This window comes from Emys orbicularis, chromosome 13 (genome assembly GCF_028017835.1).
Source record: "Emys orbicularis isolate rEmyOrb1 chromosome 13, rEmyOrb1.hap1, whole genome shotgun sequence".
Lineage (NCBI taxonomy): Eukaryota > Metazoa > Chordata > Testudines > Emydidae > Emys > Emys orbicularis.
The window spans coordinates 12910359-12982447 of record NC_088695.1 but is presented as its reverse complement, the minus strand read 5'-3'; the positions used below and the strand labels follow the sequence as shown (position 1 = coordinate 12982447).

Below are 72089 nucleotides of genomic sequence, written 5' to 3'. Positions count from 1 at the left end.
TGAAACTTATTCCTGATAGAGGAGATTTCTAGGAAGCCACGCAGAAGCTCTTTGGGAGTGGTGAGCATGTTGGGTAGCTGGCCATTCATTTAGTTTTAAGCTGGATAATCCCCTTTATGTGTGGTTTGTCCCCTGTCTGGTACTGAGACAAAACCAGACATGGTTTTGTCCGGTATCACGGATGAGAGACGCATGCAAAGTCACACTGGCAGGCAGGACCATAAGGTAGGGGTGGGGCTACAGCTTTCCCAGAAGTACCAGAATGCCCGGTGTGGCGTTGGTTTCTAGAAATAATAAACCCCATAATGCTTTATAGAAATATGCTTATGAGTGTAAATATGACATGACTGGAATATGTTTTATGTTAGATGTGCCATTTAACATATCTCTGCAAAGGTTATGATCTACTGGATATATTCATCCTATTTACATGCATATATCTTTTTGTATTCAAGGTTATGATACCTGAAAGAAACTGGAACAAAGGACAGTAACCACAGGGGTGTGAGTAATTGCTGGACCCAGACTAGAAGGAGGCTAGTCTGTAAAAGAAGCTTACTGGAACATCTCGGAGGCTGAGATTTCATCTGGAATCAGTTTCTTAATGTATTAGGCATAGACTTGCATGTTTTATTTTATTATTCTTGGTAATTCATTTTGTTGTGTCTGTTATTACTTGGAACCACTTAAATCCGACTCTTTGTATTTAAAGATGTGGTTCAGACCTGGGTATGTGTTTGCACCAGGCTAGCATGTCGGGCTCAAACCAGGCAAGGCACTGAAGTCCCAAGCTGGCAGGAAAGACAGGCTCACAAGTAGTCCAGGCACAACAGGTGGCAGTTCCCAAGGGGGTTTCTGTGATCGAACCCGTCAGATCCGGTATTCTGGGAATGCCTCAGTGGCCAACCTAGTTGAGGGAAGAGCTGGGAAACATTTTTCTAAGACATTGTCAGTCTGTTTAACTCATCTAAAAACATAGCATTTGTCACGAACAGGTTGAGGAAACCATTTCCCAATGACAAGTTACTTTGACCAGCTCCACCAACCTGAGATGAGAGCAACACACACACCCCTGCCCATGCCACGCATCTTTGGTCTCCAGGGTGCAGAGGGACTAGGAATGGGCATGTCTGAGATGATCCAGGAATAAACCTGCCCCTCCTCTCACTAAGGAGTCACTCCCCTCTTAGGTCTCCCGCTGCTGTTCTGCAGTAGCTTGGCAGGCAACATCAGCCTATGATTAGTGCAGGAATAAGGTCCCCTGAAGTTCTCAGGCCATTTGCGCATATGCGAGGGTCACCATCTAATCTAGGCTGGCAAAGAATAGGAGAGACTGAAGGGCACCTGTGCCCGAGGCCCCTGCAATGGCAGGGAAATGATTGAGATACACCCAGAAAATCCTGGCAAGTGATCTGCACCACACGCTTCTGAGGAAACTGATCCCCCACAATGTCCCTGCCAATCTGACCAGGGGGGAAATTCCTGCCTGACCCCCACATGATGATCAGTTAGACCCTGAGCATGTGGGCAAGAACCAGCCAGCAAAGAACCCGAGAAAGAGAGAATGGCTCGGTGTAACCTCAGAGCCCTGGCACATCCCGCCCAATGTAACATCTCCAGCCCGGGCTGCCTGATGCTTCAGAGATTTAAAAAAATCCTCCGAGAATACACTGGGTCGAGGGGAGAAATTCCTTCCTGACCCCTGCCAGGGGCCAGATGAAACCCTGAAGCACGAGCTTTTAGGAACATAAGACATACGATCCAAGTGAGCCCCAGGGCTGCTGAGCGCTTCCCGCCACCAGCACAAGCAGCCCCGTCATACAGTCCCACTCAGACATGTGTCCAGCTCTCTCTTCAAACTAATTCAGTCATTTTCCCCCCACAACTCCTATTGGGAGGATGCTCCAGAACCTCGCCCCACTGGTGGTTAGAAACCTCCCTGTAATGTTTAGCAAGTCTCTCCATCTCCCACATGCCTGAATGTACATGTGAGCCAGACTGACACAGTCTGGCTCCTTGTACCCTTCTAGTGGTTAGGCCACAAATGGTGGCATATAAGACAATGGACCCACTCCCCAGCTAGTGGCAATGGATATACAGCTCTATTGGAGGCAGTAGGTCAGATCCACAGATTCAGCAAATTGCTTTAGCACCACCAAAATAAATGGAATGTGTTGAGGATCCACCCCAGTTTTACACCAGTCTGACTCCTTTGGTTCCAATGAAGCCACTCATGATTTATACACACAAGCAAGACAACTCCCATCATTGTTTTCAGTGGCCATGGTATAGGTGCAAGTGGCCAAGCAGTGTAACGGGTATTATTTTGGCACAGAATGAAATTCTGATTTCTCTCTCACACACAATTTACACCCATTTACACCACAACTGGACCAGATTTTCTACTGGTGTAAATCACCCCAGCGGCAGTGACATCAGCAGAGTTAATCTGGATTTGCATTGGTGCAACTAGGTCAAAATCAGACGTGTTTGTGTGCAAGCTGTGTGGTTATGAAAATACTGGCATTAATGAATACCTAAAGATACTACGTAAGCAAACTTTAATTAGAGAAAGACAGAAAATTAATTCTTCGTGAATTACCTACACCGCGTCAGTCTCCTCAGGGCAGCTTTGATCTATTTGTTCCTCATGCTGTAGATAATTGGATTCACGATTGGTGGCAATACGGAATAAAGAACAGCCACCACAAGATCCAGAGCACATGTGGAGCTGGAGGTGTGTTTCATATAGGCAAAGATGCAAGTGCAAACAAACAAGGAGACCACAGTGAGGTGAGGAAGGCAGGTGGAGAAGGCTTTATGCCGTCCCTGCTCAGAGGGGATTCTGAGCACTGATTTGAAGATCTGAACATATGACACGATCATAAAAACAAAGCAGCCTAAGACTAAACACACACTAAATGCAAGAACCCTAACTTCACTCAGATATGAGTCAGAGCAGGTGAGCTTCAGTAGCTGGGGGATTTCACAGAAGAACTGATCCACCATGTTGCCTCCACAGAAGGTCAATGCAAATGTGTTCCCGGTGTGCAGCACAGAGTAGAGAATCCCACTGATCCAGGCACCAGCTGCCATTTGGACACAAGCTCTGATGTTCATCATTGTGTCATAGTGCAGTGGTTGGCAGATGGCAACATATCGGTCGTACGCCATGACGATGAGAAGGGAAAAATCCGCTGTCACGAAGGAGATGAGGAAAAAGACTTGGGCAACACATCCAGCATAGGAAATGGACCTGGTGTTCCTGAGGGAGTTGGCCATGGATTTGGGAACGGTGACAGAGATGGAGCCAAGGTCTAGGATGGACAGATTCATCAGGAAGAAGTACATGGGGGTGTGAAGGCGGTGGTCGAAGGCGATGGCCATGAAGATAAGAAGATTCCCCACCAGGGCTGCCAAGTACATCACTAGAAACCCCACAAAGTGAAAAATCTGCACCTCCCGAACATCAGAGAATCCCAGGAGAAGGAACTCGGTCATGGTGGTTTGGTTGGACATTTTCTATCTCAGGACATCGTGTGATGGTTGCAGAGGGAGGGACAAGAGCAAGGGACAGGATTATATCAGAAAAATAACTCTCCTTTTGTGAAAACCACCTTAATTTCCTTCAGTCATACCCTTAGCTTGTGAAGATTGGTGTAATATGGGAATGAGGATGGGGAAAACAGTTCCACTGACTCCAATGGAGTTACTCCTGATTTACACTGGGGTGAGAGAAAGTAGAATCAGCTCAATGGACTCCATTGCAGTGACTACTAATTTACACCAGGGTGATGGAGAGGAGAATTAGGAATAATTGCTTTTGAGGTATTTGTATATCTCTGTCACCCAAAGGTGGGCTAACTCTGGATAACCTTGTATAAATGTTACTATCCTCAGTTTACTGAGGGGAATCGGGTGTCTGGCTGGCCAGATTCTGCTGTCAGGGGCACTGCTGTGAATGTGGGGTAATTTCACAGCATGCCATGGAATTACTCCCCATTTATACTGCTCTAAATGGGAGCAGACTCTCGCATGGAGGTGACCAAACCCAGCCATAATTACGCGGTAAACTCAAATCATGAATACAGCTCAGGAGTTCCGATGTTTCGTCCCCCATTCTAGCCAGATTTCCATGCTCGCTGCAAGAGACAGACATTCCAGCTCCCCTCCTGCTTCTCTAACAACTCAACTAAACTCCCTTCCAGAGCTTGGAAGGGAACCCAGGAGTCCCGACTCCCAGTTTGCCCCCTGCTCTAACCCACTAAATGCAACACACCTCCCAGATCTGGAAATGCAGGCCAGGAGGACTCAACCCACTGGACTCAACTCCCTCCCAGAGCTAGGAACACAAGTGAGGTGTCATGACTCCCAGTCCCTTCCTCTAATGACTACATCAGACTGCATCTCAGCCTCTGTCCCAGTGACTCTCCACTGCCATCAGGAATGACTGCTGTGAGTGACAATGGAGAGTCATTGGGCCAGAGTAGGGGCGTGAGAGTGATTCTCCAGTCTCATTTCAGAACAGCCCATAGCCTAGCTGCTCAGACACTGTCCTGTAAAGTGAGAATTCAAATCCCTTGTCATCATCAATCAGAGGGAGGGATTGAATCTGAGTATGTCACAGGCCAGCCGAGTGGCCTAACCACTCAGCTTCAAGTTATGAGTCACGCAGTCCTTAAGAGAGACAGATATAGAACCCCCCAGTTCTGGTTCCTCTCCTCTACACACTGGACTGAACTTCCTCCCAGAGCCCAGGGCTGTCTCTAGGCACCATCAAACCAAGCAGGTGCTTGGGGCGGCACATTTGCAGGGGGAGGCATTTGGACCGTCCTTTTTTTTTTTTTTTTTTACTCACTTCCTCCCCTCTCACAACCCTGCAGAAGCGGAGCCATGGAGCAGCTGGGGATCCAGCATGGGAGCTGAGAACCAATGAGACCCTGGGAGCTGTAGTTCCATGGCCAGCTCCCTGCCAATAGAGCAGGGAAAGAACTACATTTCCCAGCAATCCCTTGGCAGCTATCAAGAGGAAAGGGAGGGATAGAGAGTGAGGTAGCTGAACCATGCTGCAGCTTGCTGTGAGTCGAAAGGGGTGGCACTGTGAATGGGGAACAAGTGTGCCCAAGGAGTAGAAGGCTTTGCCCCAGATATACCCTTCAGAAGACTACCCCAGACTGGATGAGGGATACTGGTGTGACCTCACATTGCAGCCCCCAAAGAGGGAATTGGGTGGACTAAATGGACAGTGCCCCTCTCTATCTGAAGCCTAGCAAGGGGGTACGTGGATCCCACTAGAATTTAAAATAAAAAGTAAGGGAGGGGAGGCTCTGGACCTGGGCAGCTTTAGATACAGTACCAGCACTTAGGAGGATTTCCACTTCTGAACCATGGAAGCAGAAACTGACTTTTCCTTTCCAGACTTAGCTAATATTCAGAAAGGGAATCTAGCACCTGGCTTCCAGATTGTGTGAAGGTGGTGGTCGAAGGCTATGACCATGAAGATAAGAAGATTCCCCGTCATGGCTGCCAGGTAAATCAGTAGAAACACCACAAAGTGCAAAATCTGCAGCTCCTGAAAATCAGAGAATCCCAGGAGAAAGAACTCAGTCACAGTGGTTCGGTTGGACATTTCCTTTCTCAGGACATCGTGTGATGCCTGCGGAGGGACGGACAAGAGCAAGGGCCAGCATTAGATCAGTAAAATAACTCTCCTTTTTAAAAAACACCTTAATTATCTTGAGTCAGACCCTTAGTTTGTGAAGATTGGTGTAATGTGGGAATGAGGATAGGGAAAACAGACCCACTGATTCCAGTGGAGTTACTTCTGATTTGCTTTTGAGATATTTGTATACCTCTGTCACCCAGATGTGCGCGAACTCTGGATAACGTTGTATAAATGTTAACATTCTCAGTTTACTGAGGGGAATCAGGGGTCTGGCTGGCCTGATTCTGGTGTCAGGGGCACTGCTGTGAATGTGGGGTAATTTCACTGCATGCCATGGAATTACTCCCCATGTATACTGCTCTAAATGGGAGCAGCATTTTGCATGGAGGTGACCAAACCCAGGCATAATTACACATTAAACTCGAGTCTGGAATACAGTTCAGGAGTCCTGACTCCCCGTCCCCCATTCTAGCAAAATTTCCACGCTCATTGCGAGAAACAAATGTTCCGGCTCCCCTCCTGCTTCTCTACCCACTCAGCTAAACTCCCTCCCAGAGCTTGGAAGAGAAACCAGGAGTCCTGACTCCCATTTCGCTCCCTGCTCTAACCCACTAAATCCAACACCCCTCCCGGAACTGGAAATACAGGCCAAGAGTTCTCACTCTACCCACTGGAATCAACTCCCTCCCAGAGCTGGGAACAAAGTGAGGTGTCATGACTCATAATTCCCTCCTCTAGCGAGTACATTAGACTGCATCTCAGCCTCTGTCCCAGTGACTCTCCATTGCCATCAGGAATGATTGCTGCGAGTGACAATGGAGAGTCATTGGGCCAGCGAACGCAAGTGAGAGTGATTCTCCAGCGTGGTACTTGGGGCACTCACCTGGTGTCTGGAAGAGCCAGGTTTAAGTCTCTGCTCCAATGACTATTTAATTAACGATACAAAGTGGAGGAGCTTCAACAGGAGAGACTGAGACAGTCTCATATCAGAACAGCCCGTAGCCTAACGGCTCAGGCACCCTCCTGTAAATTGGGAATTCAAATCCCTTCTCTTCATCAGTCAGAGGGAGGGATTGAACCTGAGTTTGTCACAGGCCAGCTGATTGCCCTAACCACTCAGCTTCAAGTTATGAGGGATGCCAGTCCCACATTCCTTATGAGAGACAGAAATAGAACCCCCCAGTTCTGGCTCCTCTACACACTGGACTGAATTTCCTCCCAGAGCCACATATAAAACTCAAGTATCAGAGGGGTAGCCGTGTTAGTCTGAATCTGTAAAAAGCAACAGAGGGTCCTGTGTCACCTTTAAGACTAACAGAAGTATTGGAGCGTAAGCTTTCGTGGGTGAATGCCCACTTCATCAGACGGGCATTCACCCACGAAAGCTTACGCTCCAATACTTCTGTTAGTCTTAAAGGTGCCACAGGACCCTCTGTTGCTTTATATAAACCTCAGTAGTCCTGGCTCTCAGTCCCTGCTAGTCTTACCCACTTGACCCCACTCCATTTCCAGAGCTGGGATTGAATCCAGGCTCCTAGTCCCCACTATTGCTACCCACTTGACTCAACTACCTTTGCAGCAATCTAATAGACAGATGAAACAATAAACTGAGAACTAGACACAAACTGATGCTAGATAGATAGATAGATAGTTTGATAGATCTAACAACAAACTAACAGAGAGACACAAGTAAGAAAAGAACCGATACAGAGAGTGAGAGAGAAAATCAAAACGAACCCAAACTAACAGGTAGATAGAGAAGTATAAACAAACTAATATAGAGTGAAAAGTATAAACAGACAGATAGACAGAAATAACAAGAAACTAATGTATACAGAGAGAAAAGCAACAACAAGCCGATAGTGTTTGTCAAAATTATTGGACAATATTAACGTAAACCCTTGATCCATTATAAAAAATATGTGTGTCAATTTGATCAATTCCCCTACTCCCAAGAGAATGAAACTGAGGCACAAATATACTGCCAACTATTTCCTAAGGTAAATGCCTCAGTTCCCCATGCCCAAATTGAGGTAAGAGTAAAAATATGAAAACACATCTATTGGCACTTACAATTTCTTCCTTAAAATGCCACTGTGTAGCTCACAAATATATTTCATTGCAAAAGCAAACTTACGGTGCCGGTCTGTGTGGAATCCTCCCAGACTGAGATGTCTTTTCTCCTTCAGCTACAGACTGCAATTGGTTGCCCCTCTCTCTCTAGCCCCATGCACACCGCTCTATCGATCAATCTCTCTATGTAATGCCCCGATCACTGTATTATGAGGCCGTTCCCCCACCACACTGAGGCTGAGCTGCTGCAAATACAGTGAGATCTGTGCTCTCTGCAGATGAGCTGTGTGTCAAAAACGTTGGTGCTGCGGGAAGGTGATTTATCCATGTCTGTTTCCTACGCGTTTGTCGGACTCACTCCCTGGAGCCCTCAAGGGCTCAGAGGCAAGAATTAATTTTCTTGCCCTCTAGTTCCCTGGAGAGTTTTCAGAAACTAAAATAATCACAATTAAAACAAGGCAGCAGCGTCTAGAGGAAAGATTGTGAGGCAAACACTACGGGCACACAGGACTGTACTCCAGACTTCTGGCATCAATTCCTAGCCCTGCCGCTGACCTGCTGTGTTACCTTGGGAAAGTCATTCCCTAGGGCTGTCTTTCCCCTCCCACCCTTTGCCTGTCTTTTCTACTGTAAGCTCTTTGGGGCGGAGACTGTGTCTTACATAATATAAAGGGCCTCTCATATCAGGTGCAACTATCAGATAATTAAGTTATTATTAAAAGCTAAGGGTCAAGGTGTCCTGAGATCTGATCCCAACTATTCCCCTGACTTTGTTCAGTCCCTTCACCGCTCCTTTCCTCATTTTGTCATCTGTCCTATGGGGATAATAGTTACTTGGAGGATAATTCATAATGAGTGGTGATGGTGGGGGGAAGTCATTTTTGGTTTTATGAAAACCTGGAAATGGAAAACATTTTTGTATATTTTTTCAGGTTTGGGGGGGAAGTTTTCAATATCAGAAATCTTTTCCCAAAACTATAAAATGTTTACCATCAACTTGCATTTTTACTAGAGAAGTTTATTGAAAACCAAACACTTTTCAGGCTCCAGTTTCATTTTTTTGCCCCACCCCCATCCAAAAGCAATATTATGGGATGTTACAAAACAATGACATTTCCCATAAAAATATAATTTTCATTTTTGACCAGCTTTAATAATGAGTAATTAAAACTAAATTAAATGCATTTGAGTTGATGTGGGTGCAACATTCATTGCAATTTTATTTGACAGCATCTGCTTGTCATAGGAACTAACTAGGTAAGTATTCTGACCCTGACAGTGGTCAGTACCACCTGATTCAGAGGAAAGTTTAACAGGCCCCTTAGAGGACAGTTCTTGAATAACCTGCCAATGGCAGAGTCTCATCATCAGCTTGTGAATGGTCTATGACGTGAGGAAGGTGAGTTTCTATCCCTCATAGAGTTTTATCTACTCCAAAGTAACTGCATGCTCTCTTTATCCAGATAGGCTGAAATATTCAAAGGAACATATTGGATTTGTGTGTCTAAATCCCATTGGCTTTTGACAGGAGAGGAGTGCCCAGCTCCATTAATCCTCTTTGAATATCTCACTTAGTTTATTATTAATTACTTATTTTGTAGATTCCATCACTGACAATTTTCAAATCAAGATTGGATGTTTTACTAAAGGATCTGCTCTAGGTATTATTTTGGGGATGTTCTGTGGGCTGGGTTATACAGGAGGTCAGACTAGACAGTCACTATGGTCCCTTCTGGCCATGAAATCTATTAATCTAATTTGATCTCCACCAAAAATAGGAACAACATTTTTCCAAAAATTGACAAAATGGTAGATTTTTTAAAAAAGATTCTAAATTTCTATGAATTAAAAAAAATAAAATTTTCTTTAAATAATGGTGTAGGAGGATTCTGATCCTCTCTCCTTTTTTTGACCAGATTTATCAAATTTAATTCCGGGAGATTTTAGCTGAATTAGGCAACACCTCAGGGTAACACAACTCCACCTCTCTCGTGGTGATGTAGGCTATTTTGTGTTCATGGAAGGGCTAACATGACCAGTGATGGGATTTTCAAGGTTGCCTATAGATATTTGGCCACCAAAATTCCAATTAGTTTTAATGGGAATTGGTCATCCCAGTCCCCTAGGTGAAAATCTCCACCCATAGTTTTACGATCAAAACCTGCAATACTTTTCTGGTGTCATTTTTAAGGCTATTATTCAATATTTTTATTAACGACTTGGATAACGGAGGAGAGAATATGCTTATAAAACTTGCATATGACACAAAGCTGGGAAGCATTTCAAACACTTTTGAGGACAGGATCAGAATTCGAAATGACCTTGACAAATTGGAGAATTGGTCTAAAATCAGGAAGAGGAAATTCAATAAAGACAAGTGCAAAGTTCTTCTCTTACCAAGGAAAAATCAAATGTAGAACTACAAAATGGGGAATCACTCGCTAGGTGGTAGCATTGCTGAAAAGGATCTTGGGGCTAGAATGGTTCACAAATTGAATACGAGTCAACAATGTGATGTAGTTGCATTAAAAAGGTTAATATCATTTGAAGTGTATTAAAAAGAATGTTGTATGTAAGACACGGGAGGTAATTGTCCCACTCTACTTGGCACTGGTGAGGCCTGAGCTGGAGTACTGTGTCTGGTTCTGGGTGCCACACTTTAAGAAAGATGTGGACAGATTGGAAAGAGTTCAGAGGAGACCAACAAAAATGATCAAAGGTTTAGAAAACCTGACCCATGAGGAACAGTGAAAAGCAGAGGAATGGGGTTTGACCTGAAAAGAGGACCAGCAACCTCAGTCTGTAGCACAATACAAGAAAATGTATTTAAAATACTGTTTGAATGGTACCTCACACAGCCAGGTTAAATATATATAATGGGATTCTCTGATGTTCGGTGGCTGCGTATTTTACACTTTGTGCTGTTTCTAGGGATTTACCTGGTATCCCTGAGAGGGAATCTCCTTGTTATCATCCTTGCACTGCTTGACCATCACATTCATACCCCCATGTACTTCTTCCTGATAAATCTGTGTGTCTTAGACCTTGGATCTATCTCCCTCACTGTTCCCAAGTCCGTGACCAACTCCCTGTTAAACACCAGGTCAATTTCTTATGCTGCATGTGTTACCCAAGACTTTCTCTTCATCTTCTTCACTGCAGTTGACTTTGCTTTTCTCACCATCATGGCGTATGACTCATACGTCGCCATCTGCCAACCACTGTACTATGAGATGACAATGAACAGGAGAGCTTGTGAATTTTCAGATTTCTCCCTTCACCATGGTTTCATTCTGTGTTTCCTTACCGATATAATCAAATGATGACATTATTGCCTCAATGGGAAGATGATGTGCAATCTTTTTTATACAAAATGCTGTGTTTACAGTGGTAATAATCAAGACTAAATTAACTGAAGTCAGTGGAGTTACTCTAGGTTTACACCAGTGTAAATCAGAGAAGAATCAATTGATCGATCTAGCTATAAATCGCAAAAAAAAAAAAAACCAAAAAACCCGCAAAATCCTTTGTTAACACAGAGTTAAGGTTGCCCAGTGATAGTTCAGACACAGTGTTTGAGCGTAGGGCAAGCGCAGGTAGTGCCTGTCCATTGCAGTGACAAGGCAGAGCCTGAGTGTGGGTGTTACGGGTGTTGTGGGGCATCGCCCAAAGGGGGCAGAGTTAAGGATATGTAGACATTTATCTTACCTTATCTTACCTTAATTCTGTATGTCCTGGTTTTCTGAAGCTTGAGTTTTGCTGAACAGGACCTTCAGGATGGGCACGAGCTCTCACTGGGAGACCTTAACTCTGTTTCGATGAAGTTTTTGGCTGTTTAATTTTCTAGCTGTTTGAAGAGAAAGAAAAATGTTAGTAGGAGTAAGTGGTCCTTGTGTCAGCTGTAGATAGCAATAGATATGGAGGACAAGAGAAGCAAAAGGCTCTTTTCAGAACCACCTTGTCTTTCTGGACAGGAACTCTATTCTGTGCCTGTCTAGGTTCCCCTCACATCCACCCCCAAAACCTCTCCATAAATGCAGCACAAAGTCGGATGCATCCATCTGCCACATTGGACGCTCAGAGAAGTGGCCTGTTAATTTTAATTAGCTGTACTGAGCTGAGTGAATACAGTTCCAGGAGATGGTGCAGCCAGAATCAATAGCTCCAAGAGGTGTGAACTGTTTCACTCGTACCAGTCACCCCAGGGCTATCAGGGTCTTCACGGTGTTGTTGGTGCACGCTTTCCATGTGACTCTTCTCAGCTTCACACCCCAAGAGGCAGCGCTTTCCTAGACCCGGCACACATGAGGAAGGGTTAAGGGAGATGGATTAAGCCCCCCAGAACGGCAAGGACAAATCCCTCAAGATCACGTGAGGGGAGCAGGTAGTGTTGGACCCCCATAGATGGATTGGGAACCTCCAGATATTGGCACATACATGGGAGGGGAATGTGGGGCTGTCAGGTGCCCCTGTCCCCAATATTCCCCCAGGCTGCTGTCACTCACCCTCATGTTCCCCTTCCCAGTGCCCCACCCCTCCCCATCTCCTAACCCCCAACCTGTCTCCTATCCCACCTCCTCATTTATCCTCCTCCCAATAATCACCCCTCCTCTCACGGCCCCCAAAACTCCTCCTTCCTTTTCCACCAACTCTTCCACCCCCATCATCCCCCCCCCACCTCCCAGTGAGCGTATGCATGGGTTATTTATTTTCATTTCAAAAATAGTTTCAGCACCTTCTCAATATTCGGCTATGCTCAAGGGATAGTTCCACAAGATTAGAAACCCTTCAACAGAGGCAGATGCCTCCTGTTTTTAGTCACAGATTTCTGCCCAAGGTTAGATTTTAACTCACAGGACCTAGGTTTGTTGGCCAGAACATTCTCCTTTCATCAGCTATGGGGCTGCAAGTCAGAGACAGCTTTCAACCATCTCCTCCTCTCACCAGGCACATGCACAGTGCAATTCGTTTGGCGTGACTCCAAGCACTTCAAAGGCTGACATGCCTAACTAAGAATTAAACACTGTGGCTAATAACGCTGTCAATTTATTTCCCCCTGAGGGTCAGTGGGTGGACTGCACTCTGCTGAGTTGGCCCCTGAGCTTTGGAGACCCTGCATGAGGATCTGAGCCCCGGTTTGATCTCCAGCTATGCACAATGAATCAGCACCAAAATGCACCAACTGTACGAAAAGTTAGAAATACTCCACTGCAGTCAATTGATTTCCCTCTCACTCACCCTGGTGTAAATCAGGAGTAACCCCACTGGAGTCAATGGGGCTGATTCCCCCATCACTCATCTCAGGGTAATTCCATGGTGTTACACTGGAGAATGTCTGGTTTCAAGGAGAAGAGATTCAGGCCCTTTGACTCTAGCCTCTGCCACATCCTCCACCCGCTGAACGCTCTTACTCTAGTCCCCAGGTGTCTCCCTCCCTCTGCCACACACAGCCCAGACCTGCAAACAACCCCCCTAGCCCCTAATCCCCTCCCTCCCCTCTCACAACCCTCCACCACACGGACGCTCTCAGTCCCTGTTTTTTGAGATTCCCCCTCCCATGGCCCAGAGCCAATTCTCCACCCAGAGTTCCTAACTCGGCTTCCTCAGAGATTCCCGTTGAACCCCTTTGCCCACCAGTCCCCTCTTCTCCTCAGCTCCACTCCTCTGATATGGCACCAGGGATCAGCTCCCGACCTCTGCTTCCTCCTGTCAAAGTTCCAAACACCAGACATTCTCTCCTGATTCTGTCCTTTGGCCAGCCCTGGCCACCATTTCCTTCCCACACCACTCTCCTCCTTCCTGTGCCTGGCCCTCTCTAGAGCTGGGAGAGGCTTTCAGTCCCTCATCCCACTTAGTCCATCACCTCTCAGCCAAGCCTGCCCAAGGAGGGGAGCAGAGAGCGCCCATCTGTGGAGTAGATCCCTGTCTGCTAGGAACTGCAGAGAGACCCAGCAACACAGGACATCCAGCGAAGGGACACCGCAATGGCTGCTGGATAATACGGTGATGGGGGCATGAGAGAGAGAGAGAACCAAACAATCCTGGCAGTGGATAGATAGATAGATATGAACAATGATTCCTAACACTGGAGGCTCGAATGCATCACAGACTGGGAAAAATTCCACAAAGACCAGCACAGTAAGTTTGCCATTTCAATAAAATCTGTTAGAGTATTAATATACAAGGCTAATTTAAGAACATACATTTGAATTAGGTTTGGAACTCTTTAAGACTTTTGCTATCAAGTCAATCAATCGTCTAGAGCCTATCAGAATTTCATTATTAAAAAAAAAAGAGGGGGGGTTCATAGAATTCCCCAAAATCTCCAATTTTTCATGTTTGGGCAACTGAGAAAAAAACATTTTCAGCTAAAAAATTGCAGAAAACTGATATTTTTCTGCCTAGATCCACCCATATGAAGTATCTGTGAAATATATTTGAGGATACCTGAGACTTTCTATGAAAATTTGACTAACTGATAACACAATTCTCCTTTGAAAACAATGTAAGCAGAAAATTTCTGTCCGCCCTTCATTGTAAACTGAGCTTTTAACAAAGACTGGGGAATGCAAATATTGTCCAATAATACAATAATTTAAAACCTGTACACTCTGTTGAATCTCTTCTTATTTCTGTTTCAGAGGGGTAGCTGCCAGATGGTAAAACTGAGTAAGCAACAAAGCTGATAGCCCACAGAATTTGTTTTGTACCAACTAGTGTCTTTAAATTCAGGATGAGAGTTGAACCAAGCAGCCAAAACCAATGTATCCTGACATGGAGGACAGTTGGATTTGGGGAGATCAAGAGGACCAAAACCTAGACATCGTGGTCTAGCACCATATATGTTGTGCAACACTGCTGCCAGATTCAGTAGACCTTGATGTTTTTCATAAAGAGAGGCTTGGTTCAGTTGCAGAGGTGCTCAGCCAGGTTTATTGTCAGCAAAGCATGGTACTAGCGCCCTGTCCAACAGGTCACAGGGGCACAAACACATGTATGCCCATGACAAGGTAAAGGCTCAATCAACATAACAGGATCCTGTGCCCTTGGCCGATTCAAAGATGCCCCACCATGACTTCTGCTTTTATACATTGATAGAAACAAATTTCATATTACATTCTAGGGCCTGGTCTACACTACGAGTTTAGGTCGACTTTAGCAGCGTTAAATCGAATTAAGCCTGGACACGTTCACACAGCTAAGTCCTTTATTTCGACTTAAAGTGACCTTTAAACCGGTTTCTTTACTCCACCTGCGATGAGGGGATTAGCGCTAAAATCGACCTTAGCGGGTCGGAATTGGGGTAGTGTGGACGGAATTCGACCTTATTGGCCTCCGGGAGCTATCCCACAGTGCTTCATTGTGACCGCTCTGGACAGCACTCTCAACTCAGATGCACTGGCCAGGTAGACAGGAAAAGCCCCGCGAAATTTTGAATTTCATTTCCTGTTTCCCCAGCGTGGAGAGCACAGGTGACCACGCAGAGCTCATCAGCACAGGTAACCGTGATGGAGTCCCAGGATCGCAAAAGAGCTCCAGCATGGACAGAACGGGAGGTTCGGGATCTGCTCGCCATATGGGGAGATGAATCAGTGCTAGCTGAACTCCGTAGCAGTAAGCGAAATTGCAAAATATTAGAAAAGGTCTCAAAGACCATGAAGGACAGAGGCCATAACAGGGACACACAGCAGTGCCGCGTGAAAATTAAGGAGCTAAGGCAAGCCTACCACAAAGCCAGAGAGGCAAACGGAAGGTCCGGGGCAGAGCCGAAAACATGCCGCTACTACGCGGAGCTGCATGCCATCCTAGGGGGTGCAGCCACCACTACCCCAACCGTGTGCTATGACTCCTTGAGTGGAGAAAGACACAGGGAAGATGGTTCGGAGAACGAGGGAGATGAGGATGGAGATAATGGAGAGAGCTCCCAGCAGCAAGGAAGCAGAGAAACCTGTTTCCCCAACAGTCAGGATCTGTTTATCACCCTGGACCTGGAACCAGTAACCTCCGAACTTTCCCAAGGCGTGCTCCCAGACCCTGAGGGCACAGAGGAGACCTCTGGTGAGTGTACCTTTGTAAATATTACACATTGTTTAAAATCAAGCGTGTTTAATGATTAATGATTAATTTTCCCTGGCAGTCGCGGCCAGTACAGCTACTGGAAAAGTCTGTTAACGTGTATGGGGATGGAGTGGAAATCCTCCAGGGACATCTCCAGAAAACTCTCCTTCATGTACTCCCAAAGCCTTTGCAAAAGGTTTCTGGGGAGGGCTGCCTTATCCCGTCCACCATGGTAGGACACTTTACCACGCCAAGCCAGTAGCACGTAGTCTGGAATCATTGCATAACAAAGCATGGCAGCGTATGGTCCCGGTGTTTGCTGGCATGCAGACAACATCCATTCCTTATCGCTCTTTGTTATCCTCAGGAGAGTGATATCATTCGCGGTCACCTGGTTGAAATGGGGTGATTTTATTAAGGGGACATTCAGAGGTGCCCGTTCCTGCTCTGCTGAACAGAAATGTTCCCCGCTGTTAGCCATGCGGTGTGTGTGGGGGGGGAGGGGTGAAGTGATCATCCCAGAGACTTGGGTGTGTGTGTGGGGGGGAAGGGGTGAAGTGATCATCCCAGAGACTTGGGTGTGTGTGTGTGGGGGGGAGGGGTACTTGGGTTTGTGCTGCATGTTAACCCAGAAACCGCAGCCCCTCCTTTTACATTGCAAACCCATTTTAAATGGCCAACCCAACGGGTGCTTGGTATGGGAAATGAGGGTGCTACTGTTTGAAACCATTCCCACATGTTAAGATGGTTAAAAAAGCCAAAAGACTGAGGCTTACCATGGCTGCTGCCTGCAAGCAGAAATCTTTTGCCTGGCACTGCGTGAGTGATCTCTAACACCAAACCTGCAGGCCCTCAATATAAGAGGAAAAATGCGACCTTGTAACGAAAGCACATGTGCTGTGTAATGTGAACATCAAAATGTAACGTGAATGAGTGTACCCATTGTTCTCTAAAATGTGTCTTTTTTAACCACCTCTCCCTTCTCCTCCACCAGCTGCAAATGTTTCTCCTTCACAGAGGCTAGCGAAGATTAGAAGGAGAAAACGGAAGACTAGGGATGATATGTTCTCGGAGCTCCAGATGTCCTCCCACGCTGACAGAGCACAGCAGAATGCGTGGAGGCAGTCAATGACTGACTACAGAAAAGCACAATATGAACGAGAGGAGAGGTGGCGTGCTGAATCGCGGGAAGAACAGAGCAAGTTGCGGGCTGAAGATGATAGGTGGTGTCAGCTTGCAGACAGAAGGCAAGAGGCGATGCTCCGGCTGCTGGAGCATCAAACTGATATGCTCCAGCGTATGGTTGAGCTGCAGGAAAGTCAGCAGGAGCAGAGACCGCCGCTACAGCCCCTGTGTAACCAACAGCCCTCCTCCCCAAGTCCCATTGCCTCCTCACCCAGACGCCCAAGAACACGGTGGGGGGGGCATCCAGCCACCCAGTCACTCCACCCCCGATGATAGCACGAGCCTGCGAAGGCTGGCCTTCAATAAGTGCTAAAGTTTTAAAATGTAGTGTGTCCTTTTCCTTCCCTCCTCCCCCACCCATCCCGGGCTACTGTGGCAATTATCCCCCTAGTTGTGTGATAAATTAATAAAGATTACATGAATGAGAAGTAACAATGACTTTATTGATTCTGCAAGCGGTGCTCAAAGGGGGGAGGGGAGGGTGGGGTGGTTGTTTTACAGGGAAGTAGAGTGAACCGGGTGGGGGGGGTGGGGAAGGTTTCATCAAGGAGAAACAAACAGACGTTTCACACCGTAGCCTGGCCAGTCACAAAACTGGTTTTCAAAGCTTCTCTGATGCGCACCGCGCCCTGCTGTGCTCTTGTAACCGCCCTGGTGTCTGGCTGCGCGTAATCAGCAGACAGGCGATTTGCCTCAACCTCCCACCCCGCCATAAATGTCTCCCCCTTACTTTCACAGATATTGTGGAGCGCACAGCAAGTAGCAATAACAATGGGGATATTCTTTTCGCTGAGGTCACAGCGAGTCAGTAAGCTGCGCCAGCGCGCTTTTAAACAGCCAAATGCACATTCCACCACCATTCGGCACTTGCTCAGCCTATAGTTGAACAGGTACTGACTACTGTCCCGGCTGCCAGTGTACAGCTTCATGAGCCATGGCATTAAGGGGTAGGCTGGGTCCCCAAGGATCACGATAGGCATTTCAACATCCCCAACGGTTATTTTCTGGTCCGGGAAGAAAGTCCCTTCCTCCAGTTTTCGAAACAGATCAGAGTGCCTGAAGACGCGAGCATCATGTACCTTTCCCGGCCATCCCACGTTGATGTTGGTGAAACGTCCCTTGTGATCCACCAAGGCTTGCAGCACCATTGAAAAGTACCCCTTGCGGTTTATGTACTCAGTGGCTTGGTGCTCCGGTGACAAGATAGGGATATGGGTTCCCTCTATCGCCCCACCACAGTTTGGGAATCCCATTGCAGCAAAGCCATCCACTATGGCTTGCACGTTTCCCAGAGTCACTACCCTTGATATCACCAGGTCTTTCATTGCCCTGGCAACTTGCATCACAGCAGCCCCCACAGTAGATTTGCTCACTCCAAATTGATTCCCGACTGACCGGTAGCTGTCTGGCATTGCAAGCTTTCTGGACAGGAACTCTATTCTGTGCCTGTCTAGGTTCCCCTCACATCCACCCCCAAAACCTCTCCATAAATGCAGCACAAAGTCGGATGCATCCATCTGCCACATTGGACGCTCAGAGAAGTGGCCTGTTAATTTTAATTAGCTGTACTGAGCTGAGTGAATACAGTTCCAGGAGATGGTGCAGCCAGAATCAATAGCTCCAAGAGGTGTGAACTGTTTCACTCGTACCAGTCACCCCAGGGCTATCAGGGTCTTCACGGTGTTGTTGGTGCACGCTTTCCATGTGACTCTTCTCAGCTTCACACCCCAAGAGGCAGCGCTTTCCTAGACCCGGCACACATGAGGAAGGGTTAAGGGAGATGGATTAAGCCCCCCAGAACGGCAAGGACAAATCCCTCAAGATCACGTGAGGGGAGCAGGTAGTGTTGGACCCCCATAGATGGATTGGGAACCTCCAGATATTGGCACATACATGGGAGGGGAATGTGGGGCTGTCAGGTGCCCCTGTCCCCAATATTCCCCCAGGCTGCTGTCACTCACCCTCATGTTCCCCTTCCCAGTGCCCCACCCCTCCCCATCTCCTAACCCCCAACCTGTCTCCTATCCCACCTCCTCATTTATCCTCCTCCCAATAATCACCCCTCCTCTCACGGCCCCCAAAACTCCTCCTTCCTTTTCCACCAACTCTTCCACCCCCATCATCCCCCCCCCACCTCCCAGTGAGCGTATGCATGGGTTATTTATTTTCATTTCAAAAATAGTTTCAGCACCTTCTCAATATTCGGCTATGCTCAAGGGATAGTTCCACAAGATTAGAAACCCTTCAACAGAGGCAGATGCCTCCTGTTTTTAGTCACAGATTTCTGCCCAAGGTTAGATTTTAACTCACAGGACCTAGGTTTGTTGGCCAGAACATTCTCCTTTCATCAGCTATGGGGCTGCAAGTCAGAGACAGCTTTCAACCATCTCCTCCTCTCACCAGGCACATGCACAGTGCAATTCGTTTGGCGTGACTCCAAGCACTTCAAAGGCTGACATGCCTAACTAAGAATTAAACACTGTGGCTAATAACGCTGTCAATTTATTTCCCCCTGAGGGTCAGTGGGTGGACTGCACTCTGCTGAGTTGGCCCCTGAGCTTTGGAGACCCTGCATGAGGATCTGAGCCCCGGTTTGATCTCCAGCTATGCACAATGAATCAGCACCAAAATGCACCAACTGTACGAAAAGTTAGAAATACTCCACTGCAGTCAATTGATTTCCCTCTCACTCACCCTGGTGTAAATCAGGAGTAACCCCACTGGAGTCAATGGGGCTGATTCCCCCATCACTCATCTCAGGGTAATTCCATGGTGTTACACTGGAGAATGTCTGGTTTCAAGGAGAAGAGATTCAGGCCCTTTGACTCTAGCCTCTGCCACATCCTCCACCCGCTGAACGCTCTTACTCTAGTCCCCAGGTGTCTCCCTCCCTCTGCCACACACAGCCCAGACCTGCAAACAACCCCCCTAGCCCCTAATCCCCTCCCTCCCCTCTCACAACCCTCCACCACACGGACGCTCTCAGTCCCTGTTTTTTGAGATTCCCCCTCCCATGGCCCAGAGCCAATTCTCCACCCAGAGTTCCTAACTCGGCTTCCTCAGAGATTCCCGTTGAACCCCTTTGCCCACCAGTCCCCTCTTCTCCTCAGCTCCACTCCTCTGATATGGCACCAGGGATCAGCTCCCGACCTCTGCTTCCTCCTGTCAAAGTTCCAAACACCAGACATTCTCTCCTGATTCTGTCCTTTGGCCAGCCCTGGCCACCATTTCCTTCCCACACCACTCTCCTCCTTCCTGTGCCTGGCCCTCTCTAGAGCTGGGAGAGGCTTTCAGTCCCTCATCCCACTTAGTCCATCACCTCTCAGCCAAGCCTGCCCAAGGAGGGGAGCAGAGAGCGCCCATCTGTGGAGTAGATCCCTGTCTGCTAGGAACTGCAGAGAGACCCAGCAACACAGGACATCCAGCGAAGGGACACCGCAATGGCTGCTGGATAATACGGTGATGGGGGCATGAGAGAGAGAGAGAACCAAACAATCCTGGCAGTGGATAGATAGATAGATATGAACAATGATTCCTAACACTGGAGGCTCGAATGCATCACAGGCTGGGAAAAATTCCACAAAGACCAGCACAGTAAGTTTGCCATTTCAATAAAATCTGTTAGAGTATTAATATACAAGGCTAATTTAAGAACATACATTTGAATTAGGTTTGGAACTCTTTAAGACTTTTGCTATCAAGTCAATCAATCGTCTAGAGCCTATCAGAATTTCATTATTAAAAAAAAAAGAGGGGGGGTTCATAGAATTCCCCAAAATCTCCAATTTTTCATGTTTGGGCAACTGAGAAAAAAACATTTTCAGCTAAAAAATTGCAGAAAACTGATATTTTTCTGCCTAGATCCACCCATATGAAGTATCTGTGAAATATATTTGAGGATACCTGAGACTTTCTATGAAAATTTGACTAACTGATAACACAATTCTCCTTTGAAAACAATGTAAGCAGAAAATTTCTGTCCGCCCTTCATTGTAAACTGAGCTTTTAACAAAGACTGGGGAATGCAAATATTGTCCAATAATACAATAATTTAAAACCTGTACACTCTGTTGAATCTCTTCTTATTTCTGTTTCAGAGGGGTAGCTGCCAGATGGTAAAACTGAGTAAGCAACAAAGCTGATAGCCCACAGAATTTGTTTTGTACCAACTAGTGTCTTTAAATTCAGGATGAGAGTTGAACCAAGCAGCCAAAACCAATGTATCCTGACATGGAGGACAGTTGGATTTGGGGAGATCAAGAGGACCAAAACCTAGACATCGTGGTCTAGCACCATATATGTTGTGCAACACTGCTGCCAGATTCAGTAGACCTTGATGTTTTTCATAAAGAGAGGCTTGGTTCAGTTGCAGAGGTGCTCAGCCAGGTTTATTGTCAGCAAAGCATGGTACTAGCGCCCTGTCCAACAGGTCACAGGGGCACAAACACATGTATGCCCATGACAAGGTAAAGGCTCAATCAACATAACAGGATCCTGTGCCCTTGGCCGATTCAAAGATGCCCCACCATGACTTCTGCTTTTATACATTGATAGAAACAAATTTCATATTACATTCTAGGGCCTGGTCTACACTACGAGTTTAGGTCGACTTTAGCAGCGTTAAATCGAATTAAGCCTGGACACGTTCACACAGCTAAGTCCTTTATTTCGACTTAAAGTGACCTTTAAACCGGTTTCTTTACTCCACCTGCGATGAGGGGATTAGCGCTAAAATCGACCTTAGCGGGTCGGAATTGGGGTAGTGTGGACGGAATTCGACCTTATTGGCCTCCGGGAGCTATCCCACAGTGCTTCATTGTGACCGCTCTGGACAGCACTCTCAACTCAGATGCACTGGCCAGGTAGACAGGAAAAGCCCCGCGAAATTTTGAATTTCATTTCCTGTTTCCCCAGCGTGGAGAGCACAGGTGACCACGCAGAGCTCATCAGCACAGGTAACCGTGATGGAGTCCCAGGATCGCAAAAGAGCTCCAGCATGGACAGAACGGGAGGTTCGGGATCTGCTCGCCATATGGGGAGATGAATCAGTGCTAGCTGAACTCCGTAGCAGTAAGCGAAATTGCAAAATATTAGAAAAGGTCTCAAAGACCATGAAGGACAGAGGCCATAACAGGGACACACAGCAGTGCCGCGTGAAAATTAAGGAGCTAAGGCAAGCCTACCACAAAGCCAGAGAGGCAAACGGAAGGTCCGGGGCAGAGCCGAAAACATGCCGCTACTACGCGGAGCTGCATGCCATCCTAGGGGGTGCAGCCACCACTACCCCAACCGTGTGCTATGACTCCTTGAGTGGAGAAAGACACAGGGAAGATGGTTCGGAGAACGAGGGAGATGAGGATGGAGATAATGGAGAGAGCTCCCAGCAGCAAGGAAGCAGAGAAACCTGTTTCCCCAACAGTCAGGATCTGTTTATCACCCTGGACCTGGAACCAGTAACCTCCGAACTTTCCCAAGGCGTGCTCCCAGACCCTGAGGGCACAGAGGAGACCTCTGGTGAGTGTACCTTTGTAAATATTACACATTGTTTAAAATCAAGCGTGTTTAATGATTAATGATTAATTTTCCCTGGCAGTCGCGGCCAGTACAGCTACTGGAAAAGTCTGTTAACGTGTATGGGGATGGAGTGGAAATCCTCCAGGGACATCTCCAGAAAACTCTCCTTCATGTACTCCCAAAGCGTTTGCAAACGGTTTCTGGGGAGGGCTGCCTTATCCCGTCCACCATGGTAGGACACTTTACCACGCCAAGCCAGTAGCACGTAGTCTGGAATCATTGCATAACAAAGCATGGCAGCGTATGGTCCCGGTGTTTGCTGGCATGCAGACAACATCCATTCCTTATCGCTCTTTGTTATCCTCAGGAGAGTGATATCATTCGCGGTCACCTGGTTGAAATGGGGTGATTTTATTAAGGGGACATTCAGAGGTGCCCGTTCCTGCTCTGCTGAACAGAAATGTTCCCCGCTGTTAGCCATGCGGTGTGTGTGTGGGGGGAGGGGTGAAGTGATCATCCCAGAGACTTGGGTGTGTGTGTGGGGGGGAAGGGGTGAAGTGATCATCCCAGAGACTTGGGTGTGTGTGTGGGGGGGGGAGGGGTACTTGGGTTTGTGCTGCATGTTAACCCAGAAACCGCAGCCCCTCCTTTTACATTGCAAACCCATTTTAAATGGCCAACCCAACGGGTGCTTGGTATGGGAAATGAGGGTGCTACTGTTTGAAACCATTCCCACATGTTAAGATGGTTAAAAAAGCCAAAAGACTGAGGCTTACCATGGCTGCTGCCTGCAAGCAGAAATCTTTTGCCTGGCACTGCGTGAGTGATCTCTAACACCAAACCTGCAGGCCCTCAATATAAGAGGAAAAATGCGACCTTGTAACGAAAGCACATGTGCTGTGTAATGTGAACATCAAAATGTAACGTGAATGAGTGTACCCATTGTTCTCTAAAATGTGTCTTTTTTAACCACCTCTCCCTTCTCCTCCACCAGCTGCAAATGTTTCTCCTTCACAGAGGCTAGCGAAGATTAGAAGGAGAAAACGGAAGACTAGGGATGATATGTTCTCGGAGCTCCAGATGTCCTCCCACGCTGACAGAGCACAGCAGAATGCGTGGAGGCAGTCAATGACTGACTACAGAAAAGCACAATATGAACGAGAGGAGAGGTGGCGTGCTGAATCACGGGAAGAACAGAGCAAGTTGCGGGCTGAAGATGATAGGTGGTGTCAGCTTGCAGACAGAAGGCAAGAGGCGATGCTCCGGCTGCTGGAGCATCAAACTGATATGCTCCAGCGTATGGTTGAGCTGCAGGAAAGTCAGCAGGAGCAGAGACCGCCGCTACAGCCCCTGTGTAACCAACAGCCCTCCTCCCCAAGTCCCATTGCCTCCTCACCCAGACGCCCAAGAACACGGTGGGGGGGGCATCCAGCCACCCAGTCACTCCACCCCCGATGATAGCACGAGCCTGCGAAGGCTGGCCTTCAATAAGTGCTAAAGTTTTAAAATGTAGTGTGTCCTTTTCCTTCCCTCCTCCCCCACCCATCCCGGGCTACTGTGGCAATTATCCCCCTAGTTGTGTGATAAATTAATAAAGATTACATGAATGAGAAGTAACAATGACTTTATTGATTCTGCAAGCGGTGCTCAAAGGGGGGAGGGGAGGGTGGGGTGGTTGTTTTACAGGGAAGTAGAGTGAACCGGGTGGGGGGGGTGGGGAAGGTTTCATCAAGGAGAAACAAACAGACGTTTCACACCGTAGCCTGGCCAGTCACAAAACTGGTTTTCAAAGCTTCTCTGATGCGCACCGCGCCCTGCTGTGCTCTTGTAACCGCCCTGGTGTCTGGCTGCGCGTAATCAGCAGACAGGCGATTTGCCTCAACCTCCCACCCCGCCATAAATGTCTCCCCCTTACTTTCACAGATATTGTGGAGCGCACAGCAAGTAGCAATAACAATGGGGATATTCTTTTCGCTGAGGTCACAGCGAGTCAGTAAGCTGCGCCAGCGCGCTTTTAAACAGCCAAATGCACATTCCACCACCATTCGGCACTTGCTCAGCCTATAGTTGAACAGGTACTGACTACTGTCCCGGCTGCCAGTGTACAGCTTCATGAGCCATGGCATTAAGGGGTAGGCTGGGTCCCCAAGGATCACGATAGGCATTTCAACATCCCCAACGGTTATTTTCTGGTCCGGGAAGAAAGTCCCTTCCTCCAGTTTTCGAAACAGATCAGAGTGCCTGAAGACGCGAGCATCATGTACCTTTCCCGGCCATCCCACGTTGATGTTGGTGAAACGTCCCTTGTGATCCACCAAGGCTTGCAGCACCATTGAAAAGTACCCCTTGCGGTTTATGTACTCAGTGGCTTGGTGCTCCGGTGACAAGATAGGGATATGGGTTCCCTCTATCGCCCCACCACAGTTTGGGAATCCCATTGCAGCAAAGCCATCCACTATGGCTTGCACGTTTCCCAGAGTCACTACCCTTGATATCACCAGGTCTTTCATTGCCCTGGCAACTTGCATCACAGCAGCCCCCACAGTAGATTTGCTCACTCCAAATTGATTCCCGACTGACCGGTAGCTGTCTGGCATTGCAAGCTTTCTGGACAGGAACTCTATTCTGTGCCTGTCTAGGTTCCCCTCACATCCACCCCCAAAACCTCTCCATAAATGCAGCACAAAGTCGGATGCATCCATCTGCCACATTGGACGCTCAGAGAAGTGGCCTGTTAATTTTAATTAGCTGTACTGAGCTGAGTGAATACAGTTCCAGGAGATGGTGCAGCCAGAATCAATAGCTCCAAGAGGTGTGAACTGTTTCACTCGTACCAGTCACCCCAGGGCTATCAGGGTCTTCACGGTGTTGTTGGTGCACGCTTTCCATGTGACTCTTCTCAGCTTCACACCCCAAGAGGCAGCGCTTTCCTAGACCCGGCACACATGAGGAAGGGTTAAGGGAGATGGATTAAGCCCCCCAGAACGGCAAGGACAAATCCCTCAAGATCACGTGAGGGGAGCAGGTAGTGTTGGACCCCCATAGATGGATTGGGAACCTCCAGATATTGGCACATACATGGGAGGGGAATGTGGGGCTGTCAGGTGCCCCTGTCCCCAATATTCCCCCAGGCTGCTGTCACTCACCCTCATGTTCCCCTTCCCAGTGCCCCACCCCTCCCCATCTCCTAACCCCCAACCTGTCTCCTATCCCACCTCCTCATTTATCCTCCTCCCAATAATCACCCCTCCTCTCACGGCCCCCAAAACTCCTCCTTCCTTTTCCACCAACTCTTCCACCCCCATCATCCCCCCCCCACCTCCCAGTGAGCGTATGCATGGGTTATTTATTTTCATTTCAAAAATAGTTTCAGCACCTTCTCAATATTCGGCTATGCTCAAGGGATAGTTCCACAAGATTAGAAACCCTTCAACAGAGGCAGATGCCTCCTGTTTTTAGTCACAGATTTCTGCCCAAGGTTAGATTTTAACTCACAGGACCTAGGTTTGTTGGCCAGAACATTCTCCTTTCATCAGCTATGGGGCTGCAAGTCAGAGACAGCTTTCAACCATCTCCTCCTCTCACCAGGCACATGCACAGTGCAATTCGTTTGGCGTGACTCCAAGCACTTCAAAGGCTGACATGCCTAACTAAGAATTAAACACTGTGGCTAATAACGCTGTCAATTTATTTCCCCCTGAGGGTCAGTGGGTGGACTGCACTCTGCTGAGTTGGCCCCTGAGCTTTGGAGACCCTGCATGAGGATCTGAGCCCCGGTTTGATCTCCAGCTATGCACAATGAATCAGCACCAAAATGCACCAACTGTACGAAAAGTTAGAAATACTCCACTGCAGTCAATTGATTTCCCTCTCACTCACCCTGGTGTAAATCAGGAGTAACCCCACTGGAGTCAATGGGGCTGATTCCCCCATCACTCATCTCAGGGTAATTCCATGGTGTTACACTGGAGAATGTCTGGTTTCAAGGAGAAGAGATTCAGGCCCTTTGACTCTAGCCTCTGCCACATCCTCCACCCGCTGAACGCTCTTACTCTAGTCCCCAGGTGTCTCCCTCCCTCTGCCACACACAGCCCAGACCTGCAAACAACCCCCCTAGCCCCTAATCCCCTCCCTCCCCTCTCACAACCCTCCACCACACGGACGCTCTCAGTCCCTGTTTTTTGAGATTCCCCCTCCCATGGCCCAGAGCCAATTCTCCACCCAGAGTTCCTAACTCGGCTTCCTCAGAGATTCCCGTTGAACCCCTTTGCCCACCAGTCCCCTCTTCTCCTCAGCTCCACTCCTCTGATATGGCACCAGGGATCAGCTCCCGACCTCTGCTTCCTCCTGTCAAAGTTCCAAACACCAGACATTCTCTCCTGATTCTGTCCTTTGGCCAGCCCTGGCCACCATTTCCTTCCCACACCACTCTCCTCCTTCCTGTGCCTGGCCCTCTCTAGAGCTGGGAGAGGCTTTCAGTCCCTCATCCCACTTAGTCCATCACCTCTCAGCCAAGCCTGCCCAAGGAGGGGAGCAGAGAGCGCCCATCTGTGGAGTAGATCCCTGTCTGCTAGGAACTGCAGAGAGACCCAGCAACACAGGACATCCAGCGAAGGGACACCGCAATGGCTGCTGGATAATACGGTGATGGGGGCATGAGAGAGAGAGAGAACCAAACAATCCTGGCAGTGGATAGATAGATAGATATGAACAATGATTCCTAACACTGGAGGCTCGAATGCATCACAGGCTGGGAAAAATTCCACAAAGACCAGCACAGTAAGTTTGCCATTTCAATAAAATCTGTTAGAGTATTAATATACAAGGCTAATTTAAGAACATACATTTGAATTAGGTTTGGAACTCTTTAAGACTTTTGCTATCAAGTCAATCAATCGTCTAGAGCCTATCAGAATTTCATTATTAAAAAAAAAAGAGGGGGGGTTCATAGAATTCCCCAAAATCTCCAATTTTTCATGTTTGGGCAACTGAGAAAAAAACATTTTCAGCTAAAAAATTGCAGAAAACTGATATTTTTCTGCCTAGATCCACCCATATGAAGTATCTGTGAAATATATTTGAGGATACCTGAGACTTTCTATGAAAATTTGACTAACTGATAACACAATTCTCCTTTGAAAACAATGTAAGCAGAAAATTTCTGTCCGCCCTTCATTGTAAACTGAGCTTTTAACAAAGACTGGGGAATGCAAATATTGTCCAATAATACAATAATTTAAAACCTGTACACTCTGTTGAATCTCTTCTTATTTCTGTTTCAGAGGGGTAGCTGCCAGATGGTAAAACTGAGTAAGCAACAAAGCTGATAGCCCACAGAATTTGTTTTGTACCAACTAGTGTCTTTAAATTCAGGATGAGAGTTGAACCAAGCAGCCAAAACCAATGTATCCTGACATGGAGGACAGTTGGATTTGGGGAGATCAAGAGGACCAAAACCTAGACATCGTGGTCTAGCACCATATATGTTGTGCAACACTGCTGCCAGATTCAGTAGACCTTGATGTTTTTCATAAAGAGAGGCTTGGTTCAGTTGCAGAGGTGCTCAGCCAGGTTTATTGTCAGCAAAGCATGGTACTAGCGCCCTGTCCAACAGGTCACAGGGGCACAAACACATGTATGCCCATGACAAGGTAAAGGCTCAATCAACATAACAGGATCCTGTGCCCTTGGCCGATTCAAAGATGCCCCACCATGACTTCTGCTTTTATACATTGATAGAAACAAATTTCATATTACATTCTAGGGCCTGGTCTACACTACGAGTTTAGGTCGACTTTAGCAGCGTTAAATCGAATTAAGCCTGGACACGTTCACACAGCTAAGTCCTTTATTTCGACTTAAAGTGACCTTTAAACCGGTTTCTTTACTCCACCTGCGATGAGGGGATTAGCGCTAAAATCGACCTTAGCGGGTCGGAATTGGGGTAGTGTGGACGGAATTCGACCTTATTGGCCTCCGGGAGCTATCCCACAGTGCTTCATTGTGACCGCTCTGGACAGCACTCTCAACTCAGATGCACTGGCCAGGTAGACAGGAAAAGCCCCGCGAAATTTTGAATTTCATTTCCTGTTTCCCCAGCGTGGAGAGCACAGGTGACCACGCAGAGCTCATCAGCACAGGTAACCGTGATGGAGTCCCAGGATCGCAAAAGAGCTCCAGCATGGACAGAACGGGAGGTTCGGGATCTGCTCGCCATATGGGGAGATGAATCAGTGCTAGCTGAACTCCGTAGCAGTAAGCGAAATTGCAAAATATTAGAAAAGGTCTCAAAGACCATGAAGGACAGAGGCCATAACAGGGACACACAGCAGTGCCGCGTGAAAATTAAGGAGCTAAGGCAAGCCTACCACAAAGCCAGAGAGGCAAACGGAAGGTCCGGGGCAGAGCTGAAAACATGCCGCTACTACGCGGAGCTGCATGCCATCCTAGGGGGTGCAGCCACCACTACCCCAACCGTGTGCTATGACTCCTTGAGTGGAGAAAGACACAGGGAAGATGGTTCGGAGAACGAGGGAGATGAGGATGGAGATAATGGAGAGAGCTCCCAGCAGCAAGGAAGCAGAGAAACCTGTTTCCCCAACAGTCAGGATCTGTTTATCACCCTGGACCTGGAACCAGTAACCTCCGAACTTTCCCAAGGCGTGCTCCCAGACCCTGAGGGCACAGAGGAGACCTCTGGTGAGTGTACCTTTGTAAATATTACACATTGTTTAAAATCAAGCGTGTTTAATGATTAATGATTAATTTTCCCTGGCAGTCGCGGCCAGTACAGCTACTGGAAAAGTCTGTTAACGTGTATGGGGATGGAGTGGAAATCCTCCAGGGACATCTCCAGAAAACTCTCCTTCATGTACTCCCAAAGCGTTTGCAAACGGTTTCTGGGGAGGGCTGCCTTATCCCGTCCACCATGGTAGGACACTTTACCACGCCAAGCCAGTAGCACGTAGTCTGGAATCATTGCATAACAAAGCATGGCAGCGTATGGTCCCGGTGTTTGCTGGCATGCAGACAACATCCATTCCTTATCGCTCTTTGTTATCCTCAGGAGAGTGATATCATTCGCGGTCACCTGGTTGAAATGGGGTGATTTTATTAAGGGGACATTCAGAGGTGCCCGTTCCTGCTCTGCTGAACAGAAATGTTCCCCGCTGTTAGCCATGCGGTGTGTGTGTGGGGGGAGGGGTGAAGTGATCATCCCAGAGACTTGGGTGTGTGTGTGGGGGGGAAGGGGTGAAGTGATCATCCCAGAGACTTGGGTGTGTGTGTGTGGGGGGGAGGGGTACTTGGGTTTGTGCTGCATGTTAACCCAGAAACCGCAGCCCCTCCTTTTACATTGCAAACCCATTTTAAATGGCCAACCCAACGGGTGCTTGGTATGGGAAATGAGGGTGCTACTGTTTGAAACCATTCCCACATGTTAAGATGGTTAAAAAAGCCAAAAGACTGAGGCTTACCATGGCTGCTGCCTGCAAGCAGAAATCTTTTGCCTGGCACTGCGTGAGTGATCTCTAACACCAAACCTGCAGGCCCTCAATATAAGAGGAAAAATGCGACCTTGTAACGAAAGCACATGTGCTGTGTAATGTGAACATCAAAATGTAACGTGAATGAGTGTACCCATTGTTCTCTAAAATGTGTCTTTTTTAACCACCTCTCCCTTCTCCTCCACCAGCTGCAAATGTTTCTCCTTCACAGAGGCTAGCGAAGATTAGAAGGAGAAAACGGAAGACTAGGGATGATATGTTCTCGGAGCTCCAGATGTCCTCCCACGCTGACAGAGCACAGCAGAATGCGTGGAGGCAGTCAATGACTGACTACAGAAAAGCACAATATGAACGAGAGGAGAGGTGGCGTGCTGAATCGCGGGAAGAACAGAGCAAGTTGCGGGCTGAAGATGATAGGTGGTGTCAGCTTGCAGACAGAAGGCAAGAGGCGATGCTCCGGCTGCTGGAGCATCAAACTGATATGCTCCAGCGTATGGTTGAGCTGCAGGAAAGTCAGCAGGAGCAGAGACCGCCGCTACAGCCCCTGTGTAACCAACAGCCCTCCTCCCCAAGTCCCATTGCCTCCTCACCCAGACGCCCAAGAACACGGTGGGGGGGGCATCCAGCCACCCAGTCACTCCACCCCCGATGATAGCACGAGCCTGCGAAGGCTGGCCTTCAATAAGTGCTAAAGTTTTAAAATGTAGTGTGTCCTTTTCCTTCCCTCCTCCCCCACCCATCCCGGGCTACTGTGGCAATTATCCCCCTAGTTGTGTGATAAATTAATAAAGATTACATGAATGAGAAGTAACAATGACTTTATTGATTCTGCAAGCGGTGCTCAAAGGGGGGAGGGGAGGGTGGGGTGGTTGTTTTACAGGGAAGTAGAGTGAACCGGGTGGGGGGGGTGGGGAAGGTTTCATCAAGGAGAAACAAACAGACGTTTCACACCGTAGCCTGGCCAGTCACAAAACTGGTTTTCAAAGCTTCTCTGATGCGCACCGCGCCCTGCTGTGCTCTTGTAACCGCCCTGGTGTCTGGCTGCGCGTAATCAGCAGACAGGCGATTTGCCTCAACCTCCCACCCCGCCATAAATGTCTCCCCCTTACTTTCACAGATATTGTGGAGCGCACAGCAAGTAGCAATAACAATGGGGATATTCTTTTCGCTGAGGTCACAGCGAGTCAGTAAGCTGCGCCAGCGCGCTTTTAAACAGCCAAATGCACATTCCACCACCATTCGGCACTTGCTCAGCCTATAGTTGAACAGGTACTGACTACTGTCCCGGCTGCCAGTGTACAGCTTCATGAGCCATGGCATTAAGGGGTAGGCTGGGTCCCCAAGGATCACGATAGGCATTTCAACATCCCCAACGGTTATTTTCTGGTCCGGGAAGAAAGTCCCTTCCTCCAGTTTTCGAAACAGATCAGAGTGCCTGAAGACGCGAGCATCATGTACCTTTCCCGGCCATCCCACGTTGATGTTGGTGAAACGTCCCTTGTGATCCACCAAGGCTTGCAGCACCATTGAAAAGTACCCCTTGCGGTTTATGTACTCAGTGGCTTGGTGCTCCGGTGACAAGATAGGGATATGGGTTCCGTCTATCGCCCCACCACAGTTTGGGAATCCCATTGCAGCAAAGCCATCCACTATGGCTTGCACGTTTCCCAGAGTCACTACCCTTGATATCACCAGGTCTTTCATTGCCCTGGCAACTTGCATCACAGCAGCCCCCACAGTAGATTTGCTCACTCCAAATTGATTCCCGACTGACCGGTAGCTGTCTGGCATTGCAAGCTTTCTGGACAGGAACTCTATTCTGTGCCTGTCTAGGTTCCCCTCACATCCACCCCCAAAACCTCTCCATAAATGCAGCACAAAGTCGGATGCATCCATCTGCCACATTGGACGCTCAGAGAAGTGGCCTGTTAATTTTAATTAGCTGTACTGAGCTGAGTGAATACAGTTCCAGGAGATGGTGCAGCCAGAATCAATAGCTCCAAGAGGTGTGAACTGTTTCACTCGTACCAGTCACCCCAGGGCTATCAGGGTCTTCACGGTGTTGTTGGTGCACGCTTTCCATGTGACTCTTCTCAGCTTCACACCCCAAGAGGCAGCGCTTTCCTAGACCCGGCACACATGAGGAAGGGTTAAGGGAGATGGATTAAGCCCCCCAGAACGGCAAGGACAAATCCCTCAAGATCACGTGAGGGGAGCAGGTAGTGTTGGACCCCCATAGATGGATTGGGAACCTCCAGATATTGGCACATACATGGGAGGGGAATGTGGGGCTGTCAGGTGCCCCTGTCCCCAATATTCCCCCAGGCTGCTGTCACTCACCCTCATGTTCCCCTTCCCAGTGCCCCACCCCTCCCCATCTCCTAACCCCCAACCTGTCTCCTATCCCACCTCCTCATTTATCCTCCTCCCAATAATCACCCCTCCTCTCACGGCCCCCAAAACTCCTCCTTCCTTTTCCACCAACTCTTCCACCCCCATCATCCCCCCCCCACCTCCCAGTGAGCGTATGCATGGGTTATTTATTTTCATTTCAAAAATAGTTTCAGCACCTTCTCAATATTCGGCTATGCTCAAGGGATAGTTCCACAAGATTAGAAACCCTTCAACAGAGGCAGATGCCTCCTGTTTTTAGTCACAGATTTCTGCCCAAGGTTAGATTTTAACTCACAGGACCTAGGTTTGTTGGCCAGAACATTCTCCTTTCATCAGCTATGGGGCTGCAAGTCAGAGACAGCTTTCAACCATCTCCTCCTCTCACCAGGCACATGCACAGTGCAATTCGTTTGGCGTGACTCCAAGCACTTCAAAGGCTGACATGCCTAACTAAGAATTAAACACTGTGGCTAATAACGCTGTCAATTTATTTCCCCCTGAGGGTCAGTGGGTGGACTGCACTCTGCTGAGTTGGCCCCTGAGCTTTGGAGACCCTGCATGAGGATCTGAGCCCCGGTTTGATCTCTAGCTATGCACAATGAATCAGCACCAAAATGCACCAACTGTACGAAAAGTTAGAAATACTCCACTGCAGTCAATTGATTTCCCTCTCACTCACCCTGGTGTAAATCAGGAGTAACCCCACTGGAGTCAATGGGGCTGATTCCCCCATCACTCATCTCAGGGTAATTCCATGGTGTTACACTGGAGAATGTCTGGTTTCAAGGAGAAGAGATTCAGGCCCTTTGACTCTAGCCTCTGCCACATCCTCCACCCGCTGAACGCTCTTACTCTAGTCCCCAGGTGTCTCCCTCCCTCTGCCACACACAGCCCAGACCTGCAAACAACCCCCCTAGCCCCTAATCCCCTCCCTCCCCTCTCACAACCCTCCACCACACGGACGCTCTCAGTCCCTGTTTTTTGAGATTCCCCCTCCCATGGCCCAGAGCCAATTCTCCACCCAGAGTTCCTAACTCGGCTTCCTCAGAGATTCCCGTTGAACCCCTTTGCCCACCAGTCCCCTCTTCTCCTCAGCTCCACTCCTCTGATATGGCACCAGGGATCAGCTCCCGACCTCTGCTTCCTCCTGTCAAAGTTCCAAACACCAGACATTCTCTCCTGATTCTGTCCTTTGGCCAGCCCTGGCCACCATTTCCTTCCCACACCACTCTCCTCCTTCCTGTGCCTGGCCCTCTCTAGAGCTGGGAGAGGCTTTCAGTCCCTCATCCCACTTAGTCCATCACCTCTCAGCCAAGCCTGCCCAAGGAGGGGAGCAGAGAGCGCCCATCTGTGGAGTAGATCCCTGTCTGCTAGGAACTGCAGAGAGACCCAGCAACACAGGACATCCAGCGAAGGGACACCGCAATGGCTGCTGGATAATACGGTGATGGGGGCATGAGAGAGAGAGAGAACCAAACAATCCTGGCAGTGGATAGATAGATAGATATGAACAATGATTCCTAACACTGGAGGCTCGAATGCATCACAGACTGGGAAAAATTCCACAAAGACCAGCACAGTAAGTTTGCCATTTCAATAAAATCTGTTAGAGTATTAATATACAAGGCTAATTTAAGAACATACATTTGAATTAGGTTTGGAACTCTTTAAGACTTTTGCTATCAAGTCAATCAATCGTCTAGAGCCTATCAGAATTTCATTATTAAAAAAAAAGGGGGGGGGTTCATAGAATTCCCCAAAATCTCCAATTTTTCATGTTTGGGCAACTGAGAAAAAAACATTTTCAGCTAAAAAATTGCAGAAAACTGATATTTTTCTGCCTAGATCCACCCATATGAAGTATCTGTGAAATATATTTGAGGATACCTGAGACTTTCTATGAAAATTTGACTAACTGATAACACAATTCTTCTTTGAAAACAATGTAAGCAGAAAATTTCTGTCCGCCCTTCATTGTAAACTGAGCTTTTAACAAAGACTGGGGAATGCAAATATTGTCCAATAATACAATAATTTAAAACCTGTACACTCTGTTGAATCTCTTCTTATTTCTGTTTCAGAGGGGTAGCTGCCAGATGGTAAAACTGAGTAAGCAACAAAGCTGATAGCCCACAGAATTTGTTTTGTACCAACTAGTGTCTTTAAATTCAGGATGAGAGTTGAACCAAGCAGCCAAAACCAATGTATCCTGACATGGAGGACAGTTGGATTTGGGGAGATCAAGAGGACCAAAACCTAGACATCGTGGTCTAGCACCATATATGTTGTGCAACACTGCTGCCAGATTCAGTAGACCTTGATGTTTTTCATAAAGAGAGGCTTGGTTCAGTTGCAGAGGTGCTCAGCCAGGTTTATTGTCAGCAAAGCATGGTACTAGCGCCCTGTCCAACAGGTCACAGGGGCACAAACACATGTATGCCCATGACAAGGTAAAGGCTCAATCAACATAACAGGATCCTGTGCCCTTGGCCGATTCAAAGATGCCCCACCATGACTTCTGCTTTTATACATTGATAGAAACAAATTTCATATTACATTCTAGGGCCTGGTCTACACTACGAGTTTAGGTCGACTTTAGCAGCGTTAAATCGAATTAAGCCTGGACACGTTCACACAGCTAAGTCCTTTATTTCGACTTAAAGTGACCTTTAAACCGGTTTCTTTACTCCACCTGCGATGAGGGGATTAGCGCTAAAATCGACCTTAGCGGGTCGGAATTGGGGTAGTGTGGACGGAATTCGACCTTATTGGCCTCCGGGAGCTATCCCACAGTGCTTCATTGTGACCGCTCTGGACAGCACTCTCAACTCAGATGCACTGGCCAGGTAGACAGGAAAAGCCCCGCGAAATTTTGAATTTCATTTCCTGTTTCCCCAGCGTGGAGAGCACAGGTGACCACGCAGAGCTCATCAGCACAGGTAACCGTGATGGAGTCCCAGGATCGCAAAAGAGCTCCAGCATGGACAGAACGGGAGGTTCGGGATCTGCTCGCCATATGGGGAGATGAATCAGTGCTAGCTGAACTCCGTAGCAGTAAGCGAAATTGCAAAATATTAGAAAAGGTCTCAAAGACCATGAAGGACAGAGGCCATAACAGGGACACACAGCAGTGCCGCGTGAAAATTAAGGAGCTAAGGCAAGCCTACCACAAAGCCAGAGAGGCAAACGGAAGGTCCGGGGCAGAGCCGAAAACATGCCGCTACTACGCGGAGCTGCATGCCATCCTAGGGGGTGCAGCCACCACTACCCCAACCGTGTGCTATGACTCCTTGAGTGGAGAAAGACACAGGGAAGATGGTTCGGAGAACGAGGGAGATGAGGATGGAGATAATGGAGAGAGCTCCCAGCAGCAAGGAAGCAGAGAAACCTGTTTCCCCAACAGTCAGGATCTGTTTATCACCCTGGACCTGGAACCAGTAACCTCCGAACTTTCCCAAGGCGTGCTCCCAGACCCTGAGGGCACAGAGGAGACCTCTGGTGAGTGTACCTTTGTAAATATTACACATTGTTTAAAATCAAGCGTGTTTAATGATTAATGATTAATTTTCCCTGGCAGTCGCGGCCAGTACAGCTACTGGAAAAGTCTGTTAACGTGTATGGGGATGGAGTGGAAATCCTCCAGGGACATCTCCAGAAAACTCTCCTTCATGTACTCCCAAAGCCTTTGCAAAAGGTTTCTGGGGAGGGCTGCCTTATCCCGTCCACCATGGTAGGACACTTTACCACGCCAAGCCAGTAGCACGTAGTCTGGAATCATTGCATAACAAAGCATGGCAGCGTATGGTCCCGGTGTTTGCTGGCATGCAGACAACATCCATTCCTTATCGCTCTTTGTTATCCTCAGGAGAGTGATATCATTCGCGGTCACCTGGTTGAAATGGGGTGATTTTATTAAGGGGACATTCAGAGGTGCCCGTTCCTGCTCTGCTGAACAGAAATGTTCCCCGCTGTTAGCCATGCGGTGTGTGTGGGGGGGGAGGGGTGAAGTGATCATCCCAGAGACTTGGGTGTGTGTGTGGGGGGGAAGGGGTGAAGTGATCATCCCAGAGACTTGGGTGTGTGTGTGTGGGGGGGAGGGGTACTTGGGTTTGTGCTGCATGTTAACCCAGAAACCGCAGCCCCTCCTTTTACATTGCAAACCCATTTTAAATGGCCAACCCAACGGGTGCTTGGTATGGGAAATGAGGGTGCTACTGTTTGAAACCATTCCCACATGTTAAGATGGTTAAAAAAGCCAAAAGACTGAGGCTTACCATGGCTGCTGCCTGCAAGCAGAAATCTTTTGCCTGGCACTGCGTGAGTGATCTCTAACACCAAACCTGCAGGCCCTCAATATAAGAGGAAAAATGCGACCTTGTAACGAAAGCACATGTGCTGTGTAATGTGAACATCAAAATGTAACGTGAATGAGTGTACCCATTGTTCTCTAAAATGTGTCTTTTTTAACCACCTCTCCCTTCTCCTCCACCAGCTGCAAATGTTTCTCCTTCACAGAGGCTAGCGAAGATTAGAAGGAGAAAACGGAAGACTAGGGATGATATGTTCTCGGAGCTCCAGATGTCCTCCCACGCTGACAGAGCACAGCAGAATGCGTGGAGGCAGTCAATGACTGACTACAGAAAAGCACAATATGAACGAGAGGAGAGGTGGCGTGCTGAATCGCGGGAAGAACAGAGCAAGTTGCGGGCTGAAGATGATAGGTGGTGTCAGCTTGCAGACAGAAGGCAAGAGGCGATGCTCCGGCTGCTGGAGCATCAAACTGATATGCTCCAGCGTATGGTTGAGCTGCAGGAAAGTCAGCAGGAGCAGAGACCGCCGCTACAGCCCCTGTGTAACCAACAGCCCTCCTCCCCAAGTCCCATTGCCTCCTCACCCAGACGCCCAAGAACACGGTGGGGGGGGGCATCCAGCCACCCAGTCACTCCACCCCCGATGATAGCACGAGCCTGCGAAGGCTGGCCTTCAATAAGTGCTAAAGTTTTAAAATGTAGTGTGTCCTTTTCCTTCCCTCCTCCCCCACCCATCCCGGGCTACTGTGGCAATTATCCCCCTAGTTGTGTGATAAATTAATAAAGATTACATGAATGAGAAGTAACAATGACTTTATTGATTCTGCAAGCGGTGCTCAAAGGGGGGAGGGGAGGGTGGGGTGGTTGTTTTACAGGGAAGTAGAGTGAACCGGGTGGGGGGGGGTGGGGAAGGTTTCATCAAGGAGAAACAAACAGACGTTTCACACCGTAGCCTGGCCAGTCACAAAACTGGTTTTCAAAGCTTCTCTGATGCGCACCGCGCCCTGCTGTGCTCTTGTAACCGCCCTGGTGTCTGGCTGCGCGTAATCAGCAGACAGGCGATTTGCCTCAACCTCCCACCCCGCCATAAATGTCTCCCCCTTACTTTCACAGATATTGTGGAGCGCACAGCAAGTAGCAATAACAATGGGGATATTCTTTTCGCTGAGGTCACAGCGAGTCAGTAAGCTGCGCCAGCGCGCTTTTAAACAGCCAAATGCACATTCCACCACCATTCGGCACTTGCTCAGCCTATAGTTGAACAGGTACTGACTACTGTCCCGGCTGCCTGTGTACAGCTTCATGAGCCATGGCATTAAGGGGTAGGCTGGGTCCCCAAGGATCACGATAGGCATTTCAACATCCCCAACGGTTATTTTCTGGTCCGGGAAGAAAGTCCCTTCCTCCAGTTTTCGAAACAGATCAGAGTGCCTGAAGACGCGAGCATCATGTACCTTTCCCGGCCATCCCACGTTGATGTTGGTGAAACGTCCCTTGTGATCCACCAAGGCTTGCAGCACCATTGAAAAGTACCCCTTGCGGTTTATGTACTCAGTGGCTTGGTGCTCCGGTGACAAGATAGGGATATGGGTTCCGTCTATCGCCCCACCACAGTTTGGGAATCCCATTGCAGCAAAGCCATCCACTATGGCTTGCACGTTTCCCAGAGTCACTACCCTTGATATCACCAGGTCTTTCATTGCCCTGGCAACTTGCATCACAGCAGCCCCCACAGTAGATTTGCTCACTCCAAATTGATTCCCGACTGACCGGTAGCTGTCTGGCATTGCAAGCTTCCACAGGGCTATCGCCACGCGCTTCTCTACTGTGACGGCTGCTCTTATCTTGGTATTCTGGCGCTTCAGGGCAGGGGAAAGCAAGTCACAAAGTTCCATGAAAGTGCCCTTACTCATGCGAAAGTTTCGCAGCCACTGGGAATCGTCCCACACTTGCAAAACGATGCGGTCCCACCAGTCTGTGCTTGTTTCCCGGGCCCAGTATCGGCGTTCCACGGCATGAACCTGCCCCAGTAACTCCATGATTTCCACATTGCTGGGGCCTGTGCCTTGTGAGAGGTCGATGCCCATGTCAATTTCCTCATCAATCTCGTCGCCGCGCTGAAATTCCCTCCTCGGCTGGTCCTGGTTTTGCTTTGGCCTGTCCTGGCTCTGCATATACTGCAGGACAATGCGTGTGGTGTTCATAGTGCTCAGAATTGCCGCGGTGATCTGAGCAGGCTCCATGATCCCAGTGCTATGGCGTCTGGTCTGAAAAATGGTGCGAAAATTGTATCTGAGGGAGGGAGGGAGAGAGGGAGGGAGGTTTGAGTGACGACATGGCGTTCAGGTACAGGGAATTAAAATCAACAAAGGTGGCTGTGCATCAGGGAGACACACAAACAACTGTCACACAGAATGGCCCCCCAAAGATTGAACTGAAAACCCTGGGTTTAGCAGGACGTTGATTTTACGGAGGGAGGGGGAAGCAAATGAATACAAATCTATTTTTTACATCTTTAGCTGGCGGACGACAGTGCAGCATGACTGATAGCCCTCAGCATCTTCTGGGTGCTTGGCAGCAAATACTGGGCGCTTGGCAGAAAATAGTGTACTAAGATTGATAGCCATCACCATCAAGATGGTTCCATAGGACTGAGCATGTCTGCCCAGATGCCCCTGATCGAACCACAATATGAAGATGATGGATATCAATCTTAATACACCATCTACTGCCAAAAGGCAAGGGGCTGCTGCTGTGTAGCAATGCAGCCCCACGTCTGCCAGCCCCACGTCTGCCAGCACCCAGATCACCATCGGCCTCTTCTGGGTGCTTAGCAGACAATACTGGGCAGCCCCACATCTGCCAGCACCCAGATCGCCATCGGCCTCTTCTGGGTGCTTAGCAGACAATACTGGGCAGCCCCACGTCTGCCAGCACCCAGATCACCATCGGCCTCTTCTGGGTGCTTAGCAGACAATACTGGGCAGCCCCACATCTGCCAGCACCCAGATCGCCATCGTCCTCTTCTGGGTGCTTAGCAGACAATACTGGGCAGCCCCACGTCTGCCAGCACCCAGATCGCCATCGGCCTCTTCTAGGTGCTTAGCAGACAATACTGGGCGCTTGGCAGAAAATGGCATACTATGACTGATAGCCATCATCATCATCGTGAAGACAGCAGATTAGGGGAAGGGAGATTGGGGGACATACGGAGTTCCAGCCAGCCACTGCTGCAGTATGACGACGACGGATACCAGTCATAATAAGCCATATACTGCCAAAAGGCAGAAGGAAAAGGGCTGGTGCAATGCAGCCCTAAGGCTGCCAGCCCCACGGCTGCCAGCACCCAGATCGCCAATGAAGGCTACCAGTCATGCTGCACCATCTACCGCCAAAAGGCAGATAGCTGCTGCTGCTGTGTAGCAATGCAGTACCAATCTGCCAGCACCCAGATGACATATGGTGACGGTGAGCTGAGCTGAGCTGAGCTGAGCCGGCTCCATGCTTGCCGTGGTATGCTGTCTGCACAGGTAACCCAGGTAAAAAGGCGCGAATCTATTGTCTGCCGTTGCTCTGATGGAGGGGGAGTGGCCTGACGACATCTACCCAGAACCCCCCGCGACACGGTTTTGCATCATTCAGGCATTGTGATCTCAACCCAGAATTCCAATGGGCGGCGGAGACTGCGGGAACTGTGGGATAGCTACCCCTAGTGCAATGCTCCGGAAGTCGACGCTAGCCTCGGTACTGTGGACGCGGACCGCCGACTAGAGCACCTGGGAGCATTTTATGTGGGGACACACAGAATCGGCTGTATACAACCGATTTCTATAAAACCGGCTTCTATAAATTCGAACTACTCTCGTAGTGTAGACATACCCTAGGTGTTGTTAGTTACCAGCCCTACACCTAGTACCTGCTGGGTCAAGAAAAACATCCTCATCCATTATCCTGTCCTCCCCTGCTTATCTTACGAGGGGTCAGTGTGCTCCTGTATCATCTTTTAGGAATTTCTCAAAGTTATTTGAGAAATCTGGGTGTTCTTGTTCCATCCTCTCCGATCAGGAATGTGCTTACTTGGTTAGTCAATACCTGGTGTATTACTATTCTGCCAAGGTCAGGCCTACTTTTGTTTGCAGCCTTTGGTTCACACTGTTAGTTATGCCTAGGGCCAGGGCCAGGCACCAGCGTAACAAACAGATACCTGGGGTGGACAATGAAGAGGGGGGCGGCACGTCCGGCGGCAATTCGGCAGCAAGGCTGTCACTGCCTCTCGGAGCGAAGTACCTGCCGCTGAATTGCCACCGTAGAATGAAGCGGAGGTAAAGCTGCCACCGCTTGCGATCACGGATTTTTTTTTTTTTTTTTTTTTTTTTTTTTTGCTGCTTGGGGCGGCAAAAACCCTGGAGCTGGCCCTGTCTAGGGCGCCAGCAAGGCCTCTACTTACAGCAGCCAAACCCTGGCCATTGCCCTTGTCTTTCCCTTCGAGGAAGAAAATGTCCAACCAAATCACTGTGACCGAGTTCCTTCTCCTGGGATTCTCTGACATTTGGGAGCTGCAAATTTTGCATTTCATGCTGTTTCTAGCGATTTACCTGGCAGCCCTGACTGGGAATCATCTCATCATCACAGCCATAGCTCTCAACCACCATCTTCATACACCCATGTATTTCTTCCTGAACAATCTGTCCATCCTAGACCTTAGCTCAATCTCCATTGTCGTCCCCAAGTCCATAGCCAATTCCCTCATTAGCACCAGGGCCATTTCGTATTATGGATGTGCCGCCCAATACTTTCTCTTCCTTTTCTTCACTGCAGCTGAGCTTCTCTTACTGACGATCATGGCATATGACCGGTATTTCACCATCTGCCAACCACTGCACTATGAGTCAATGATGAACAGGAGAGCTTGTTTCCAAATGGCAGCCAGTATCTGGATCAGTGGGGGGGTCTCAATTCTGCACTGCACACTGGAAACACGTTTGCAGTAATCTTCTGTGGAGACAATGAGATGGGGCAGTTCTTCTGTGAAATCCCCCAGCTCCTCAAACTTACTTGCTATGACTCATGTCTCAGTGAAACTGGGGTTATTGCCCTTAGCGTGTACTTTGCCTTAAACTGCTTTGTTTTTATAATTGTGTCTTATGTTCTGATCTTCAAAACAGTGCTGAGACTCCCCTCTGAGCAGGGCTGGCATAAAGCCTTTTCCACCTGCCTCCCTCACCTCATTGTGGTCTCCGGGTTTGTTTGCACTGCTAGTTTTGCCTATATTAAACCCACCTCCAGCTCAATCTCAGGTCTGGATCTCATGGTGCCAGTTTTTTTGTGCCCTGGTGCCTCCCATGATGAATCCGATCATTTATAGCATGAGGAACAAGGATATCAAATCTGCCCTGTGGAAAATGATTGGGTTACGGCTATTCTCCAAAAAATAAAATGGCTATCTTTCTCCAATGACCATCGTCTCATTCTGTGTTTCTTATAAATATAATCAACTCTTGACATTATTGTCTCCATGAGACCATAATGTGCAGTCTGTTTTGGCACACTGAGGTATTTACATTGGTAAATATCTAGAAAAACTCCACTCAGGTCAATGGAGTTACTACAAATTTACACCTATATAAATATCCTGTCTTCACACAGTGGCCAATGTCATATGCTTCACAGAGAATGAACAGAACAGGGCAATTATTGAGTGACCCATCCTGTGTTGTCCAATTCCAGCATCTGGCAATCAGAGGCTTAGGGACACTTAGAGCACAGGTTTGCATGCCTGACTCTCTTGGTTAATAGCCATTAATGGACCTATCCTCCATGAACTTATCATGTCTAGCTATCCATCCATACCCATACATACCCCTCCATCTATTGATCGATCGATCAGTGTGAGGCTTATGTACTGCCACCCATCACCATGGTATCAGAGCACTTTCCATATAAAATCAGTTACCATATCAAAGTCACATATGGGGTCACTGGCTCTTCTCCTTTTTTCAGGATGGGGAGTAAAGATTCTGTCCCCTCCACGGCCCCGAGGCCAGAGGAGCTCTCTGCTCCCACTACCGAACCAAGACCGGAAGGGCTTTAAACTAGGTTCGACGGGGACAGGTGAGCAAAGCCCGCAGGTAAGTGGGGAACATGGAGACCTGGGAGATGGGTCGGAAACGAGAGGCAGTGTGGGCTATATTGGCAGAGAGAAAGGAGGGTCAGGACAAAACTGGGAGGAAAGATCAAACCAGTATCTTAGATGCCTATATACAAATGCGAGAAGTATGGGTAATAAGCAGGAAGAACTGGAAGTGCTAATAAATAAATACAACTATGACATTGTTGGCATCACTGAAACTTGGTGGGATAATACACATGATTGGAATGTTGGTGTGGATGGATACAGCTTGCTCAGGAAGGATAGACAGGGGGAAAAGGGAGGAGGTGTTGCCTTATATATTAAAAATGTACACACTTGGACTGAGGTAGAGATGGACATAGGAGATGGAAGTGTTGAGAGTCTCTGGGTTAGGCTAAAAGGGGTAAAAAAACAAGGGTGATGTCATGCTAGGAGTCTACTACAGGCCACCTAACCAGGTGGAAGAGGTGGATGAGGCTTTTTTTAAACAACTAACAAAATCATCCAAAGCCCAAGATTTGGTGGTGATGGGGGACTTCAACTATCCGGATATATGTTGGGAAAATAACACAGCGGGGCACAGACTATCCAAAAAATTCTTGGACTGCATTGCAGACAACTTTTTATTTCAGAAGGTTGAAAAAGTTACTAGGGGGGAAGCTGTTCTGGACTTGATTTTAACAAATAGGGAGGAACTCGTTGAGAATTTGAAAGTAGAAGGCAGCTTGGGTGAAAGTGATCATGAAATCATAGAGTTTGCAATTCTAAGGAAGGGTAGAAGGGAGAACAGCAAAATAGAGACAATGGATTTCAGGAAGGCGGATTTTGGTAAGCTCAGAGAGCTGATAGGTAAGGTCCCATGGGAATCAAGACTGAGGGGAAAAACAACTGAGGAGAGTTGGCAGTTTTTCAAAGGGACACTATTAAGGGCCCAAAAGCAAGCTATTCCGCTGGTTAGGAAAGATAGAAAATGTGGCAAAAGACCACCTTGGCTTAACCACGAGATCTTGCATGATCTAAAAAATAAAAAGGAGTCACACAAAAAATGGAAACTAGGACAGATTACAAAGGATGAATATAGGCAAACAACACAGGAATGCAGGAGCGAGATTAGAAAGGCAAAGGCACAAAATGAGCTCAAACTAGCTACGGGAATAAAGGGGAACAAGAAGACTTTTTATCAATACATTAGAAGCAAGAGGAAAACCAAAGACAGGGTAGGCCCACTGCTTAGTGAAGAAGGAGAAACAATAACAGGAAACTTGGAAATGGCAGAGATGCTTAATGACTTCTTTGTTTCGGTCTTCACCGAGAAGTCTGAAGGAATGCCTAACATAGTGAATGCTAATGGGAAGGGGGTAGGTTTAGCAGAAAAAATAAAAAAAGAACAAGTTAAAAAATCACTTAGAAAAGTTAGATGCCTGCAAGTCACCAGGGCCTGATGAAATGCATCCTAGAATACTCAAGGAGCTAATAGAGGAGGTATCTGAGCCTCTAGCTATTATCTTTGGAAAATCATGGGAGACAGGAGAGATTCCAGAAGACTGGAAAAGGGCAAATATAGTGCCCATCTATAAAAAGGGAAATAAAAACAACCCAGGAAACTACAGACCAGTTAATTTAACTTCTGTGCCAGGGAAGATAATGGAACAAGTAATTAAGGAAATCATCTGCAAACACTTGGAAGGTGGTAAGGTGATAGGGAACAGCCAGCATGGATTTGTAAAGAACAAATCATGTCAAACCAATCTGATAGCTTTCTTTGATAGGATAACGAGTCTTGTGGATAAGGGAGAAGCTGTGGATGTGGTATACCTAGACTTTAGTAAGGCATTTGATACAGTCTCGCATGATATTCTTATCGACAAACTAGGCAAATACAATTTAGATGGGGCTACTATAAGGTGGGTGCATAACTGGCTGGATAACCGTACTCAGAGAGTTGTTATTAATGGTTCCCAATCCTGCTGGAAAGGCATAACGAGTGGGGTTCCGCAGGGGTCTGTTTTGGGACCGGCTCTGTTCAATATCTTCATTAACGACTTAGATATTGGCATAGAAAGTACGCTTATTAAGTTTGCGGATGATACCAAACTGGGAGGGATTGCAACTGCTTTGGAGGACAGGGTCATAATTCAAAATGATCTGGACAAATTGGAGAAATGGTCTGAGTTAAACAGGATGAAGTTTAACAAAGACAAATGCAAAGTGCTCCACTTAGGAAGAAAAAATCAGTTTCACACATACAGAATGGGAAGAGACTGTCTAGGAAGGAGTACGGCAGAAAGGGATCTAGGGGTTATAGAGGACCACAAGCTAAATATGAGTCAACAGTGTGATGCTGTTGCAAAAAAAGCAAACATGATTCTGGGATGTATTAACAGGTGTGTTGTGAGCAAGACACGAGAAGTCATTCTTCCGCTCTACTCTGCTCTGGTTAGGCCTCAGCTGGAGTATTGTGTCCAGTTCTGGGCACCGCATTTCAAGAAAGATGTGGAGAAATTGGAAAGGGTCCAGAGAAGAGCAACAAGAATGTTTAAAGGTCTTGAGAACATGACCTATGAAGGAAGGCTGAAAGAATTGGGTTTGTTTAGTTGGAAAAGAGAAGACTGAGAGGGGACATGATAGCAGTTTTCAGGTATCTAAAAGGGTGTCATAAGGAGGAGGGAGAAAACTTGTTCACCTTAGCCTCTGAGGATAGAACAAGAAGCAATGGGCTTAAACTGCAGCAAGGGAGGTCTAGGTTGGACATTAGGAAAAAGTTCCTAACTGTCAGGGTGGTTAAACACTGGAATAAATTGCCTAGGGAGGTTGTGGAATCTCCATCTCTGGAGATATTTAAGAGTAGGTTAGATAAATGTCTATCAGGGATGGTCTAGACAGTATTTGGTCCTGCCATGCGGGCAGGGAACTGGACTCGATGACCTCTCGAGGTCCCTTCCAGTCCTAGAATCTATGAGCTGTCAGCCTCCGCCATGGCCATGGGCTCAAGGTGTCAGCCGCTGCCCCTGGTGTCAGGGCTCTTTTGCTATAATGAACCCCTGGCTTTAACGAATAAATGGCTTGGGTCCCCAAGGGTTCATTCTGACAAGGATGTACTGTATTTTGTTGGTTGGTTGATTTGTTTCTTTGTTCCAGATGTTTTTGGTGGGTGGGTGTTTGTGAGGGCAAGGTATGTTTGATTAGATGGGAATATCCATTTGATGTCATCAAGTAGTGGGTACTATCAGATCAGGCCCCGGACGGAGCATGTGCGTATCTTCCCCTGGTTCGTGGTTCCCTAGCAGAGACAGGGGCCTCCCTGACTGGACTTAGGCATCTCTCTCTGAACTAGCACACACTCCTGTCGTCGGCATCTCCCATCGGCTAGCTCAGGCGCCTCCCCTCCTAGTGTGCTGGAATTTGTGACTCACATTCTTAGGTGTTTGTCTCTCCCTATCTGTTGTATAGGGAACCCGGGGGCCTGACTCAGGCTGTGTGTGACCCTATTGTTGTCCCAGTGATTTTCTAAGTGCCTAAACTTTAGGTGTTGCCGCACTGCGAGTCACGATGCCTGGGCCTCTTTATGGATTCAGGCCCCAGAGGTATTTTAGCACCTAGTAGGTTTTTCAAAAGCAACTAGGCATCTACATCCCATTGAAATCTGTTCTCAGTGGTACCAGATGACAGAAGAAGGAGTAATGATCTCAAGTTGCAGTGGGGGAAGTTTAGGTTGGATATTAGGAAAAACTTTTTCACTAGGAGCTTGGTGAAGCACTGGAATGGGTTGGTGAAGCACTGGAATGTCATATGTAAGACACGGGAGGTAATTGTCCCGCTCTACTTGGCACTGTTGAGGCCTCAGCTGGAGTATTGTGTCCTGTTCTGGGTGCCACACTTTAAGAAAGATGTGGACAGATTGGAGAAAGTTCAGAGGAGACCAACAAAAATGATCAAAGGTTAGAAAACCTGACCTGTAAGGAACAGTGAAAAAAAACCAGCATGCAGAGGAATGGGGTTTGATCTGGAAAAGAGGACCAGCAACTCCAGTCTGTAGCACAATACAAGAAAATTTCTTTAAAATACTGTTTGAACGGTACCTCGCACAGGCAGGTTAAATATATATATACAGACTAAATGTTAGAGAAATTGTGGTGAAAGGAGATTTGATGCATTGGACATGTCCAATTGTTAGAATATTGGAAGCAATCTGTAACTAAATGACCCAATTGTTGGATATTTATTATCTAATAACCTTCTGGTGATCCTCCTGGGTCTTACTGGTGGAAATGGTCGCACAACAGGAAATGAAAAATTAACCCCTGATCTGCTAGGAACTGCTCAGTTATTAGTAACCTCTCAATTGGAAATGAAACAGTCTAAACATTGATGAATAGTTCAAAACAATATGGGAGGTTGGTTATGGAAAAATTAACACAACAATTATGTATTAGGAAAATAGACAGAGGACAAATAGATACTTAGATATTTGGTTACCTCTTATTCAGTGCTCAAAGTATATTCTCCTGCAAAAATATCCCAGCACCCCTGTCCAATTGCTTTGCATATGAACACATCCAGCATAGGAAATGGCCCTGGTGTTCATGAGGGAGTTGGCCATGGATTTGGGGATGATGACAGAGATGGAGCCAAGGTCTATGACAGAGAGATTCATCAGGAAGAAGTACATGTGGGTGTGAAGGTGGTGGTCGAAGGCTATGGCCATGAAGATAAGAAGATTCCCCATCCGGGCTGCCAGATAAATCACTAGAAACACCACAAAGTGCAAAATTTGCAGCTCTGAAACATCAAAGAATCCCAGCAGAAGGAACTCAGTCACGGTGGTTCGGTTGGACATCTTCTTTCTCATGACTTTGTGTGATGGTTGCAGAGAGAGGGACAAGAGCAGGGAGCAGGATTAGATCAGTAAAATAACTCTCCTTTTGTGAAAACCACCTTAATTTCCTTGGGTCAGACCCTTAGCTTGTGAAGATTGGTGCAATATGGGAATGAGGAGGGGGAAAACAGTCTCATTGACTCCAGTGGTTTTACTCCTGATTTACACTGGGGTGAGAGAAAGTAGAATCAGCTCAATGGACTTCAGTGCAGTTACTCCTAATTTGTACCAGGGTGATGGAGAGAAGAATTAGGAATCATTGCTTTTGAAGTATTTGTATACCTCTGTCACCCAGAGGTGGGCGAACACTGGATAATGTTGTATAAATGTTACTATCCTCAGTTTACCGAGGGGAATCAGGGGTTTGGCTGGCCAGATTCTGCTGTCGGGGCACTGCTGTGAATGTGGGTTAATTTCACTGCATGCCATGGAATTACTCCCCATTTATACTGCTCTAAATGGAAGCAGCATTTCACCTGGAGGTGACCAAACCCAGCCATAATTACACAGTAAACTTGAGTCATGAATACAGCTCAGGACTCGTGATGCTTTGTCCCCCGTTCTAGCCAGTTTTCCATGCTCGCTGTGAGAAAGACGTTCTGGCTCCCTTCCTGCTTCTCTAACTACTCTACTAAACTTCCCCCCCAGAGCTTCGAAGAGAACCCAGGAATCCTGTCTCTCAGTTCACCCCTGCTGTAACCCAGTAAAATCAACACCTGTCCCAGAGCTGGAAATACAGTCCAGGAGTTCTGGCTCTACCCACCTCTTATTCAGTGCTCAAATTATATTCACCTGCAAAAAAATCCCAGCACACCTGTTCAATTGCTTTACATATGAACATTTGATAGACAAACCTGTTCTGTTAAATATGTGAATACAGAAATTTCACTCAATTTAATAAAATCACCAGAAATGATGAAGGATTTCTAATGATCCTCACTCTGTACTATAGTAACACCCTGTTAAATAGAAAGATTTGGTGACTATATGCCCATATGAAGTCTCTTTAAACCAAAGTTCACTGTTGTAATGATTGTTTTGTTTCTGATATTTACATGGTAAGGATTTGTAAACTTGTTAAAACTTCCTAAATAAACAGTTTAAAAAAACTGGGCATGTTGATCAAACTGCCAGAGAAAAGTTCAGCTTCTAGTTTAGACTGATATAAATTACATTAAATCCACTGACACTAAAGTAGATTCAATGGAAATAATAAGGATTTATATCAGTGTGAGAGAAAAATTAAGCCCATTCTTAAAATGGACCACAAAATTTGCACTGGTCAGAGGTTAAAAAAAGTGGCATTGTCAGTTGAAGTGTAAAACAATTGACCTTTTTGGAATGAAATGTTTTGATTTTCCAGTAGAAAACAACTTTTCATTTAATTTTTTCCTTAATTTTACTTTAAAACGTGGTCAAAATTGAAACAAAATGTTTAGATTTTGTCAAAATGGAACCTGATACAAAATTGTGTTTGACTTTTTGATTCACCTGATAACTTTTATTGTGTTCAATTATTGCCATTTAAACACACAGGCAAACACTCACACAAACACCCATGCAGTATATTCCATAGACTGATGCACACACACACACCATGATGCTCACTCACACATCACACAAGCAGGCACACGTACATTATCCAACATGCAAACACTCACTCTAACACACCAGCCTAAATGCACCAAACAGACACTTTCCCCCAGCACAAAAACAATAATAGACACACACTCACTGGCTCTCACACACAAACACAACACCGTTATGTCCCATATATCTCCCATGATGAATCCGATCATTTATAGCATGAGGAACAAGGATATCAGTGCTGAACTGTGGAAAATGATTGGGTCAAGGCTATTTTCCAAAAAATAAAATGGCTATCTTTCTCCCATGACCATTGTCTCATTCTGTGTTTCCTTATAAATATAATCAACTCTTGACATTATTGTCTCCTTGAGAACATAACGTGTAATCCGTTTATGCACACTGAGGTATTTACACCCATGCAAATATCTAAAAAAACTGCACTCAGGTCAATGGAGTTACTATAAATTTACACCTATATAAATATCCTGTCTTTACACAGTGGTCAATGTCAGATGCTTCAGAGGGAATGAACAGAACAGGACAATTATTGAGTGACCCATCCTGTGTTGTCCAATCCCAGCATCTGGCAGTCAGAGGCTTAGGGACACCCAGAGCACAGGGTTGCATCCCTGACCCTCTTGGTTAATAGCCACTGATGGATCTATCCTGCATGAACTTATCATGTCTAGCTATCCATCCATCCACATACATATCCCTCCATCTATTGATCGATTGATCTGTTTGAGGCTTTTGTACTGCCACCCTTCACCATGGTATCAGTGCACTTTCCACATAAAATCAGTTACCATATCAAAGTCACATATGGGGTCTCTGTCTCTTCTCCTTTTTTCAGAGTGGGGAGTAAAAATTCTGCCCCCGCTACTGACCCAGGGCTGGAAGAGCTGTCAGCCTCCGCCATGGCCGTGGGGCTCAAGGGGCCAGCCGCTGCCACCAGAGGCAGGGCTCTTTTTCTATAATGAACCCCTGGTATTAATGAACAAATGGCTTGGATCCCCAGGGGTTTGTTATAGTGAGGATGTACTGTATTTTGTTGGTTGGTTGATTTGTTTCCTTGTTCCAGATGTTTTTGGTGGGTGGGGGTTTGGGAGGGTGAGGTATGTTTGATTAGATCGGAGTATCCATTTGATGTCATCAAGTATCGGGTATTACCAGATCAGGCCCCGGACGGAGCATGTGCCTATCTTCCCCTGGTTCGTGGTTCACTAGCAGAGACAGGAGCCTCCCAGACTGGACTTAGGCATCTCTCTCTGAGCTAGAACACACTCCTCTCCTCGGCATCTCCCATCGGCTAGCTCAGGCGCCTCCCCTCCTAGTGTGCTGGATTTTCTGACTCCCATTCTTAGGTGTCTGTCTCTCCCTATCCATCGTATAGGGAGCCCGAAGGCCTGACTCAGGCTGTGTGTGACCCTATTGTTGTCCCAGTGATTTTCTAGGTGCCTAAAAGTTAGGTGTTGCCACACTGTAGGTCACCATGAATCATAGAATCATAGAATATCAGGGTTGGAAGGGACCTCAGGAGGTCATCTAGTCCAACCCTCTGCTCAAAGCAGGACCAATTCCCAACTAAATCATCGCAGCCAGGGCTTTGTCAAGCCTGACATTAAAAACCTCTAAGGAAGGAGATTCCACCACCTCCCTAGGTAACCCATTCCAGTGCTTCACCACCCTCCTAGTGAAAAAGTTTTTTCCTAATATCCAACCTAAACCTCCCCAACTGCAACTTGAGACCATTACTTCTTGTTCTATCATCTGGTACCACTGAGAACAGTCTAGATCCATCCTCTTTGGAATCCCCTTTCAGGTAGTTGAAAGCAGCTATCAAATCCCCCCTTATTCTTCTCTTCTGTAGACTAAACAATCCCAGTTCCCTCAGCCTCTCCTCATAACTCATGTGCTCCAGCCCCCTAATCATTTTTGTTGCTCTCCGCTGGACTCTTTCCAATTTCTCCACATCCTTCTTGTAGTGTGGGGCCCAAAACTGGACACAGTACTCCAGATGAGGCCTCACCAATGTCGAATAAAGGGGAACGATCACGTCCCTCGATCTGCTGGCAATGCCCCTACTTATACAGCCCAGAATGTAGTTAGCCTTCTTGGCAAGAAGCGCACACTGTTGACTCATATCCAGCTTCTCGTCCACTATAACTTCTAGGTCTTTTTCTGCAGAACTGCTTCCTAGCCATTCGGTCCCTAGTCTGTAACAGTACATGGGATTCTTCTGTCCTAAGTGCAGGACTCTGCACTTGTCCTTGTTGAACCTCATCAGGTTTCTTTTGGCCCAATCCTCTAATTTGTCTAGGTCCCTCTGTATCCTGTCCCTACCCTCCAGTGTATCTACCACTCCTCCCAGTTTAGTGTCATCTGCAAACTTGCTGAGAGTGCAGTCCACGCCATCCTCCAGATCATTAATGAAGATATTGAACAAAACCGGCCCCAGGACCGACCCCTGGGGCACTCCACTTGAAACCGGCTGCCAACTAGACATGGAGCCGTTTATCACTACCCGTTGAGCCCGACGATCTAGCAGCTTTCTATCCACCTTATAGTCCATTCATCCAATCCATACTTCTTTAACTTGCTGGCAAGAATACTGTGGGAGACTGTATCAAAAGCTTTGCTAAAGTCAAGGAATAACACATCCACTACTTTCCCCTCATCCACAGACCCAGTTATCTCGTCATAGAAGGCAATTAGGTTAGTCAGGCATGACTTGCCCTTGGTGAATCCATGCTGACTGTTCCTGATCACTTTCCTCTCCTCTAAGTGCTTCAGAATTGATTCCTTGAGGACCTGCTCCATGATTTTTCCAGGAACTGAGGTGAGGCTGACTGGCCTGTAGTTCCCAGGATCCTCCTTCTTCCCTTTTTTAAAGATGGGCACTACATTAGCCTTTTTCCAGTCATCCGGGACCTCCCCCGATCGCCATGAGTTTTCAAAGATAATGGCCAATGGCTCTGCAATCGCATCCGCCAACTCCTTTAGCACCCTCGGATGCAGCGCATCCGGCCCCATGGACTTGTGCTCGTCCAGTTTTTCTAAATAGTACCAAACCACTTCTTTCTCCACAGAGGGCTGGTCACCTTCTCCCCATACTGTGCTGCGCAGTGCAGCAGTCTGGGAGCTGACCTTGTTCGTGAAGACAGAGGCAAAAAAATCATTGAGTACATTAGGTTTTTTCACATCCTCTGTTACTAGTTTGCCTTCCTCATTCAGTAAGGGGCCCACACTTTCCTTGACTTTCTTCTTGTTGCTAACATACCTGAAGAAGCCCTTCTTGTTACTCTTAACATCTCTTGTTAGCTGCAAGTCCAAGTGTGATTTGGCCTTCCTGATTTCACTCCTGCATGCCTGAGCAATATTTTTATACTCCTCCCTGGTCATTTGTCCCATCTTCCACTTCTTGTAAGCCTCTTTTATGCGTTTAAGGTCAGCAAGGGTCTCTTTATGGATCCAGGCCCAACGGGATATTTAGGCACCTAGTAGGTTTTTCAAAAGCAACTAGGCAGCTTACTCCCATTTAAATCAATACTTTTGGACACCTGGATGCTTTAGAAAAACCTACCGGGCACCTAAACACCTTTGAAAACCTGGCCTTAGGTGATGAAGTGCAGGTGTCTATACTGGGCAATGATACCCTGGTGTGCAGCTGTGGGTCCGTTGACTCATGATCTTCGATATCCACCAGAGATCATAGAATCACAGAAATGCCGGGCTGGGAGGGACTGGAAGCCAAGAGGAATCGGGTGCCTCGCTCTTTGAAAATTCCATCTTAAATTCCTGGAAAGAATAGTCCTCCCCTTTGAAGAACATTCCCATATCTCTGCTGATTCTGTGGCTGGCGACAGCTCATCTGACAGAAAAAAAATGTCTTTTGTAGGTATATTATAGAATCACAGAACCATAGAAATGTGAAGCTGAAAAGGACCTTGAGAAGCTGAGGCAGGACCTAGTAAATCTAGATCCGCCCTGACAGTTGCTTGTCCAACCTGTTCTTCAAAACATCTACAATGATGGGAATTCCACAACCTCCCTTGGCAACCTTTAAAATTCTAGACTAAAGCCTGTTTTCAGTCGCTTGTTTGTTTGGTTCTTAATTGAGAGCCCTGGAGAACTAAATCCTTCCTTTCACCTATAAAGCTAGTGCACTTCTCCAAGGCAGTGTGTCTCACACCTAACCCAGAGGTGCCATGTCTAGGAAGAAGACAGGAGGTTGGTCTAAGACCAGAGCTGTGATTTTCTAAGAGGCCTAAGGAGTTAAAAACAAGTTCCCAAGGACTCCTTTAACTCCATTAGGCCCTACTCCAGAAAGCAGCCATGATGTTCATTGTTTGGACAATATACCCACCATCAGTGCCTCTGGCACAGAATGCAGGAGATCCAGTTGGTTGGAACACATTCCTGGTAGAGGAGATTTCTAGGAAGCCGCACAGAAGCTGTTTGGGAGGAGTGAGCATGGTGGGTAGCTGGCCATTCATTTGGTTTTAAGCTGGATAACCCCCTTTTCGTGTGGTTTGTCCCCTGTCTGGTACTGAGACAAAACCAGATGTGGTTTTGTCCAGTATCAAGTATGAGGGATGCATGCAAGCTCACACTGGCAGGCATGGCCATGTGGTAGGGGAGGGGCCACAGCTTTCCCAGAAGTACCAGAATTTCAGGTATGACGTTGCTTTCTAGAAATAATAAACCCCATAATGCTTTATAGAAATATGCTTATAAGTGTAAATATGACATGACTGGAATATGATTTATGTTAGATTTGCAATATAACATATCTCTGCAAAGGTTATGATCTACTGGATATATTCATCCTATTTACATGCATGCATCATTTTTGTATTCAAAGTTATGAATATTGGCTTTGTATTTGTTTGATTTTAATTAGCCTCAGTGAAGCAGTTGGTCAGCTTCTGGAAAAAGACTATTCTCAGTAAGTGCCCAATGAAGAAACATTTAAACTAACAATGAACTCCGAGAGACGCCAATCCACAGCTGAGCTTTCCTGGAAATGTGGCATTCGCCAGTAAAGTTCTGAGTCATGCATGGCCATGTCACTTGCCCAGGTGACTCCAAAATTCCATCTTGCAACTGGAATCTGCATAGGAGAGGAGAAGTGGTTTCCACCCACAAGAGAAAGTCTATTTAAGCCCTGGAAACACCTCCATTTTGTCTTCAGCTGGCTCAAGAGATAGCCTCTCCACCCCCAAAGGATACCTGAAAGAAACTGGAACAAAGGACAGTAACCACAGGTGTGTGAGTAATTGCTGGAATTCCAGAAGCTTACTGGAACATCTCTGAGGGTGAGATTTATCTGGAATCACTTTCTTACTGTATTAGGCTTAGACTTGCGTGTTTTGTTTTATTTTGCTTGGTAATTCACTTTGTCGTGTCTGTTATTACTTGGAACCACTTAAATCCTACTTTTTGTTTTTAATAAAATCACTTTTGACTTATTAAATACCCAGAGTATGTATTAATACCTGGGGGGAGGGGCAAACAGCTGTGCATATGTCTCTATATGCGTTATAAAGGGTGAAAATTTTATGAGTTTATCCTGTATAAACTTTATACAGGGTAAAACTGATTTATTCGGGGTTTGGACCCCATTCAGAGTACGGTACCCGAGTGTTGAAGACAGGAAAACTTCTTAAGCTGTTTTAAGTTAAGCCTGCAGCTTTCGGTGGACATGGTTCAGACATGGATCTGTCTTTGTAGCAGACAAGCGTGTCGGGCTCAAACCAGACAAGGCACTGATGTCCCAAGCTGGCAGGGAAGACAGGCTCAGAAGTAGTCCAGGCACAACAGGTGGCAGTTCCCAAGGGGGTTTCTGTGATCCAACCCGTCAGATCCGGTATTCTGGGAATGCCTCAGTGGCCAACCTACTTAAGGGAAGAGCTGGGAAACATTTTTCTAAGCCTTTGTCAGATTGTTTAACTCAGCTAAAAACATAGCAGCATTTCTCATGAACAGGTTGAGGAAACCATTTCCCAATGACAAGTTACTTTTACCAGCTCTACCAACCTGAGCTGAGAGCAACACACACACCCCTGCCCATGCCATGCATCTTCGGTCTCCAGGGTGCAGAGGGACTAGGAATGGGCATGACTAAGCTGATCCATGAATAAACCTGCCCCTCCTCTCACTAAGAAGTCCCTCCCCTCTTAGGTCTCACTCCCGCTGCTGTTCTGCAGTAGCTTGGTAGGCAACATGAGCCTCTGATTAGTGCAGGAATAAGGTCCCCTGAAGTTCTCAGGGCACTTGCGCATATGCGAGGGTCACCATCTAATCCAGGCTGGCACCTGGGGGACTCAACCAGAGACAACCAGAGTACGAGCTCCTACAGCTTGAACTGAACAGCCAGGTTGCCTGTAAGCCCCTGGAACAGCCCCCTATCCTCTAGGTGGGGCACAGAGGGGCCTCATAACATGCACAGCCCATGGGTGGTGTTTATACAGTGATACTGCACGGCTTCAGAGGTCAAGGGCTCTGGAGCTGGAGTCGCCTATCCCCAGCCAGGAGGACAGGGCATCACAGACAGTTGTACTAATGAAACGCCATGGACTCTACCGGAATTTATTCTCTGTGTGGCCCCTTATCCTCTCCCCCATTCATGCACATCCATAAAGTCACAGAGTTCAAGGCCTGAAGGGATGACCAGATGATCCAGTCTGACCTGCTGTATGCCAACACCACTCAGCATCTGCACACCAAACCCAACAACTGAAATTAGACCGAAGTGTCACAACCTTCAGGACACCAGACAGTTCTGTGCAATTGGCAAAGAATAGGAGAGAGTGAAGGGCACCATTTCCCGAGGCTCCCACAATGGCAGGGAAATGATTGAGATGCACCCAGAAAATCCGGGCAAGTGACCTGCACCACACGATGCTGATGAAAGTGACCCCCCACAATGTCCCTGCCAATCTGACCAGGGGGGAAATTCCTTCCTGACCCCAGCATGGTGATCAGTTAGACCCTGAGCTTGTGGGCAAGAAACAGCCAGCCAAGAACCCGAGAAAGAGAGAATGGCTCTGTGTCACCTCAGAGCCCTGGCACATCCCGCTCAATGTGCTATCTCCAGCCAGGGCTGCCCGATGCTTCAGAGATTTTAAAAAACCCTCCCAGAAGACACTGGGTCCGGGGCAGGAAGCCCTTCCTGACCCCTGCCAATGGCCAGATGAAACCCTGAAGCATGAGCTTTTAGGAACATAAGACATACGCTGCAAGTGAGCCCCAGGGTTGCTGAGCCCCGTCCCCCCACCATCACAAGCACCCCTGTCATACAATCCCACTCAGACATGTGTCCAGCTCTCTCTTCAAACTAATCCAGGCATTTGCCCCCCACAACTCCTATTGGGAGGCTGCTCCAGAACCTCGCCCCACTGGTGGTTAGAAACCTCCCTGTAATTTCTAGCCAGTCTCTCCATCTCTCACATGCCTGAATGTACATGTGATCCAGACTGACACACTCTGGCTCCTTGTCCCCCTTTAGTGGTTAGGCCATTAATGGTGGTTTAGAAGACAATGGGCCCAGTCCTCAGCTGGTGGCAATGGATATACAGCTCCATTGGAGGCAGTAGTACAGATCCACAGATGCTGAACATTGCTTTAGCACCACCAAAGTCAATGGAACGTGTTGAGGATGTACCCCTGTCTTACACCAGTCTGACTCCTTTGGTTCCAATGAAGCCACTACTGATTTATACACACAAGCAAGCAAGACAACTCCCATCATTGTTTTCAGTGGCCATGGAATGGGTACATTAGGCAAGTAGTGCACTGTGTATTGTTTTGGCATAGAATGAAAGTCTGATTCCTCTAGCACAGAGAATTTACACCCATTTACTCCACAACTGGACCAGATTTTCTACTGGTGTAAATCACCCCAGCGGCAGTAACAACAGTGGAGTTAATCTGGATTTGCATTCGTGCAACTGTGGTCAAAATCAGACCTGGTTGTGTGGAAGCTGTGTGGTCATGGAAATAACTGACATTAATGAATACTTAAAGATACTATGTAAGCAAACTTTAATTAGAGAAAGACAGAAAATTAATTCTTGGTGAATTACCTACACCCAGTCAGTCTCCTCAGGGCAGCTTTGATCTCTTTGTTCCTCATGCTGTAGATAATTGGATTCATGACTGGTGGCAATACGGAATAAAGAACAGCCACCACAAGATCCAGAGCAGATGGGGAGCTGGAGGTGGGTTTCAGGTAGGCAAAGGCCCCAGTGCAAACAAACAAGGAGACCACAGAGAGGTGAGGAAGGCAGGTGGAGAAGGCTTTATGCTGGCCCTGCTCAGAGGGGATTCTGAGCACTGATTTGAAGATCTGAACATACGACACAATCATAAAAACAAAGCAGCCTAAGACTAAACATACAGTAAAGACAATAACCCCAACTTCACTCAGATATGAGTCAGAACAGGTGAGCTTCAGCAGCTGGGGGATTTCACAGAAGAACTGATCCACCATGTTGCCTCCACAGAAGGTCAATGCAAATGTGTTCCCGGTGTGTAGCACAGAGAAGAGAATCCCACTGATCCAGGCACTACCTGCCATTTGGACACAAGCTCTGCTGTTCATCATTGTGTCGTAGTGCAGTGGTTGGCAGATGGCGACATATCGGTCGTACGCCATGACGGTGAGAAGGGAAAAATCTGATCCCAGCAAGAAGAGGAGGAAAAATACTTGGGCAACACATCCAGCATAGGAAATGGACCTGGTGTTCATGAGGGAGTTGGCCATGGATTTGGGAACGGTGACAGAGATGGAGCCAAGGTCTAGGACGGACAGATTCATCAGGAAGAAGTACATGGGAGTGTGAAGGTGGTGGTCGAAGGCTATGACCATGAAGATAAGAAGATTCCCCACCAGGGCTGCCAGGTAAATCAGTAGAAACACTACAAAGTGCAAAATCTGCAGCTCCTGAAAATCATAGAATCCCAGGAGAAGGAACTCGGTCACGCTGGTTTGGTTAGGCATTCTTTCTCAGGACATCATGTTCTGGTTGCAGAGGGAGGGACAAGAGCAAGGGCCAGGATTAGATCAGTTGAATAACTCTCCTTTTGTGATAACCACCTTAATTTCCTTGAGTCTGACCCTTAGCTTGTGAAGATTGGTGTAATATGGGAATGAGGATGGGGAAAGCAGCCCCACTGACTCCAATGGAGTTACTCCCAACTTACACTGGAGTGAGAGAAAGTAGAATAAGCTCAATGGACTCCAGGGCAGTTACTTCTGATTTACACCAGTGTGATGGAGAGGAGAATTAGGAACAATTGCTTTTGAGGTATTTGTATACCTCTGTCACCCAGATGTGGGTAAACTCTGGATAAAGTTGTATAAATGTTACAGTCTTCAGTTTATCAAGGGGATTCGGGGGTCTGGCTGGCCAGAGTCTGCAGTCAGGGTACTGCTGCGAATGTTGGGTAATTTCACTTCATGCCATAGAATTACTCCCCATTTAAACTGCTCTAAACAGTAGAAGCATCTTGCATGTCGGTGACCAAACCCAGCCATAAATACACAGTAAACTCGAGTCAGGAATACAGCTCTGGAGTTCCGATGCTTCGTCCCCCATTCTAGGCTGATTTCCACGCTCGCTGTGAGAGACAGACATTCCGGTTCCCTTCCTGCTTCTCTAACCACTCAACTAAAGTCCCTCCCAGAGCTTGGAAGAGAACCCAGGAGTCCTGACTCCTAGTTTGTCCCCTGCTCTAACTCACTAAATGCAACACGCCTCCCGGAGCTGGAAATACAGGCCAGGAGTTCTGGCTATACCCACTGGACTCAACTCCCTCCCAGAGTTGGAAACACAAGTGAGGTGTCGTGACTCCCTGTCTCCTCCTCTAATGACTACATCAGACTGCATCTCAGCCTCTGTCCCAGTGACTCTCCACTGCCATCAGGAATAACTGCTGTGAGTGACAATGGAGAGTCATTGGGCCAGGGTAGGGGCATGGGAGTGATTCTCCAGCTTGGTACTCAGGGCGCTCACCTGGTGTCTGGAAGAGCCAAGTCCCTGCTCCAATGACTATTTAATTATTGACACAAAGTGGAGCAGCTTCAACAGGAGAGATTGAGACAGTTTCATTTCAGAACAGCCCGTAGCCTAGCTGCTCAGGCACTGTCCTGTAAATTGGGAATTCAAATCCCTTCTCATCATCAATCAGAGAGAGGGATTGAACCTGAGTCTGTCACAGGCCAGCTGAGCACCCTAACCACTCAGCTTCAAGTTATATGGGGTGCCGGTCCCACAGTCCTTATGAGAGACAGAAATCGAACCCCACCCCGTTCTGGTTCCTCCCCTCTACACACTGGACTGAACTTCCTACCAGAGCCACACATAAAACTCAGGAGTTCCGGCTCTCAGTCCCCACTACTCTTACCCACTAGACCCCACTCCCTTTCCAGGGCTGGGAATAGAACCTAGGAGTCCTGGCTCCTAATCCTCACTGTTCTAACACACTTGACTCAACTGTCCTTGCAGTAATCTAATAGACAGAAGTAACAATAAACTGAGACCCAGACACAAACAGTTGATGTGTGATAGATAGATAGATAGATAGATAGATAGATAGATAGATAGATAGATAGATAGATAGATAGATGTAACAACAAACTAACAGCACGACACAAGTAAGAAAAACATAGATACAGAGAGTGAGAGAGAAACACAGAACTAACACAAACAGGTAGATAGAGAAGTAAAAACAAACTAATTGAGAGAGAAAAGTGCAAACAGACAGCAAGACAGCAATAACAACAAACTAATGGATACAGAGAGAAAAGTAACAATGAGCTGATAGTGTTTGTCACAATTTTTGGACAATTTTAATGTAAACTCCTCAATCCATTCTAAATATATGTGTCTCAATTTGATCCATTCCCCCACTCGCAATAGAAGGAAACTGAGAAAAGTACAGATGCGGTCTCCTCATCTCAAAAAGTATATACTGGCATTAGAAAATGTTCAGAGAAGGGCAACTAAAAGGATTAGCGGTTTGGAACAGGTCCCATATGAGGAGAGACTAAAGAGGCTAGGACTTTTCATCTTGGAAAGCAGGAGACTAAGGGGGATATTATAGAGGTATACAAAATTATGAGTGGTGTGGAGAAAGTGAATAAGGAAAAGTTATTTACTTGTTCCCATAATATAAGAACTAAGGGCCACCAAATGAAATTAATGGGCTGCTGGTTTAAAACAAATAAAAGGAAGTTCTTCCTCACACAGCAGACAGTCAACCTGTGGAACTCCTTGCCTAAGGAGGTTGTGAAGGCTAAGAATATAACAGGGTTTAAAAGAGAACTGGATACATTCCTGGAGGTTAAGACCATTAATGGTTATTAGCCAGGATGGGTAAAGAATGGTGTCCCTAGCCTCTGTTAGTTAGAGTGGGGGTGATAGATGGCAGGAGAGAGATCACTTGATCATTACCTGTTAGGTTCACTAACTCCGGGGCACCTGGCATTGGCCACTGTCGGTAGACAGGATACTGGGCTGGATGTACCTGTGGTCTGGCCCAGTACGGCCATTGTTATACCCTTATGTTCTTAATGAATATTCTGCCCCCTCTTTCCTAAGATAAATGCTTTGGACTGCCTCAGTTTCCCATGCCCAAATTGAGCTAAGAGTGAAACTATAAAAAAGTCTATTGTCACTTACCATTTTGTCCTTAAAGTGCCACTCTGTAATCCCCAAATATATTTCATTGCAATAGCAAACTTACGGTGCCGGTGTGTGTGGAATCCTCCCAGACTGAGATGTCTTTTCTCCTCAAGCTACAGACTGAAATTGATTTCCCCTCTCTGTCTAGCCCCATACACACCCCTCTATCGATCAATCTCTCTATCTAATGTCCCATCCCTGTATTATGAGGCCGTTCCCCCACCACACTGAGGCTGAGCTGCTGGAAATACACTGAGATCTGTGCTGTCTGCAGATGAGCTGTGAGTCAAAACTTTGTTGCAGCAGGAAGGTGATTTATCCGTGCGTGATTTCTAAGGGCTTGTGGGACTCAGTCCGTGGAGCCCTCAACAGCTCAGAGGCAATAATTAATTTCTGTGGCCCTTTATTTCTCTAAAGAGTTTCCAGAAACTAAGATAATCACAATTAAAATTAGGCAGCAACGTCTAGAGGGAAGATTGTGAGGCAAACACTAAGGGCACACAGGACTGTACTCCAGTCATCTGGCAACAATTCCTAGCCCTGCCACTGACCTGCTGTATTACCTTGGGAAAGTAATTCTCTGGGGCTGTCTTTCCCCTCCAGTCTTTTCTATTGTAAGCTCCTTGGGGAGGAGACTGTGTCTTACCTAATATTATGGGCCTCTCATATCAGGTTCAACTATCAGATAACACTGCTCTACAGCCAAAATGCTTCTGAAATAAATGTAGTCAAACTTTACTAATTCTGGGTCACTGAGAATGAAAATGATGCTGAAAATTGTTGATTGGCTCTAGTTTTCAAGATATGCTATTGGGTCAGTATATATGACCATTGACTTGGGAATGGCGGAGGATAAGTGAGTTATAAAGGGAAGGGATCTCAATTTAAACCAGAAATGACTAAAATACATCTTTGACAGGATCTATGAATAAATCTATGACTGGGTTTGGACAGTACTTGCTTTTTAGGCAAAACAATGCATGATGCAATCTGAAGCTGGTATTGCGTCATACAGGATATGAATTGCATCATGTTATTCCTAGAAGTCATGGATGATGCAATCATAACGAAGCATCACACTGCTGAACAAATTGCCCTATGTCAGCTCTAGAAATCACACAGTGTCATGCTCTCTTATTTGTCAGTGTTTGATTTTTCAAAGGGACACAGTTCTGTTTAGCCAAAGTGAGCAGAGATGCCTCGTACTTGTGTGAACAGTGCAGATAACTTCTGCTATGTTTGTGGTGAAGTGACTTTTGCATCACAAAAGCGCAGTATAACCACTATGGTTAAGAAAGCCTATCACCTTTAGTTTGGCGGCAAAATTGGAGATCAGGACAAGAGGTGGGCCCCACACATATGCTGCAACACTTGTGCAACAAATCTTTGCCAGTGGTTGAACAGGAAAAGGAAATCTATGCCTTTTGCAGTGCCAATGATTTGGAGAGAGCCAACAGATCATACCAGCAAATGTTACTTCTACATGGTGCCTCCAGTTGGGAAAGGTGTGTCAAAGAAGAAAAAGTGAACTGTGCATTATCCAAACATTCCATCAGCTATACGCCCAGTACCCCACGGAGAAGGACTGCCAGTTCCTGATGCACCAGCATCATTCTCACTTGAGTCAGACGAGGAAGAGGAAGAGGATGAAACTTCTGGTCCTGAGCCATCAATGTCACAGGACCCACATTTTCTCCCATCCTCCTCCTCTGAACCACACCTCGTAACACAAGGTGAACTGAATGACCTTGTCAGGGATTTGGAACTACCCAAGAGTAAGGCAGAGCTGTTGGGCTCCAGACTACAGCAGTAGAAACATTTAAGCTAACAATGAACTCTGAGAGACGCCAATCCACATCTGAGCTTTCCTGGGAATGTGGCATTCGCCAGTAAAGTTCTGAGTCATGCATGGACATGTGACTTGCCCAGGTGACTCCAAAACTCCATACTGCCACTGGAATCTGCATAGGAGAGGAGAAGTGGTTTCCACCCACAAGAGAAAGTCTATTTAAGCCCTGGAAACCCCTCCATTTTTTCTTCGGCTGGCTCAAGAGATAGCCTCTCTACCCCCAAAGGATACCTGAAAGAAACTGGAACAAAGGACAGTAATCACAGGTGTGTGAGTAATTGCTGGATCCAGAAGCTTACTGGAACATCTCTGAGGGTGAGATTTGATCTGGAATCACGTTCTTACTGTATTAGGCTTAGACTTGTGTGTTTTGTTTTATTTTGCTTGGTAATTCACTTTGTTGTGTCTGTTATTACTTGGAACTTAAATCCTATTTTTTGTTTTTAATAAAATCACTTTTGACTTGTTAATTAACCCAGAGTATTTATTAATACCTGGGGGGAGGGGCAAACAGCTGTGCATATGTCTCTATATGCGTTATAAAGGGTGAACAATTTATGAGTTTATCCTGTATAAACTTTATACAGGGTAAAACTGATTTATTCGGGGTTTGGACCCCATTCAGAGTAGGGTACCCGAGTGTTGGAGACAGGAACACTTCTTAAGCTGTTTTCAGTTAAGCCTGGAGCTTTTGGCGGACGTGGTTCAGACCTGGGCAAGGCACTGATGTCCCAAGCTGGCAGGGAAGACAGGCTCAGAAGTAGTCCAGGCACAACAGGTGGCAGTTCCCAAGGGGGTTTCTGTGATCCAACCCGTCAGATCCGGTATTCTGGGAATGCCTCAGTCAAGGGAGGAGCTGGGAAACATTTTTTGTAAGCCTTTGTCAGATTGTTTAACTCCTCTAAAAACATTGCAGCATCTGTCATGAACAGGTTGAGGAAATCATTTCCCATTGACAAGTTACTTTTACCAGTTCTACCAACCTGAGCTGAGAGCAACACACACATCCCTGCCCATGCCATGCATCTTCGGTCTCCAGGGTGCAGAGGGACTAGAAATGGGCAGTCTGAGATGATCCGGGAATAAACCTGCTCCTCCTCTCACTAAAGAATTCTTCCCCTCTTAGGTCTCACTCCTACTGATGTTCTGCAGTATCTTGGTAGGCAATATGAGCCTCTGATTAGTGCAGGAATATGGTCCCCTGAAGTTCTCAGGCCACTTCCGCGTATGTGAGGGTCACCATCTAATCTAGGCTGGCACCCGGGGGACTGTATGAGCTTCTACAGCTTGAGCTGAACAGCCAGGCTGCCTGACAGCCATGGGAACAGCCCCCTATCCTCTAGGTGGGGCACAGAGGGGCCTCAAAACACACACTGCTCATGGGTGGTGTTTATACAGCGACAGTGCATGGCTGCAGAGGTCAGGGGCTTCATCTTAGCTGGAGTCACCTATCCCCAGCCAGCAGGACAGGGCATCACAGACAAATGTACTAATGCAACGCCATGTGTCATTGGCAGAGAATAGGAGAGACCGGGGGCCTGAGGCCCCCTTAATGGCAGGGAAATGATTGAGATACACCCAGAAAATCCTGGCAAGTGACCAGCACCACACGCTGCCGAGGAAAGTGAACCCATTACCCCCCCCGCCCCCCATGGTCCCTGCCAATCTGACCAGGGGAGGAATTCCTTCCTGATGCCCACGTGGTGATCAGTTAGACCCTGAGCATGTGAGCAAGAACCAGCCAGCCAAGAACCTGAGAAAGAGAGAATATCTCGGTGTCACCTCAGAACCCTGGCACATCCCACCCAATGTCCCATCTCCAGCCAGGGCTGCCCGATGCTTCAGAGATTTTAAAAACCCCTCCCAGAATACACTGGGTCGGGGGGAGAAAACCCTTCCTGACCCCTGCCAGTGGCCAGATGAATCCCTGAAGCATGAGCTTTTAGGAACATAAGACATGCTCCTCAAGTGATCCCCGGGGCTGCTGAGCCCTGCCCACCACCATCACAAGCAGCCCCATCATACAATCCTACTCAGACCTGTGTCCAGCTCTCTCTTCAAACGAATTTTGTCATTTGCCCCCCACAACTCCGATTGGGAGGTTGCTCCAGAACATCACCCCGCTGGTGGTTAGAAATCTCCCTGTAATTTTTAGCCAGTCTCTCCATCTCTCACAGTCCTGAATGCACATGTGAGCCAGACTGAAATAGGGTGGCTCCTTGTCCCCCTCTTGTGGTTAGGCCATGAATGGTGGTTTATAAGACAATGGGCCCAGTCCCCAGCTGGTGGCAATGGATATACAGCTCCATTGGAGGCAGTCGGACAGATCCACAGATGCTGCAAATTGCTTTAGCACCACCAAAGTCAATGGAACGTGTTGAGGATCTACCCCAGTCTTACACTAGTCTGACTCCTTTGGTTCCAATGATGCCACTACTCATTTATACACACAAGAAAGCAAGACAATTCCCATCATTGTTTTCAGTGCCCATGGAATGGTTGTAAGTGACCAAGCAGTGGAGCGGGTATTGTTTTGGCACAGAATGAAAGTCTGATTCCTCTCGTGCACACAATTTACACCCATTTAACTTCACAACTTGACCAGATTTTCTACGGGTGTAAATCACCCCAGCGGCAGTGACATCAGCGGAGTTAGTCTGGATTTGCATTGGTGCAACTGACGTCAAAATCAGACCTGGTTGTGTGCAAGCTGTGTGGTCATGGAAATAACTGACGTTAATGAATACTTAAAGATACTATGTAAGCAAATTTTAATTAGAGAAGGACAGAAAATTAATTCTTGGTGAATTACCTACACCCAGTCAGTCTCCTCAGGGCAGCTTTGATCTCTTTGTTCCTCATGCTGTAGATAATTGGATTCATGATTGGTGGCAATACGGAATAGAGAACAGCCACCACAAGATCCAGAGCAGATGGGGAGCTGGAGGTGGGTTTCAGGTAGGCAAAAGCCCCAGTGCAAACAAACAAGGAGACCACAGTGAGGTGAGGAAGGCAGGTGGAGAAGGCTTTATGCCGGCCCTTCTCAGAGGGGATCCTGAGCAGTGATGTGAAAATCTGAACATATGACACAATGATAAAAACAAAGCAGCCTAAGACTAAACACACAGTAAAGGCAAGAACCCCAACTTCACTCAGATATGAGTCAGAGCAGGTAAGCTTTAGCAGCTGGGGGATTTCACAGAAGAACTGATCCACCATGTTGCCTCCACAGAAGGTCAATGCAAATGTGTTCCCGGTGTGTAGCACAGAGTTGAGAATCCCACTGATCCAGGCACCAACAGCCAGTAAGACACAAGCTCTCCTGTTCATCATTTCCTCATAGTGCAGTGGTTGGCAGATGGCGACATATCGGTCATACGCCATGACGGTGAGAAGGGAAAAATCTGATCCCAGCAAGAAGAGGAGGAAAAATACTTGGGCAACACATCCAGCATAGGAAATGGACCTGGTGTTCATGAGGGAGTTGGCCATGGATTTGGGAATGGTGACAGAGATGGAGCCAAGGTCTAGGATGGACAGATTCATCAGGAAGAAGTACATGGGGGTGTGAAGGTGGTGGTCGAAGGCTATGACCATGAAGATAAGAAGATTCCCCATCAGGGCTGCCAGGTAAATCAGTAGAAACACCACAAAGTGCAAAATCTGCAGCTCCTGAAAATCAGAGAATCCCAGGAGAAGGAACTCGGTCACGCTGGTTTGGTTCGGCATTTTCTTTCTCAGGACATCATGTTCTGGTTTCAGAGGGAGGGACAAGAGCAAGGGCCTTGATTAGATCAGTTAAGTAACTCTCCTTTTGTGAAAACCACCTTAATTTCCTTCAGTCAGACACTTAGCTTGTGAAGATTGGTGTAATATGGGAATGAGGATAGGGAAAACAGCCCCACTGATTCCAGTGGAGTTACTCCTAATTTACACTGGGGTGAGAGAAAGTAGAATCAGCTCAATAGACTCCAGTGCAGTTACTCCTGATTTACCCCAGGGTGATGGAGAGGAGAATTAGGAACTTTTCCTTTTGATGTGTTTGTATACCTCTGTCACCCAGATGTGCGCGAACTCTGGATAACGTTGTATAAATGTTACTATCCTTAGTTTAACAAGGGGAATCGGGGGTCTGGCTTGCCTGATTCTGCTATCAAGTCACTGCTGCGAATATGTGGTAATTTCACTGCATAACATGGAATTACTCCCCATTTAAACTGCTCTAAATGGGAGCACCATCTCACATGGAGGAGACCAAAACCAGCCATAATTAAATAGTAAACTCAAATCAGGAATACAGCTCAGGAGTTCCGATTATCCGTCCCCCATTCTAGCCTGATTTCCATGCTTGCTGCAGGAGACAGACCTTCCGGCTCCTGATACTCCAACCACTCAACTAAACACCCTCCCAGAGTTTGGAAGACTCCCCTTTTGCCCCCTGCTCTAACCCTCTAAATGCAACATGCCTCCCGGAGCTGGAAATATATGCCAGGAGTTCTCACTCTACCCACTGGCCTGAACTCCCTCAGAGAACTGTGAACACGAGTGAGGTGTCATGACTCCCAGTCCCCTCCACAAACCACTACATCAAACTGCATCTCAGCCTCTCTCCCAGTTACTCACCACTGCCATCAGGAATGACTTCTGCGATTGACAATGGAGAGTCACTGGGCCAGCGAACGTGCGTGAGAATGATTCTAGAGCCTTGGTAGTTGGGGCAGTCACATGGTATCTGGAAGAGCCAAGTTCAAGTCCCTTCTCCAATGACTATTTAACTATTGATAGAAAATGGAGCAGCTTCAACAGGAGTAGGGTGTCCAGATGTTCCGATTTTATAGGGACAGCCCTGATTTTTGGGTCTTTTTCTTATATAGGCTCCTATTACCCCCACCCCCCGTCCCGATTTTTCACACTTGTTGTCTGGTCACCCTAAACAGGAGAGACTGAGACAGTCTCATTTCAGAACAGCCCATAGTCCAGCGGCGCAGGCACTGTCCTGTAAAGTGGGAATTCAAGTCACTTCTTATCATCAATCAGAGAGAGGGATTGAACCTGAGTCTGTCACAGGCCAGCTGAGTGCCATAACCACTCAGCTTCAATTTCTGAGGGGTGCCTGTCCCACAGTCCTTATGAGAGACAGAAATCGAACCCCTCCCCGGTCTGGTTCCTCACCTCTACACACTGGACTGAACTTCCTCCCAGAGCCACACATAAAACGCAGGAGTTCTGGCTCTCAGTCCCTACTACTCTTACCCACTAGACCCCACTCCCTTTCCAGAGCTGGGGATAGAACCCAGGAGTCCTGGCTCCTAGTCCTCACTCCTCTAACACACTTGACTCAACTGCCCTTGCAGAAATCTAATAGAGAGAAGTAACAATAAACTGAGAATGAGACACAAACAGATGATGTATGATAGATAGATAGATAGATAGATAGATAGATAGATAGATAGATAGATAGATAGATAGATAGATAGATAGATAGATAGATAGATGTAACAACAAACTAACAGAGAGGTACCAGTAAGAAAAGAACACATACAGATAGTGTGGGAGAAACACAGAACTAACACAAACAGGTAGATAGAGAAGTAAAAACGAACTAATTGGGTGAGAAAAGTACAAAAAGATAGATAGACAGCAATAACAACAAACTAATGTATACAGAGAGAAAAGTAACAATGAGCTGATAGTGTTGGTCACCATATTTGGACAATTTTAATGTAAACGCCTCAATCCATTCTAAATATATGTATCTCAATTTGATCAATTTCCCCACTCCCAATAAAAGAAAATTGAGGAACGAATATTTTGCCTCCTCTTTTCTAAGGTAAATGCTTTGGACTGCCTCAGTTTCCCATGCCCAAATTGAGCTAAGAGTGAAACTATAAAAAAAAATCTATTGTCACTTACCATTTTGTCCTTAAAGTGCCACTCTGTAATCCCCAAATATATTTCATTGCAATAGCAAACTTACGGTACTGGTGTGTGTGTGGACTCCTCCCAGACTGAGATGTCTTTTTTCCTCCAGATACAGACTGCAATTGGTTACCCCTCTCTCTCTAGCCCCATGCACACCGCTCTATCGTTCTATCTCTCTATCTAATGCCCCCATCACTGTATTATGAGAGGCCGTTCCCCCAATGCACTGAGGCTGAGCTGCTGGAAATACAGTGAGATCTGTGCTGTCTGCGGGTGAGCTGTGCGTCAAAAACGTTGGTGCTGCAGGAATCCACGTAGGTTTTCAAAGGGCTTCTGGGACTCCAGTCCCTGGAGTCCTCAACAGCCCAGAGGCAACAATTAATTTCTCTGGCCCTTTATTTCTCTAAAGAGTTTCCAGAAACTAAGATAATCACAGTTAAAATTAGGCAGCAGCGTCTAGAGGAAAGATTGTGAGGCAAACACTAAGGGCACACAGGACTGTACTCCAGAAATCTGGCATCAATTCCTAGCCCAGCCACTGACCTGCTGTGTTACCTTGGGAAAGTAATTCTCTGGGGCTGTCTTTCCCCTCCAGTCTTTTCTACTGTAAGCTCCTTGGTGGGGAGAATGTGTCTTACCTAATATTATGGGCCTCGCATATCAGGTTCAACTATCAGATAATTAATTAATTTAAAAGCTAAGGTCCAAGGTGTCCTGAGAGCTAATTCCAACTATTCCTCTGGCTTTGTTCAGTCCCTTCACTGCTCCATTCTTCAGTTTGTCATCCGTCCAATGGGGATAATAGTTACAACATTGAGGATAATTCATAATGAGTGGAGATACTCAAAAATATGTTGCTGAAAAAACTGCTTTTTTAAGAAAAATTGCTTGTCATTGAAAATAATCTTGCTGTGGATAAAATTCATTTTGAACTCATTTTTCTATGGGTTTTTGTTTGTCGGTGGGGGGAAGTTGTTTTTGGGTTTGGTTTTATGAAAACCTGGAGATGGAAAACTCTTTGGTATACTTTTCAAAGTTTTGGGGGGAAAGTTTTCAATATCAGAAATCTTTTCCCAAACAGAAAAAATATTTACCATAAACTGGCATTTTTACCAGAGAAGTTTATTGATATGCAAACGTTTTAGTCTTCAGTTTCATTTTTTGTCCACTCACCCCCATCCAAAAGCAATATTATGGGATGTTTCTATGAAAACAGAACAATGACATTTCCCACAAAAATATAATTTTCATTTTTGGCTAGTGTTAATAATGAGTAATTAAAACTAAATTAAATGAATTTGAGTTGATGTGGGTGCAAAATTCATTGTAATTTTATTTGACAGCATCTGCTTGTCATAAGAACTGTCTAACTGGGTAAGACGTTTGGACCATCCAGTCCAGTATTCTGTCCCTGATAGTGGCCAGTACCACCTGATTCAGAGGAAAGTCTAAGAGGCTCTATAGAGGACAGTTCTCAAATAACCTGCCCATGCCGGAGTCTCATCATCCTCAGCTAGTGAATGGTCTATGGCATGAAGAAGGTGAATTTCTACCCCTCATTATCTGCTACAAAGTAATTGCATGCTCTCATTATCCAGATAGGGTGCAGTAATCAAAGGAACCTACTGGATTTGTGTGTCTAAATCCTATTGACTTTCTACAGGAGAGGATTGCCCAGCTCCATTAATCCTCTTTGAATATCTTACTTAGTTTATTATTAATTACTTATTTTGTAGAGTACAAACATTGGCCATTATCTTTGAAAACTCATGGCGATCGGGGGAGGTCCCGGATGACTGGAAAAAGGCTAATGTAGTGCCCATCTTTAAAAAAGGGAAGAAGGAGGATCATGGGAACTACAGGCCAGTCAGCCTCACCTCAGTCCCTGGAAAAATCATGGAGCAGGTCCTCAAGGAATCAATTCTGAAGCACTTAGAGGAGAGGAAAGTGATCAGGAACAGTCAGCATGGATTCACCAAGGGCAAGTCATGCCTGACTAACCTAATTGCCTTCTATGACGAGATAACTGGGTCTGTGGATGAGGGGAAAGCAGTGGATGTGTTATTCCTTGACTTTAGCAAAGCTTTTGATACAGTCTCCCACAGTATTCTTGCCAGCAAGTTAAAGAAGTATGGATTGGATGAATGGACTATAAGGTGGATAGAAAGCTGCTAGATCGTCGGGCTCAACGGGTAGTGATAAACGGCTCCATGTCTAGTTGGCAGCCGGTTTCAAGTGGAGTGCCCCAGGGGTCGGTCCTGGGGCCGGTTTTGTTCAATATCTTCATTAATGATCTGGAGGATGGCGTGGACTGCACTCTCAGCAAGTTTGCAGATGACACTAAACTGGGAGGAGTGGTAGATACACTGGAGGGTAGGGACAGGATACAGAGGGACCTAGACAAATTAGAGGATTGGGCCGAAAGAAACCTGATGAGGTTCAACAAGGACAAATGCAGAGTCCTGCACTTAGGATGGAAGAATCCCATGCACTGTTACAGACTAGGGACCGAAAGGCTAGGAAGCAGTTCTGCAGAAAAGGACCTAGGGGTTATAGTGGACGAGAAGCTGGATATGAGTCAACAGTGTGCCCTTGTTGCCAAGAAGGCTAACTACATTCTGGGCTGTATAAATAGGGGCATTGCCAGCAGATCGAGGGACGTGATCGTTCCCCTCTATTCGACATTGGTGAGGCCTCATCTGGAGTACTGTGTCCAGTTTTGGCCCCAAACTACAAGAAGGATGTGGAGAAATTGGAAAGAGTCCAGCGGAGAGCAATAAAAATGATTAGGGGGCTGGAGCACATGAGTTATGAGGAGAGGCTGAGGGAACTCGGATTGTTTAGTCTGCAGAAGAGAAGAATGAGGGGGGATTTGATAGCTGCTTTCAACTACCTGAAAGGGGGTTCCAAAGAGGATGGATCTAGACTGTTCTCAGTGGTACCAGATGATAGAACAAGGAGTAATGGTCTCAAGTTGCAGTTGGGGAGGTTTAGGTTGGATATTAGGAAACACTTTTTCACTAGGAGGGTGGTGAAGCACTGGAATGGGTTACCTAGGGAGGTGGTAGAATCTCCTTCCTTAGAGGTTTTTAAGGTCAGGCTTGACAAAGCCCTGGCTGGGATGATTTAGTTGGGAATTGGTCCTGCTTTGAGCAGGGGGTTGGACTAGATGAGCTCCTGAGGTCCCTTCCAACCCTGATATTCTATGATTCTATGATTCTATGACATTGGCCACTGTGTGTAGACAGGATAATGGGCTAGATGGACCTTTAGTCTGACCCAGTATGGCCATTTTTATGTTCTTAGCTAGACAGATTTTGATCTTATT

At 46.9% G+C, this 72089-nt stretch overlaps 3 protein-coding genes and 1 pseudogene across 3 annotated transcripts; 1 reads left to right on the top strand and 3 right to left on the bottom strand.

Moving 5' to 3' along the window:
- Positions 1-2637: 2637 nt before the first annotated feature.
- LOC135888450 (olfactory receptor 14A16-like) lies at positions 2638-3519 on the bottom strand. The gene has a single exon (XM_065416260.1). The coding sequence runs from the start codon at positions 3517-3519 to the stop codon at positions 2638-2640; it is 882 nt and encodes a 293-aa protein (XP_065272332.1).
- Positions 3520-41200: 37681 nt separating this feature from the next.
- Positions 41201-42069, top strand: LOC135887440 (olfactory receptor 14A16-like; annotated as a pseudogene).
- A 15314-nt stretch (positions 42070-57383) lies between these two features.
- LOC135887666 (olfactory receptor 14A16-like) lies at positions 57384-58304 on the bottom strand. The gene has a single exon (XM_065415389.1). The coding sequence runs from the start codon at positions 58302-58304 to the stop codon at positions 57384-57386; it is 921 nt and encodes a 306-aa protein (XP_065271461.1).
- A 7343-nt stretch (positions 58305-65647) lies between these two features.
- Positions 65648-66568, bottom strand: LOC135887787 (olfactory receptor 14A16-like). The gene has a single exon (XM_065415547.1). The coding sequence runs from the start codon at positions 66566-66568 to the stop codon at positions 65648-65650; it is 921 nt and encodes a 306-aa protein (XP_065271619.1).
- Positions 66569-72089: the final 5521 nt, after the last annotated feature.

Excerpts from the sequence above, each read along its gene's own strand:
- LOC135888450 (XM_065416260.1), bottom strand. The coding sequence starts at position 3,519 with ATGTCCAACCAAACCACCATGACCGAGTTCCTTCTCCTGGGATTCTCT.
- LOC135887666 (XM_065415389.1), bottom strand. The coding sequence starts at position 58,304 with ATGCCTAACCAAACCAGCGTGACCGAGTTCCTTCTCCTGGGATTCTAT.
- LOC135887787 (XM_065415547.1), bottom strand. The coding sequence starts at position 66,568 with ATGCCGAACCAAACCAGCGTGACCGAGTTCCTTCTCCTGGGATTCTCT.